We start from the raw sequence: 68,178 nt of genomic DNA on the forward strand, positions 1-68,178 counted from the left end.
TCTGCAGATGCCACCGTGGGCCCCTGGGCGCAGTGGAGAGCCTGAACTGCGCATGGCAGACACTGGGCAGCCCTGGGCACCACAGGGGGGACCAGGAGGACCATGTGCCAGGTGAGCACAGCTGGGGACGACGGCATGGTCCCCACCGCCCAGCTCAGTCCCCTGTCTTGAGGACGGCCATGGTGCCCCCGCCACAGACTCTCGGCTGAAGTCCACGTCGTGGCCCCACTGGAGGGTCTCTGAGGCCGCAGGGTGGGGACGGCCCCACAGCTGCACTCGAGGGTGGGTCCCTGGGGCCTCAGCAGGAGGGTCCCGTCCACCTGGTCTCCTGGAGGTGTTGCCCTGAGGAAGGAGGGACTCGTGGGCCCTGCTGCTCTGCTGCTGGGACCCAGCCGGCAACCTCAGGGGAGTCTGCGTCTTCACCGGGGTGCCCTTCCCACCGCCCATGGGGTGGGGCTGTCTAGACAGCAGGGGCTCCGTGGCCCCGGCTTTTATCCCCAGAGTGCCTGGAGCCCATGGTGAGGCTGCAGACAAAGGCATGTTTGCTGCCTGCCCTGGCTCCGGGCCAGACGCAGGAGCCCAGCCCACCAGGGGTGGGGACAGACACCAGGGAGGGTCCCCAGGCAAGGACCCTGACGAGTGGCCATGGGGCTGAGACCCGCAGGCAGTGAACAGGTGGGAGCTGGGGCTGCCTGGCCCTGGCAGGTCTCGGGCGGGAGCCGGGCCTGGCTGTGGCTGGACACAGGTGGGGCCCAGCCCCGGCCCCCCAGGTGCTGCCAGCCCCCCCCCACTCTGTGGGTATCCAAATCCCCTGCCCCCCCTGCACGGGCCCTGGTCCCTGCTCCTCCCGGACGGCCACCCCGGGCCATCACCAGCACTGTTCCCTCCACGTGTGGTCGGGCCCTGGCTCCCTTCCCCCGCGCCCTCCCGGCTCCGCCTGCGACCCCCTGTCTGCGTTCCTCTCATCCGGTCTCTTCACTTTCTAATTTTACTTTTTGGCCCTGCATCATCATAAGGAGCCCAGCCTGTCTCCCGTGAGCCATGCTCTGGGACCACGGCAGCCGGGTTCCCAAGACCGGTTTCCTCATCTGTAAGCAGGGACCCCGGCAACCAGCCGGGAGACATAAAGGGGTGCTCTCGGCCACCGGGGCCCCCGTCCTGCTGACGCCTTGCCCAGTGGGGGCCTGAGACCCACCCCACGGCCCCGTCACCCACCACCACCTGAGGCTCCTGGTTGCCCACACCCTGCACAACCGCACCTGCCCATTCCCCCGCGGGCAGGGACAGCAGGCACGGGGGGGACCCGGCCACCTCCCGGCCTCCCCTGGCCACGGTGGGAGCCGGGCAGAGCCTCGTGCTGCTGGCCTGGGCACGCCCCCTCACCTGGGCCAGCCCAGCTCCACCTGAGACAACATCCTGGCCTGATAACCCCGCCTGGCGCACCTGCGACACACACCACGCTAATCGGCTTATCTGTGGGCGGCGGCCGCGCCCACCAGGGGCTCATGGGGCAAGATAAGGGATGACAGGTGTGGGGGGCTCGCTCTGCCGTCCCAGCCGGCGCCCACCCCCCTGCACCCCACATCTGCAGGGGTCATCTGGGGGCCACAGCACAGCTGTGGTGTGTCCATTGTGGCTCCCGTAACGTGCCATGGTGTGCCACTGTGCCAGCCGCAGCGCAGCTGTGCCAGGGGCCGGCCTCCCCCCGGCAGCAGCTGGCCCCCACCCTGGGCTCCCGGCCGGGGTCCAGCTCTCTGCCGGGCGGCAGGTCTGAGGCCTGCTCTGCCGGGACCTGCGGTGACTCTGGGCTCCCTGGGGGGGGCAGTGAGAGTGGGGGACAGGTGCAGCATCCCCTTGGCCCCCCCCCAGGCAGCTCCAGGCTGGCGTGGGCGCCGGGCACCTGCAGGGAGGACGGGGGAGAGGAAGGGTGTGGGGCGCAGGGGCACCACTTGGCCCTGCAGGACTGAGGTCCTGGACCCCAGGAGTGCCGGCTGCCAGGGGCAAGGCTGGCCCTGCTGGGGAGCCGGCATCTTACCTCCATCCCTCCACCCCACCCCTGTGGAACTGCCTCACCCACAAGCACAGCTAGCTGGCCTGTGTGGGGAGAGGGGTCCAGCTCGGATGCCCCCCAGGCCACCCCCTGCAGAGCCCTGGGCCCGTCCCTCCCTCAGCTGGGGTCCTGAGAGCCCCACTCACCCCCACCCACAAGCCTCAGGGCAGTCTGACCCTGGGGCCCCAGACCTCAGGTGGCCCCCGTGGCTGGACCGTGGGGTGCATGTGGAGCCACGGAGGGGGTGCACGTGGTGGGGAGGACCGCAGGCCTGGCCCATGCTCTGGAGCCCTCTCCCCGGGGCCTCACCAGGTGCAGGGAGGTCAGAGGGCACACCACACTAGCGGCTTGCTCTGAGCAAGGCGGGAGCAGATTGGGGTCCACAGGTGGGGGCCGGGGATGGGCAGAGGGAGGTGGGCACAGGGAGGCCAGGCCGTCCAGCCTGGAGCCCCGCCTGGGGGTGGCCGAGGAAGCCCCTGCAGGCCTGGACCATGGACCCAGGCGCAGCTCTGGCCCTTGAGCGGCCCTGGGCAGGGCCGGTCCCTGCAGCAGGGGACCCGCCCGTCAGATTCTCTCTCTTGGAGGTGGCGGTGAGCATCCTGGTTCCCAGGCCGACTATTTGCCTTGACGCAGTCAGAGAGCAAACACGCCACGAGGGATGACGCCCAGGGGCTTTGTCCCAGAAGGGGCAGCGGGATGTGACAGGGACCAGGGTGGGCACGGTCCACGCCCGGAGTCCTTCTCTTTGGGGGGCTCGCATCCAGCTGGGAGCCCCCAGCATGCCCGGCTGGTGGGTCCAGTGTGAGACCAGGACGTTCCTCGTGCCGCCCCATGCCTGGGCACCCCAAGTCCTCGGCAGCCTTAAGACGACGACCCCTGGCAGGGGTGAGAGGCCCCTCTGCTCCAGGGGACCAGCTGCGATTCCCGGCAGTGTCTGGCGAGCAGGTGCCCGGGGGAGGGGCTCCCAGGGCAGGAGACCCGGCCTGGCCCCAGGGCGGCGAGCGTCTCCCCAGGAGGAGCACAAATGAGTTTGGGGTTCAGCCGATCGTCCTGGACCCCTGGCTGGCCCCGAGTCCTCACAAGAGAAACGCAGACAAGGAGGGAGGACGTGTGAGGACCAGGGACGCCTGGAGCCACCAGGAGAGGGGACAGGCAGCGGGGGGCCCCCAGACCCTCCAGGGTGGACACTTCAGACTCCTCGAATCCGGACTCTGGCACCTGGCTTTGGTCGCGGTACACGGCCCCAGGAGACTCCCACGGCAGCCACGGACTGGACACGGGGCATGGCATGGGGGTCTCCAGGGCGTCCCCAGAGCTGGGCACTGGGTCCGAGGCTGCTGGTCCTGGTGCCCGGCGGGAGGTGCTGGGGTCCTGCGACCCCACAAAGCGGCTGCACCCGGGCACGGCGAGGCTGGGGGCTGCATGGCGTGCCCAGGGGGTCAGGTCATGCACGAGAGCTCCCGTGGCTCTGGCTAATCCCCCTGCGGTGCAGACAGCCGTCCTGAGGACGTCCCCGCCCCGTGGGCCCCCGTGAGGCCTCAGGTGTGTCTGGTGGGGTCTCACGGACCGTGGCACACATGGCACACTGTGGCACAGGAGTACACGTGGCACACCGGGGCACACCGGGGCGCACTGTGGCACATCATGGCACACCATGGCACAGTGGCACACGTGGCACACATGGCACACCGTGGCACAGTGGCACACGTGGCACACATGGCACACCGTGGCCCCCTGTGAGGCCTCAGGTGTGTCTGTCGGGATCTCATAGACCATGGCACACCAAGGCACACATGGCACACCGTGGCACAGTGGCACACGTGGCACACATGGCACACCGTGGTACACCGTGGTACACTGTGGTACACCGTGGTACACTGTGGTACACCGTGGCCCCCTGTGAGGCCTCAGATGTATCTGGTGGGATCTCACGGACCGTGGCACACTGCGGCACACTGCAGCACATGTGGCACACCATGGCACACATGGCACAGGTGGCATACCGTGGCACACATGGCACAGGTGGCACAGTGGCACACCATGGCACACCGTGGCACACATGGCACAGGGGCATACCATGGCACACGTGGCACAGGGGCATACCATGGCACACATGGCACAGGTGGCACAGTGGCACACCATGGCACACCGTGGCACACATGGCACAGGGGCATACCATGGCACACGTGGCACAGGGGCATACCATGGCACACATGGCACAGGTGGCACAGTGGCACACCATGGCACACCGTGGCACACATGGCACAGGGGCATACCATGGCACACATGGCACAGGTGGCACAGTGGCACACCATGGCACACCGTGGCACACATGGCACAGGGGCATACCATGGCACACATGGCACAGGTGGCACAGTGGCACACCATGGCACACCGTGGCACACGTGGCACAGGGGCATACCATGGCACACATGGCACAGGTGGCACAGTGGCACACCATGGCACACCGTGGCACACATGGCACAGGGGCATACCATGGCACACATGGCACAGGTGGCACAGTGGCACACCATGGCACACCGTGGCACACATGGCACAGGGGCATACCATGGCACACATGGCACAGGTGGCACAGTGGCACACCATGGCACACCGTGGCACACATGGCACAGGGGCATACCATGGCACACGTGGCACAGGGGCATACCATGGCACACATGGCACAGGTGGCACAGTGGCACACCATGGCACACCGTGGCACACATGGCACAGGGGCATACCATGGCACACATGGCACAGGTGGCACAGTGGCACACCATGGCACACCGTGGCACACATGGCACAGGGGCATACCATGGCACACATGGCACAGGTGGCACAGTGGCACACCATGGCACACCGTGGCACACGTGGCACAGGGGCATACCATGGCACACATGGCACAGGTGGCACAGTGGCACACCATGGCACACCGTGGCACACGTGGCACGGGTGGTACCGTGGCACACATGGCACAGGTGGCATACTGTGGCACACATGGCACGGGTGATACCGTGGCACACATGGCATGGGTGGCACCATGGCACACATGGCATGGGTGGCACCGTGGCACACCATAGCACACGTGGCACAGGTGGCACAGTGGCACACTGTGGCACCTGTGGCACACATGGCACACCATGGTACACCGTGGCCCCCTGTGAGGCCTCAGATGTATCTGGTGGGATCTCACGAACCGTGGCACACTGCAGCACATGTGGCACACCGTGGCACACATGGCACAGGTGGCACAGTGGCACACCGTGGCACACCATGGCACACCGTGGCACACATGGCATGGGTGGCACCGTGGCACACCATGGCACACATGGCACAGGTGGCACACCGTGGCACACCGTGGCACACCATGGCACACCGTGGCACACCATGGCACACCGTGGCACACATGGCACACCATGGCACACAGTGACACACCATGGCACACAGTGGCACACCGTGGCACACCATGGCACACCGTGGCACACCATGGCACACAGTGGCACAGTGGCCCTGTGCTTCAAACCAAGAAGCAGCCGCAGCCCAGTGTCCACCCACGGGCCGTGGAGAAGCCGGACGCAGCCCATCTGCGCAGTGGGACGTCACTCGGCCTCCAGCAGCGAGGAGGGACCTCGGGGACTTGTGCTCAGTGGAGGAGCCGGACGCAGAAGGACACAGGCCGGGATTCCACTCGCAGGAGGCCCCAGCGTAGAGGTGGAGCGAGGTCGGCAGTCACCAGGGGCTTGGGAAGGGACAGGGACTTAGTGTGTGACGGGGACAGAGCTTCAGTGTGGGGAGACCAGGACGTTCTGGGGCTGGGCGGGGCTGACGCCACACAGCGCTGCGGATGTGCTCGATGCCGCAAAACCGTGCACTGAAACACGGCTGGGCTGTGGCCGGGCACGTGGCTCGCACCCGTGATCCCAGCACTCGGGAGGCCAGGGTGGGAGGCTCGCTTGAGCCCAGGAGTTGGAGGCTGCAGCGAGCATTGCTGACACCACTGCACTCCAGCCCTGGCGACAGAGTGAGACCCTGTCCTAAAAAAAAAAAAAAAGAACATAGGCTGGGCGCGCTGGCTCACGCCTGTAATCCCAGCACTCTGGGAGGCCGAGGCGGGCGGATTGCTCAAGGTCAGGAGTTCGAAACCAGCCTGAGCAAGAGCGAGACCCCGTCTCTACTATAAATAGAAATTAATTGGCCAACTAATATATATAGAAAAAATGAGCCAGGCATGGTGGCGCATGCTTGTAGTCTCAGCTACTGGGGAGGCTGAGGCAGGAGGATCGCTTGAGCCCAGGAGTTTGAGGTTGCTGTGAGTGAGGCTGATGCCACGACACTCACTCTAGCCTGGGCAACAGAGTGAGACTCTGTCTCAAAACAAAACAAAACAAAACAAAACATTGAAATGGGGAAGCTTCCCCTCCTCTCTCATTCTAAAACACATTTTTATTGCGGCAAAATACGCACGACATAAAATCTGCATCTCAGCTGTCACGTGCGGCTTGGGGTGCCAGTGCCGTCCCCGTCCGTCCCCAGGGCTCCCATGTGTCCAGCACCCACACGAGGCTGGTGCCACTGCAGTGCGGGACACGCCGTCCTCACGGGACGGAAGCCTCTGAGGCCTGGGTGTCACGGGGGTGCCGAGAAGGGACAGCTAGAAGCGCTGTCAGAGCCTCCCGCCCACGCTGCCACAGCAACTGCGGGGTCGGGCCAGGGAGGCTGCCGGACGGACGGGGGAGGAGGACCGGGCAGGGTCTGTGGCCGACACGGAACTCACGGCCCGGCCGCCGTCCACCACGGAAGCACTGGACCTCGTGGCCACCTGAGCTGGAAGACAGGGGCATCCTAGGGGTGGCATCGTCGGCAAGCGTCCCCTGAGCTGCCCGTGCTCCCCGGGACAGTGCTCGCTCAGTGGGATGAGGGCCCGGCCAGCCCGAGGATGCTGCTTCCCTGATGGGCAGTTTGGGGACAGGCCCAGGATGGCCTGGGCTCCGTGTCCCCCCGGGGCCCGTCTAGACCTCGTCTAGCTCAAAACTTGGGCAGCACCGGGCGCGGTGGCTCACACCTGTAATCCTGGCACTCAGGAAGGCCGAGGCGAGAGGATTGCTCAAGGTCAGGAGTTTGAAACCAGCCTGAGCAAGAGCGAGACCCCCGTCTCTACTAAAAAATAGAAAGAGATTAACTGGACGACTAAAACTACATAGCAAAAATTAGCCAGGCATGGTGGTGCATGCCTGTAGTCCCAGCTACTTGGGAGGCTGAGGCAGGAGGATCACTTGAGCTCAAGAGTCGGAGGCTGCTGTGAGCTAGGCTGATGCCAGGGCACTCTAGCCCGGGCAACAGAGCTCACACACACAAAAAAAGACTCAGGTAGCGCCAGGCTCCGGGCAGCCTGGGTCCTGGGCTGCAGCCCAGCCGGGTCTGTGGGCCTGGGAGCCGTGTCCCTCTGCACCGGGGCTGGCAAAGACACCCTTAGTCACAGAAAGGAAAATATCTTCTCCTGTTGCCCCTCCCTGGGAAAACAAGCGCTGATTTATCTGCACGTCTGGCCTGGGACCTGCGCCACGCCGGGCTGGGCTGCCGCAGGGAGCAGGGGGAAGGCTGGCTTAGAGCCAAGGCTCAGTCCCGCCGCCCCCCACCTCTGCACAGGGGGGACCCCGGACTATGCGGCCCTCTACGTCCCCACGTGGGCCTGGGCAGGGCTGCGGCACCCCTAGCTCAGACGTGGGTCTGAGCACCCCAGACCCGAACAGGCCCAGGCCCCAGGACGCTGCACCCTTCTGCCTCTCAGAGCAGGGGGCGGTCAGCGCCCAGCCTGGGGGAAGGTGCCGGAACACGGGGAGGGAGGAGGATGAGAGAGGAGGGTCCCAGGCTCCCCAGCTGCCTGGTGGGGCCACACGGATGCTCCATGTTTGCACTCGGGGCTGGCCCCCCTGCTGTGTTTATCCATGAGATTGACGGGGTTTTAATCAAGCCGTATTGATGACACAGGCCTGCATGGCACCCGGCGTGGGGGTGGGGAGGGGTCCCTCAGGTCACCGTGGCCCGGGACGGGGCGACCACTCCTGACCCTCCTGGATTTGAAATTTTTTTTTTTTTTCTTTTTCTGAGACAGTCTCACTCTGTTGCCCAGGCTAGAGTGAGTGCCGTGGAGTCAGCCTAGCTCACAGCAACCTCAGACTCCTGGGCTCAAGCCATCCTACTGCCTCAGCCTCCCGAGTAGCTGGGACTACAGGCTTGCGCCACCATGCCCGGCTGATTTATTTTGTATATATTTTTAGTTGGCCAATTAATTTCTTTCTATTTTTAGTAGAGTTAGGGTCTCGCTCTTGCTCAGGCTGGTTCCGAACTCCTGACCTTGAGCCATCCGCCCGCTTTGGCCTCCCAGAGTGCTAGGATTACAGGCGTGAGCCACTGCGCCCGGCCAGCACCCCTGGTTTTTTTGTGTGTGTGTGTGTGTTTTGAGACAGAGTCTCACTTTGTTGCCCAGGCTAGAGTGAGTGCCGTGGCGTCAGCCTAGCTCACAGCAACCTCCAACTCCTGGGCTCAAGTGATCCTCCTGACTCAGCCTCCCGAGTAGCTGGGACTACAGGCATGCGCCACCTTGCCCGGCTGATTTTTTTTTTATATATATATGTTTTTAGTTGGTCAATTAATTTCTTTCTATTTTGATGTGGTAGAGATGTGGTCCCACTCAGGCTGGTTTCGAACTCCTGATCTTGAGCAATCCTCCCCCCTCAGCCTCCCAGAGTGCTAGGATCACGGGTGTGAGCCAGCGCCCCTGGTTTTGAAAAGGGCCGGAAGCTCAGGGCAGGGCTTCCTTGAGGGCCCCCCGGACCCCCCACCCAGGACCTCCGGAAGCTCCGTCCACTCAGCCGGGGCCCCTCGTCCCTCCTCTCAGCCTCTGGGAGACCCTTCCGGAAACACAGCCTTCCTCCAGCCCCCAGCCTCCAGCCCCCCGGCTGGGCGGTCTAGGCTGGCCCCAACAGGCTGGGCCTGGGGTCCCCACCTGCTGACCCCTGCTGGCACAACGCACCATGACAGGAGGCGTCCCAAGAAGTGTCCTCGAGGGAAGGGCCCCGGGACACTGCTCCGCCCGCCACCCGCCACCCCAACAATCACCAACAACGCAGACCCTGTTTCCCGGATACTTACCCAGGTGGGGCGGGCCTGGGGTCCAGGAGCACACGGAGCCCCCCAGGAGGCCCAACGGGTCACCCACAGCGGGGTTCTTGGGACTCGGGGGTGCGGTGACAAACCTGGACCCCGCCCTGCCCCTGCCCGTCTGTGGTTGGGAACAGGGACGGGACCGCAGTGGGTGGGGGGGACTCAGACCCGAGGATCAGACACCCGGAGTGGGCCGGGGTGGGCCCTGGGGTCTCACATACTGTGGGGCTCCCCCTGGGGTGGCCTGGCCCCTCCACTGCTTCAGGGAGCCCACGAGTGGCCGCCATGTGGCAGGCCGTGCAGGCTGGCCGGTTGTCACACGCATTTTCTCCCTGTCTCCCTGCCCCCCAGAACCGGGGCGCAGCTGGAGGTCGATGTGTTATCAGGACACTCCAGGGTGGGGGTTCCCCGGGCCTGGCCATGCAGGCAGGTGGCCCTGGCTTTGCCACCCGCCGGGCTGGATAAATAAGGACCTGTGACAGCCAGGAGGTTGGGCCTTTGCCCCCCACGTCCACGCAGCAGGTGGGCGGCTAAGAGAGCCGCAGGGGATAACAGCCCTGTACCCCGAGGCGCATTGCAACGCACCCCAGAAATCAGATCACTCAGGAGGGCCCCCCATGTGGCCAGGGTGGGGGTGCCCGCCTGGGCCGGGGGACCCCACGCTGGGGAGCGTGGCCAAGTCTGTTCCAGGACTAAGCCTCTCAAGAGCCCCACGGCCGGTACCTGGGCCCTGGGGGACAAGCAGCCCCCATACCTGCTGGGCCGCAGCACCCGGGAGTGGGGGCTGCACCCCGTGTCCTGTGGGGGCCTCAGCGGTGCCAGCAGTGGGGAGCCCCTGACATTGCCGGCAGGGCTGGGCATTTGCACAGCCACTTCGGAAACCTTTGGGGCTACAGGACCCAGTGGCTCCGCTCCCTGGTTCTCACGAGGGAAGAGGCTCCGTCCACCAGGCGTGTGGGCATCAGTGGGGCGACTTTACCATGACAGCCGGGAACGGGGTGTCCGTGCCCCTGGGGCCCCCAAACAGCAGAGCGTCCTATCTCCGGGCCTGGAGGCCGGAATCTGGGTTTAGATGCTGCTGGGTGGTTCTTTTTGAAGTTGTAGGGGGCTGGTGGGCATCTCTGGGGGTCCCCAAGCTCTGCTGTCACCTCCACAGGGCGCCTACGCCCCGTGCGTCTGGGTCCAGGCCCCCCTCTCTGCAAGGCCGCCGGTCCTGCCGGGCCAGGGCGCACCCTAGTGCCCGCGTCTGACCCAGAGCTCTGCGAAGACCCCGGGCACCTTCTGGGGTGCTGGGCACTGGGGCTCCACAGGTGAGCTCTGGGGGGGGGCGCGGTCAGTCCTACAACACCGGGAATAATCACGACATTCCTTGGTGTCGGCGCACACGCACAGCAGGGGCAAATCCACAGGCTGCGGTGAGGCTGCCGGGCGAGAAAAGGAGGGAATCTCAGACACTCAAGCGTGGATCTCAGACGAAAGCCAGACACAAAGAGGGTCTGTGGCCACGATCTTCCCCCCTTCGACGTGGACTGGCGGGGGGTGCGGGAGACCCTGAACACAGGCGGGTGCAGGTGCGGGAACCTGAGCACGAGGCAGCCCAGCTGGGGGGCGGGGAGTGAGAGTGGGGGGGCTCGGCACACTGGGGCCAGGACAAGCGGCGGCGGCCTTCACGTCCCAAAAGGAAAGAACTCGGAAGCTGCAATCTTCCGCCCAGCAAACTGCCGCTCACGCTGGAAGACAGCACGCAAAACTCTCGGGGTTTCCAAGGCCTCAGGGGTTTGCCGGCGAAACCGCGTCCGGGGAAGGATGGTCCTGAGCTACCTACGGAAGGCGAGCAAACGCCGACCTGCAAACGGGAGCGCCAGAAACAGAACTCCCACCGGCATCTCCGCAGCAGGAGGGCGGAGGTCGAGGGTCAGCTCGGGCCATGTGGGCGGAGGTCGAGGGTCAGCTCGGGCCATGTGCAAAGGGAAGGGGCGGATCTGGGGCCCTCGGACCCCCTGGGGCTGCTGGTTCCCGAGGGGCGTCCAGCCTCGGGTATGGGGGGGAGAGGATGCAGATCTCCACCCCCACCCGGGCGGCCCTGGACGGGGTGGGCCAGGAGGCGCCATGCACCCCGTGGCTGGCACCTGAACCTGTGACCCTTGACCTCTGGCCTCAGGGGCCTCCAGGGAGGGATGGGGAGCAGGAAGCTGGTCCTCTCCCAGGCCCATTGTGCCCACACCTGGTCCCAGCCTTTGCGGCTCGGCCCGTGTGAGAGCAGGGGGTGGGTGGCCGGCGGCCAGTGCTCCGGCCTTGGTTGCAGGTTCCAGGGACGGGCACTGTGGGCCCCACCTGTCCAGCTGCCCCGCACGGGCACAGCTGGGACACGGCTGGTGCAACCGCGCTGCAGAGACACCCGAGGGCCAGCCGTGCCGTCTGGGTGCTGGGGGTGGGCTCTGCACTCTGTCCACAGGGACCCGCCTCTGCCTCAATGGCACCCTGCCCACTGTTGGCAGCTCCTGGTGGGCCCTGAGCCACAGAGGGGCTCTCTCCTCCCCGAGTGCTCCTGCCGCCCACCCCTCCCCAGAGCTGCAGGTCAGCACCCCTGCCCACCTGCGCCCGCCAGAAGACTGAGGCCCAGGAGCCCGGACTCGGCCTGCAGTGCGGCTACACCCCCTGCCTGGTGCCTCAAGGACCCTCCCCGAGAAGGGGCGGGTTGGGGTCTCTGGGCCAGGGCAAGACCCAGCCCCAGCCCTTCTGGCCTGGTCGGCGGGAGATGGGCCACGCTCCAGGCCACGGAAGTTTACCCAGTGACGGACGGAGGGGACTCTCTGCCTCCCTTCCTGCGGCCAAGCCTTCTCAGAGTTCCCTGATAAGCTGGTACGAGCCCGCCGGGGACCGAAGGAGTACTGAGGTGTGTCCACGGCCACCGAGGGCAGCGGATTGGGGGTGCCCCAGAGTGGGTGGCCAGGGCCTGGTGTGTGGCAGTGCAGTGGGCAGCGTGGTGGGCAGGGTGGTGGGCAGGGTGGTGGCAGGGTGGTGGGCAGGGTGGTGGGCAGGGTGGTGGGCAGGGTGGTGGGCAGGGTGGTGGCAGGGTGGTGGGCAGGGTGGTGGGCAGGGTGGTGGGCAGGGCGGTGGGCAGCGTGGTGGGCAGAGTGGTGGGCAGGGCGGTGGGACAGTGTGGTGGGCAGGGCGGTGGGCAGGGCGGTGGGACAGTGTGGTGGGCAGGGCGGTGGGCAGGGCGGTGGGACAGTGTGGTGGGCAGGGCGGTGGGACAGTGTGGTGGGCAGCGTGGTGGGCAGGGTGGTGGGCAGGGTGATGACAGGGCGGTGGGCAGGGCGGTGGGCAGGGCGGTGGCAGGGTGGTGGGCAGGGTGGTGGGCAGGGTGGTGGGCGGGGCGGTGGCAGGGTGGTGGGCAGGGTGTTGGGCAGGGTGTTGGGCAGGGTGGTGGGCAGGGTGGTGGGCAGGGTGTTGGGCAGGGTGGTGGACAGCGTGGTGGGCAGCGTGGTGGCAGGGCGGTGGGCAGGGCGGTGAGCAGGGCGGTGGGCAGGGCGGTGGGCAGGGCGGTGGGCAGGGTGGTGGCAGGGTGGTGGGCAGGGTGGTGGGCCGCATCATGGGCAGCTGTGCACCCCCGGGGCACTGACCTGTTCCAGCCAGTCCTGCCGTCTGCTAAATGCAGGCGACCCTCAGCCACCCCGAGGCTGTCCCTGGACGGCAGCCCCTGGCTGTCACGGTGTGGAAGGGCTGTTGCTGTCCTGTCACCCGCGGGGCGGCAGGTCTGTCTCGGGACCCCTCGCCAGCTCACCCGGGAGCCCCGTCCTCTCTCGGCTCCTCTGCCCGCCCCGACGGCCACATTGTCGTTAGGTTGGACGGTTTTCTCTCTTCCTACCCTTCCCTCCCTTGGAGCCTTGGCGCAGCCTCCCGAGCCCTGTGTCTGGACGGCAGCGACCTCCACGCCCCCACCCCACGGGAACAGCCCGGGCTGCCAGGGAGCGGCCGTGTGCCGCGGGCTGTCAGCAGACACTCGTTAACATGCTGGGAATATTCCCCTCTAGTCTGCGCTTGCTTTTTTTTTTTTTTTTTTTTTTTTGAGACAGAGTCTCTCTTTGTTGTCCAGGCTAGAGTGAGTGCCGTGGTGTCAGCCTAGCTCACAGCAACCTCAAACTCCTGGGCTCAAGCAGATCCTCCTGCCTCAGCCTCCTGAGTAGCTGGGACTACAGGCATGCGCCACCATGCCCGGCTAATTTTTATATATATATATCAGTTGGCCAATTAATTTCTTTCTATTTATAGTAGAGACGGGGTCTCGCTCTTGCTCAGGCTGGTTTTGAACTCCTGACCTTGAGCAATCCGCCCGCCTTGGCCTCCCAAGAGCTAGGATTACAGGCGTGAGCCACAGCGCCCGGCCTGCGCTTGCTTTTTGTAAAAAAAATCAAGGTGACTGTTTACTTTATCGAGTGTCTCCTGCACACACATCCTACCATTTTTTTTCCTCCCGAAATCTGTCATCGCGGACACCGAGTGTCTCTGCCTCCCCCTTCTGCCCGGCGGCAGCATTGCAGCCCGGGCCCCTGCGGCTGAGCAGAGCCAGGTCCTTAGCGGGGACTCAGGCAGGCGCTGGGCAAGACCCTCGGGCTCACACGTGCCACCATGAAAAATGGTGACGTTGGGGACAACAACTGCTCCCTCGGCCTGGATCCTGGAGCCGGTAGCCGGATGCGGAGACGCATCCAGCAAAACGGGAGACCGAAACGCCTTTGGTGAGCTGCCAAGATTCGGGGCTTCGTTACTGCGGGGAAGCAGAGCCAACCCTGACTGACACAGGACGTTGCTGGAGCTTCCGTCATTCGCCCGTGCTCGGGTTCCCAGGACACAGCCCGTGCGCTGGTGATTAGGGGGCTCCTGGGGTGGCGGAGGAGAGCTGCGTGTTCGAGCACACGTGTGCACGGCCAGCCTGGCACGCTCCAACACCGGCAGACTCCAGGCTGGAGCCCGGGGCCGGGTCTGTAAGTGAGCGACCTTCCCTAACCCCGAACCCCAGAACTAGCCGGACTGACCCCCCCCCCCGTTGCAGGCAGCGTTTGACCTGCACAGGCTGCACCCGGTGGAGGGGCAGAGAGCAGGGACCCCGTGAGGTCCAGAATGGGGCCGTGGGGAGGGCGTGCACGCCTTGCATGTCTCCTCACACTCGGCGAGTGCCTTGGTCATTCCCCACTCCCGGAGGACGGCGGGAGGGCTGCCCCCCGGGACCAGCACCCCGGGGAGGTCTCCTCCCCTCCTGTCGCACCTGGCGAGCCGAGGTGCCCCGGGGTCTCGCCGTGGCCACGTTCCTTGCACGTCCTTTCCCCATGCCGCCCGTGTGCGAGGTCATGCTGGCTCCAGAAATGGGGATGGCTGCGCCCTCCCCCCCGCCCCCCACCCCCCAGTTCCTGCCGTCCGGAGTGGTCTGCACGTCGAGGTACGGCTGAGGCCCTCGGCTGTCGAGGCCCCCGGCTCTTCCATGGCCCTCGCTACCCAGGGCCTGGGGTTGTCGTGGCTGAGTTGGGCCCTAGAAAGGACACGCCCACGTCCTGCTCCCTGGAACCTGCAAATGTGACCCCGTTTGGGAAAAGGGTCTTCCTAGATGTGGCTGTTGGGGACCTCGGCTGAGATCATCCCGGGCTAGCGTCCTTGTAAGAGACACACAGAGGTGAGCCAGGCAAAGGCGGCAGAGGTGGGAGGGGGGTGGCCACAGGCCAAGGAACCCCTGGAGCCACGGCAGCTGCAAGAGGCAGGCAGGGCCCCCCAGGGCCACAAGGAGGCAGCCCTGCCGATGCCGTGGTCTCAGACTTGTGGCCTCCACAGCCTCTCTCGGAGGCCGGGGCTCAGCTCTCCAGACACTGTGGGCACGGACGCACACGCATGCACACACAGGCACGGCACCAACTTATGCGAGTCGGCTCGAGGGTTTGTTTGTTGGTGGCTCCACCCCAGCAGGCCCGGAGGCTCATGGGTACTTGTTGTCACTTTGTCCCCATCTTGCAGTGTGAGGACCCGGGGTGAGGTGCGTTCCACACAGCACGGCACATGCAAACACGTGTGCGTGTGCATGGTCTCACACGTGTGCACCCACGCAGGCCCTACACGTGTGCACGCTCTTCCCAGAGCCACCGGGGCCCCTGGGCGGGATGAGGCCTCACCCACGGTCGGAAGCCCTGGAGACGGCCGGGGGTGGCGGGGCTTCCTGGCCCCCCCCCCCCCCGGGAAGGGAGCTTAAGGGCGTTGCATTTCGTACAGTGTCTGCCAGAGGCAGGCACACCCCGTGGCACGAGCAGTTCCCGAGCCCTGTGTGCAGAGCCCATGGGGGCCCGGGCGGGGGGGGGCCCTCTCTGAGCCTGCCAGACCTCGACCACGCACAGCGGCCAACCCGGACCCCTGTGGCGCCAACACAAACCACACCAGCACAGCTCGTCTGCTGCGTTTATTGCGGGAAGCAAAGGGTTGAGAGAGACTCAGAAATAAATATCCAGAGAAAGAAGCAGGCGCAGGAGTGGGGTTGGACGCTCGGAGCCCCGGCGGGGAAGGGCCCTGCTCACTGCGGTCCCAGACGCCACAGGGAGCGCCGGGCACGGCTGGTTTGCTCGGCCCGCGGCAGCCCGCAGACGGTGTCCTGGCACAGGCAGCTCTCGATGTGGGTGTAGGTGTGCTGCAGCGAGCTGCCGTCGGGGCAGCTCAGGGCCACCTCGCGCTGGCTGGTTTTCTCCTCTTTGCAGCAGGAGCACCTGTGGTCCAGGGACTGGGCCTCCGCAGAGTACCTGGGGGGGGGGAGCCGCGGTGAGGGGCCGCGTCCTGGGGGAGAGGGGGGCAGCACCAGCCCCGCCCCCACCCAGAGCCCGGACTCACATGACGAATGTTCCGCAGGCCCCGGAGCAATCGTTCATGGTGACCAGCTTGGTGCAACCGTTGTGCGAGATCTCCCTGGTGACCAGGACGGTGGAGCAGAAGCGCTGGGTCTCGTTGCGAGGGGTGCCTGGGGGGAGGAGGCGCGGGCTCAGGGGCGGGGCCCGGCGCACCGTGGTGGAGGGTCCACACGGGCTCTGCTCTCGTCCTGGTCTGCCAGCGAGAGTCCTTCCTCCTCCCCAGGCACGGCCAGCCCTCCCCCTCCCCCTCGTTGTCCTCCCCTGGGGGAGCCCAGAAGGGACTCGGGCGTCCTGGGCACCCCGAGTGACGCCCTCGAACCCAGACTAGAGCCAAGGGGAGGCGCAGAGGAGACCGGGGACCCGCCCCACGCCTCCCTCCTGACGCCCACCCCGACCACTGTACTCACAGGTCCGGCAGCATCCGTTGGGCATGAAGGTGATGGAGCCCTGAGAGAGAGAAAGGACAGTGAGCCCGGACCCCCGGCACGGGGCGGGCATCCCTGTGGAAGGGCCCGGGGCAAAGCCTCCTGGGGCAGCTCCAGCCCCACCGCCCAGGACTTTGGAGAGATCCCCCCACACACACTCCCAGCAGAGCACGCAGCGGGCGCCCCAGACAGCCACGCACCGGGACACAGGTGCTGGGGTCGAAGTCGGGGCAGGTGATGTTGGAGACGGAAGAGATGAGCTGGTTGTGGATCTTCACGCAGCTGAAGAAGGTGCAGTTGTTCCGGGGGTCCCTCTGCATGTCCCCGGGCTGCGGGCAGAGGGTCGGTGAGGGGGCAGGCCGGCCCGCCCCGGAGGTGACCAGGGGGACAGACCGCAACACCTGGCAGGTGCAGCTGCTCAGACGGGCCCGGCCTGGGGGCCGCATGACTCCCTGGACCTAACGGGTGTGACCTCACTCCGGAGCAGGGTCTTTGCAGGCATCATTATGTTGGGGGGGGGGGTTCTTACGATAAGACCACCCTGGATCAGGGTGGGCCCCAAATCCTTACGAGGGCCAGAAGAGGAGGGTGAGGTCCCCTGACCAGGAAGGCAGAGACAGGAGTGACGCGGCCACAAGCCAGGGGGGACGCCTGCAGCCCCTAGGAGCTAGGAGAGGCAGGAGGGACCCTCCCTCCCTGGGGAGCCCCCCAGGGAGCGTGGCCCTAAGACACTGGCACTGGCACTCCTGTGCTCCAGGACCGGGAGGGTCCCTTTGTGTTATGTTAAGCCCAGTGGTGGCCGCTGGCCGCCAGGACACCTGCGAGCAGCCGTGCGGGGGCGAGGCCACCCCTTGCGCACCTTCAGGACGACCTGGCCGTGGGGCAGGTCGATGACGCAGCTGGTCTGCTCGCACTTCTTGCAGCACTGCCCAGGGGCCTCCACGAGGTCGAAGCCCTGGGGACAGACAGACACAGGAGGCTGAGCTCCGGGACCCGGTGCCCCCACCCCAGGGACCCTGGGAATGCAGGATCCCCCCCTCCCTACTCCCCAAGTGCGGCAGGTGCCGGGCCGGCATCGAACACAGGAGAGAAAACCTAACAGCAAAGTCCCGTGGAGACGGATGGGGGCCTGGGGGTGCTTTTCTGGGAGGAGGGAAGAGGGTAGACCGAGGCAGCGGGGGAGGGGCGGGGCTGGTGGCCACTCACTGGGCCACAGGTGGTGTTGCAGGGCACGTGGGTGCAGGCGATGACATTGAGGGAGCTGCTGTTGTCCACGGCCTCCGTGCAGACGCAGTTCTGGCACTTGGAGGAGTACACTGGGGAGCCCGGCTGCAGGCAGGTGGAGGGGCAGTGAGGCAGGGCCCCCCGGGGCTAGCCCAGGAGCCCGCCCGGGACCCCCACGCTGCAGCCCTGCCTCTGCACCCCCAGCCGGGCTCACCTGATACTCAGCGTTCTGGTGAACACACACACCCTTGGGCTCTGGGGACGGGGAAAGAGGAGAAAGGCCGTTAAGAGACCATCCGGCTGCGGCCACTTGGCCCGTCCCCGCGGCTCCTGCTGTGTACCCCGTGGCCAGGCCGGGCGGGTGCTCGGAGCCAGGGGCCAGGGTGGGTGGGCCAGCCGGGAGGGAGCGGTTCCCCCCTGCCCTCCCCGCCCTGCTCACCGCAGGAGAACAGGGGGCAGCACCGCCCGGGCACTGTCTTGCTCTTCACTTCGAATCCCAGCGGGCACAAGGGGGGCTTCTCCTGGCACAGGCTGCTGTTGCACTCTGCGGGGCGGCACGCAGCGGTGAGGGGGGCTCCCCGCAGGCACGGCCCCCACTTCCCGTGGGCAGGGCGGGGCTCCTCCGCAGGTCCCTGCCCCGCCCGGGCCAGCCCCCGCACGGGGACGCCAGGCCTGAGCCCAGCAGCCACCTCCAAAGCCAGCTGCTCCCAGCTCCCGGGGAGGGACAGCCCAGCGTGCGGGGACGTGCTCGGTGACAGTGGGGCCTGGGGGTGGCCTTACTGCAGAAGGTGATGTTGCAGCAGGTGTCGGCGGGGTTGACCTCGGTGACCAGGGAGGTGCCGTCCTCCTCGCAGTGGGTGGGGGCCGTCTGGCTGCACTTCCTGGGCTGGCAGCTGATGCCACTCCCGCCCTCCAGGCAGACGCAGTCCTTGCAGTCGAACTCGAAGTGCTCCCCGAACTGCAGGGGTGGGGGGTGAGCTCACCAGCCCGTCCCTCCCCACCTCCGAGCACGCAGGGCAGGGGCCCAACGGGACAGCGCTGCCCATTCACGTCACTCCTGCCACAAAACCAGGACGGGTCCCCGGCGTCTGCCACCAAGGGCCTGCCACGTGGCAGACGCTCCGCTCAGATGCGTTAGATTGGCACAGAACTGCGCTGAGATGCGGAAGACACGTGGCTGTGGCCACACGTGGAAGACTTAGACCGCACTGAGGTGGCCGAGATGTCATCTTAGGTTTGGATGGAGCATCACATGGCCAATGCGGGGTGGGGGTGGGGATGGGGGATGGGACATGGGGTGGGGTGGGGGATGGGGTGGGGTTGGAGAGATGGGGGGTGCTTGGTGGAGAGATGGGGTACGGGCAGTGGAGAGACATGGGTGGGGGATGGAGAGATGGGGGATGGGTGGGTGGAGAGATGGGGGTGGGGGTGGAGAGATGGGGGATGGGTGGGTGGAGAGATGGGGGTGGGGGTGGAGAGATGGGGGATGGGTGGGTGGAGAGATGGGGTGGGAGGGTGGAGAGATGGGGGTGAGGGGTGGAGAGATGGGGGTGAGGGGTGGAGAGATGGGGGTGAGGGGTGGAGAGATGGGGGATGGGAGGGTGGAGAGATGGGGTGAGGGGTGGAGAGATGGGGGTGAGGGGTGGAGAGATGGGGGTGAGGGGTGGAGAGATGGGGTGAGGGGTGGAGAGATGGGGGATGGGAGGGTGGAGAGATGGGGTGAGGGGTGGAGAGATGGGGGTGAGGGGTGGAGAGATGGGGTGAGGGGTGGAGAGATGGGGTGAGGGGTGGAGAGATGGGGTGAGGGGTGGAGAGATGGGGTGAGGGGTGGAGAGATGGGCTGAGGGGTGGAGAGATGGGGTGAGGGGTGGAGAGATGGGGCTGAGGGGTGGAGAGATGGGGGTGAGGGGTGGAGAGATGGGGTGAGGGGTGGAGAGATGGGGTGAGGGGTGGAGAGATGGGGTGAGGGGTGGAGAGATGGGGTGAGGGGTGGAGAGATGGGGTGAGGGGTGGAGAGATGGGGTGAGGGGTGGAGAGATGGGGCTGAGGGGTGGAGAGACAGGGGATGGGGGGGTGACTGTCCCTGCTAACTCAGCCTTTCTGGACTTCAATGACTCCTACTTGATTTTTGAGGCTCCTGGGTTTTCACGGCCATCCTCTCACCCCCTCAAAACCCAGCATTTGTTGGGGACCCCCCAGCACCAAGGCGGAGGACCTACCTCCCTGGGCACGTTGTCAGGCCCCACGCAGCCTAGGGAGAGGGAAGAAGCAAGGCCTGTCAGTGGCGTTCTCACGCGCAGGGCGCTGGGCGCAGCCCCGTGGCCCCAGCCTCTCGGACACCCAGGAGGGGCGCGCGGCGGCAGCGCGAGGGAGCCCCATACCGCAGATCTCCACGCAGACGTCAAAGCCGGGCGCGTAGCTGGTGGTGCCCTGGGGGCAGAAGCAGCCTTCCACCAGGCCGGTGCTGTTCTGCTCCGCGGGGCTGGAGGGCGAGGGGGCGGGGCCGTCAGAGGGTGTGGGCGGGGCTGCGCCGCGGGGCTGGGGCCGGGGAAGGGGGCGGGGCCGTCAGACGGTGTGGGCGGGGCTGCGCCGCGGGGCTGGAGGGCGAGGGGGCGGGGCCGTCAGACGGCGTGGGCGGGGCTGCGCCGCGGGGCTGGGGGGCGAGGGGGCGGGGCCGTCAGAGGGTGTGGGCGGGGCTGCGCCGCGGGGCTGGAGGGCGAGGGGGCGGGGCCGTCAGACGGCGTGGGCGGGGCTGCGCCGCGGGGCTGGGGCCGGGGACGGGGGCGGGGCCGTCAGACGGCGTGGGCGGGGCTGCGCCGCGGGGCTGGAGGGCGAGGGGGCGGGGCCGTCAGACGGCGTGGGCGGGGCTGCGCCGCGGGGCTGGGGCCGGGGAAGGGGGCGGGGCCGTCAGAGGGTGTGGGCGGGGCTGCGCCGCGGGGCTGGGGCCGGGGAAGGGGGCGGGGCCGTCAGACGGTGTGGGCGGGGCTGCGCCGCGGGGCTGGGGCCGGGGAAGGGGGCGGGGCCGTCAGACGGTGTGGGCGGGGCTGCGCCGCGGGGCTGGTGCCGGGGAAGGGGGCGCGCCAGACCCCACACCAGACGCACTGCCACAAGGGCGAGCCCGCGGGCTGGCGGATCCTTCCGCCACATACCTGGACTTGCAGGTGGGCTCCTCCGTGGGACCGCAGGCCCGGTACTCCCTGTGAGACGGGCACGTGACCGCTGCCGGAGAAACGGGGGACCAGGGGGGCCGGTCAGGGGAGGAGCCCTGTACCCCTGAGGGCTGGCGAGGCCCAGCGCCCAGCGGCACCCCCCCACCCCCAGCCCTGGCACAGCCTTCTCAAGCTGAGTGTGGGTGCGGGGTTGGCGGGACCCCTCGCACTCCAGCCCCTGCAGCCCCCCAGCCCCAGCCCTGGTCCCTCACAGCTGTCCCCCGCCCACCTAGCTCCAGGCCAGGCAGGGCGCCCTGCGGGCCCCGGGGGCGGGGCGGGCACTTACGGCAGGCGCCGTGGGTGTGGTTCCGCCAGTCAATACAGGCGCCCTGCTGGGCACACAGGGCCGCGTAGGTCTGCAGACTGGCACACTCCATGCCCGTGTCGGGCACGAAGCAACTGTCGAACAGGCAGGCCTTGTAGTAGTGCTGGGGCGGCACGAGGGCGTGGCAGGGCGCGAACACGCTGTGTGGGGAGCGCAGGTCACGTTTGGGCGCCCGGCGAGCAGCACCACCCCCCCACACACACCATGCTCCCCAGCAAGCCCCCTGCCAGGCCGCCCTCCTGGGCCCGCTTGGCGTCCAGAGGGACAGGCGGCCATGGGGGGAGACCACACTGCACCCGGCTGCGCATCTCAGTGTCATGGTGCCAGCGACCCCCTCACCCCCCCAGCCCTCGCAGGGGCCCCCAGCTGGGCACGATGCCCACACCTCTGGGGACAGGCACTCACTCCCTGTGGCTGCCGGCCTCAGGAGCACCCCCCACCGCCGCCGAGGCCCAAACCTGCCCCCCACACCTCTGAATGCCAGCTCTGTAGGGTCAACTGGTCCACCAGGGGCGGGAGAGGCAGAGGAGGTGGAAAGGGTGGGGGATGGGTCTGCCAGGGCAGCCCCCACTCCGGGCAGCTGGGGAGGGGCCACGTTCGCGTTCGGCTGGGCGGGTCACCTGTCCTTGATGAGCTGGCAGAGTGGAGACTTGGCACAGTGCTCGGGGAGGGCCGGCGGGGTGCCGCCCCCGGGCAGGGTGGTGGCCGGGCGCTTGGTTGTGAAGCTGCCGTGGGGGCAGTGCGGTTTGGAGGGATCGTTCACTATCCACTGATCAGCCGCGATCTCACAGTTGGACACGACCTCCCCGCTGGGCAGGACGCAGTCATCCGCGGTGCTGTTGGTGCAGGTGCCTGCGGCAGGAGAGGGGCCCTGTGGCGCCGGTGTCGAGCCCAAGTCCCCCGCAGACCGGACGAGTCCCTTGGTGACCGGCTGGGCCAGGGTGACCGCGGGCAGGGTCGGGGCCAGGCCTACCCTGCCGGCTCCGCACAGGGGCCAGATGCGGGGGAGCCGGCCACAGCGGCCCAAGCAGGGGCACAGGGGGCACAGCCGGATGATAGGGCCAGGGCAGGGGCCAGGCACTCACCACACTGGCCCTTGGTGTTGTTGCCAAACAGGCGGAATGGCAGCCGGATGGAGAAGGACAGGCCGTTGTAGGAGACCAGGGCGCCCAGCTCGGGGATGTCCACCACGTAGTTGATGCCCGACTCGTACACCTGCAGCCCGTACTTCTTGTAGGGCAGCGCCACCACCTGCCTGTTGACCTGCACCTGCAGCGACACCACAGCTGGTGGCTGCCTGGCTGCTCTCCCGGATGGGGGCGCGCCTGGCGGGCAGGGCCACCACCCGCCTGCTCTCGGGCCCCCACACCCTTTCCTGTCGCCTCTCTGGCTCCCTTTCCACCTGCAGGAGCAGCCCAGGTGGCCCCAGGTGGCCCCAGGTGTCAGCCCCAGGGGGAGGGCACTTCCTGGGCTCCCATGCAGGTGCTGAGCTCCCCTGGCCCCTCGGCCATCAGAGCCAAAGATGCCACACAGGAGGGAGGTCTCGGCTGGGCGTGTGCAGAGGGAGGGAGCCGGGCCTGGCGTGGGGGACAGGTGGGGAGAGGTGGGGGGGGCTGGGAGAGGCCCCGCCCTCTCTCACGGGGACAGCTGGGGTCCCCTGGCCCGGTCCTCTGCCGCTTGGGGACCGCCACATGGCAGAGCCCACGACGGCCACGGCTGTGCCTGGCGTACCTGCACCTCCATGGGCGCCATCCGCAGGGTCTTGATCAGCACCTCCTGGGTCTCGTGCCGCACGATCAGAGTTCGGGGGCAGGAGACCTTGTCGTTGACGTCGCAGTGGTAGTTGTCGATGTAGACCCCGAAGTTGTCCACCGTGGGGGTGACCTCCTCCACCAGCACGTAGGTGCAGTTGCCCTGGTAGCTGTAGTAGAGCCCGTCGAAGGTGACGTAGTGCGGGTCCCCCCAGCCCGTGCAGTAGCCTGTGGAGGGAGGTCCGTGAGCCAGGCGCAGCCCCGGCTCCGGGCGTGCGGCACGCCTGGCGCCCCAGCTAGAGCTGATCCGACTCGGCCCCGGGCTCCCCGAAAGCGGGTTTCCCGTCTGCCCGTGGGGGCCCACTCTGCAGCGAGGGGCTGGAGCTGGAGGCAGGAGTCTCGGGGTTCAAAGCCCACTCTGCCCCCGGGACAGCGGAAGCGTCCTTGTTCCAGGGAGGTGCCCTCACTCCACCAGGCACGTCCTCGGTCCACCTGGCCCACCGTGGGGTCCTCCAATCAGCAAGGAGGTCGGTCTGCACCCGGGGAGCCTGGCCCCCACACCCCCGGGGGGCCTGCCTGCAGCCACGGAACTCACAGTCGCACTCCCAGTGCCAGCAGCAGCCGTCGGGGTCCGGCACAGGCACAGGCTTGAGGCCGTTGGAGCAGGTGGGCATGGGCGGGGGCTCGCACTCCACCTCCACGATCTCCACCGTGTTGTCGTGCTTGCAGATGGCCATCAGGCACTCACACAGCCTCCAGGTCTCGTTCTCCTGCAGGCGGGAGGGCGAGGGGCAGTCAGTGGGGGGCCCCCGCGCCCACACAGGAGGGGTTGGGCTGTGCTCTGGAGCCTGAGGGGCTAAGAGCCCTGCCCGGGAGGCTGGAGGCCAAGGGGGCCTTGTTGCAGCCGGCCACCTCGATAGGCACGGCGGGCACAGTTAGGGGCGGTGGGCTCAGGAGACCCTGCACCTGAGAGGCTGCTAGAAGCCTCAGACCTCGGATGGGGCCTGCACACTCGCTGCCAAGAGGACAAAGCCCCCCGTGGCCTGCTGACCTGTCTGGGAGGATCAAAGTCAGGGCACCCAGGGGGCTTGGTGGTGGCCGGCGTGCTGGGCGTCGGCTTGGAGGGCGTGGCCGTGGGCGTCGGCTTGGAGGGCCTCAGCGTTGGGGACGGCGTGGACGGGCACGACCAGTTGTAGAACTCAAGTTCGCAGCTCAGCGAGCAGTTCACGTAGTAGCACGTGTCTCCGTGGGTGCCGTTGTACACCAGCTCGCCTGCAAGGGGAGGGAGCCCCGGTCCTCACCCCGTCCAGAGGAACACGCTGGCAGGTCCCCACGGACGGGGGTCACAGAGGGAGGCCCCCGTCCACCGGAGACATGCACCCACTGCCAGCATCCGGCTTCCTCGGCCGACCCCTCATGCACCAAGAAGACCCAGGACCAAAACCAGCCTCAGCCGCACAGGCGCTAGGAGTGAACCACAGGGTACCTGGCGCGTAGTAGGTATCGTTGAGGAAGCAGCACTTGACCAGGGTGGAAGCGCTGATCTGGGGTCCGGTGTTCACGCTGATGCTGGGGGTGGCGATCGGCGTCAGTGTGGGGGTGGGCACCCTGGAGGAGGAGGTGCTGGAGGTCGTGGTCGAGGGCAGGGCCGGCCGAGTGGGAGTCACGACAGGGGTGGTCGACACAGAGGGCGGTGTAGGTAGCCCGGTCGTAGTTCTGAGGGTGGTGGTTCCTGGGAGAGTGCAGGTGGGGGTGAGGGCTGGGCGTCCCTGTACATCTTGTGCCGACACAGAGACCCACGGGGGGAGCTGGTGCTCCAGGCGGCACCACGGCTTGCGGCCCAAACGTGCTGCTGTTAAGAGGTGGCTGGACAGGGCTAGGTGCAGGATGCTGGTCCATCTGAGAGGTGCCAGGCTGGCTGGCTGTGAGGGCTTCAGGGAAGGCAGAAGCAGGATGCCCAGGGCCCTCGCTGGCAACCCCTGCCCCACACAGCTCCCATGGGAGAGGCTTTGCCCATGAGGCCACCTCACACAGCAGTGGGCAGAGGGGCCTGGGCAAGGCAGCTGCACCTGGGGAGAGCCTCGAGGTGGGAAGCACAGTAGCCTCGAGCTCTGCTGCCCACGCCACCCACCGCCCAGTGCTCCCCAAACACCCAGCAGTGGTGCTCAGTGGGCAGGGAGGCACACAGAGCTGGCCTCAACCTTCCTGGGGCAGGCTCTTAAGCGCAGAGCAGGCACTGGCACCGGGCAAAGTTCCAGGCAAGAAGAAAGGAATGGCTCCACGTGTCTGTTTACCTGGAGAGGCCGTAGTGCTGCTGGGTGTGGGGACCTTGGTTCCCGGCGATGGGGAAGGGGTGCTGCCTTCTGTCGTTGTAACCGTTGGTGCCGTTGGCGTGGAGGGCACTGGTGTGCTAGAGGTCTCCAGGGAAGGCGAGGAGGTGCTCTGAAGGGTGGTGGACTCCGTGGAGAGGGAAGAGGTGGACGGAGATGTCGTATGGGGCGTGGACTCAGGTTGGGATATGGGGGTGGTTGACTCAGCAGTGGGGACTGTGCCTGGAGGGGTTGGGGTCACTGTCCTTGTGGTGGTGGGAGGTGTGGTAGTGGTTGGGGTCCCTGTGATGGTGGTACCAGGTGTTGTGGATGGTGTCTCTGTGGTGGTGGAACCAGGAGTTGGAGGTGTGGTCCCTGGGGTGGTGGTACCAGGTGTTGTGGATAGAGTCCCTGGGGTGGTAGTACCAGGTGTTGTGGATGGGGTCCCTGGGGGGGTGGTACCAGGTGTTGTGGATGGTGTCCCTGTGGTGGTGGTACCAGGAGTTGGAGGTGTGGTCCCTGTGGTGGTGGTACCAGGTGTTGTGGATGGGGTCCCTGGAGTGGTGGTACCAGGTGTTGTGGATGGGGTCCCTGTGGTGGTGGTACCAGGTGTTGTGGATAGAGTCCCTGGGGTGGTAGTACCAGGTGTTGTGGATGGGGTCCCTGGGGTGGTGGTACCACGTGTTGTGGATGGGGTCCCTGGGGTGGTGGTACCAGGTATTGTGGATGGAGTTCCTGGAGTGGTAGTACCAGGTGTTGGGAGTGTGGTCGCTGTGGTGGTAGTACCAGGAGTTGGAGGTGTGGTCACTGTGGTGGTGGTACCAGGTGTTGTGGATGGAGTCCCTGGGGTGGTAGTACCAGGTGTTGTGGATGGGGTCCCTGTGATGGTGGTACCAGGTGTTGTTGTGGATGGCGTAGCTGTGGTGGTGGTACCAGGTGTTGTGTATGGAGTCCCTGGAGTGGTGGTACCAGGTGTTGTGGATGGGGTAGCTGTGGTCGTGGTACCAGGTGTTGTGGATGGAGTTCCTGGGGTGGTGGTACCAGGTGTTGTGGATGGAGTCCCTGGAGTGGTGGTACCAGGTGTTGGGGTTGGGATCCCTGTGGTGGTGGTACCAGGTGTTGTGGATTGGGTCGCTGTGGTGGTACCAGGTGTTGTTGTGGATGGGGTAGCTGTGGTGGTGGTACCAGGTGTTGTGGATGGGGTCCCTGTGGTGGTGGTACCAGGTGTTGGGGTTGGGATCCCTGTGGTAGTGGTACCAGGTGTTGTGGATGGAGTTCCTGGAGTGGTGGTACCAGGTGTTGTGGATGGGGTCCCTGGGGTGGTGGTACCAGGTGTTGTGGATGGGGTCCCTGGGGTGGTGGTACCAGGTGTTGTGGATGGGGTCCCTGGGGTGGTGGTACCAGGTGTTGTGGATGGGGTCCCTGTGGTGGTGGTACCAGGTGTTGTGGATGGGGTCCCTGGGGTGGTGGTACCAAGTGTTGGGGTTGGGATCCCTGTGGTAGTGGTACCAGGTGTTGTGGATGGAGTTCCTGGGGTGGTGGTACCAGGTGTTGTGGATGGGGTCCCTGGGGTGGTGGTACCAGGTGTTGTGGATGGAGTTCCTGGGGTGGTGGTACCAGGTGTTGTGGATGGAGTTCCTGGAGTGGTGGTACCAGGTGTTGTGGATGGGGTCCCTGTGGTGGTGGTACCAGGTGTTGTGGATGGGGTCCCTGGGGTGGTGGTACCAGGTGTTGTGGATGGGGTCCCTGTGGTGGTGGTACCAGGTGTTGTGGATGGGGTCCCTGGGGTGGTGGTACCAGGTGTTGTGGATGGGATCCCTGTGGTGGTGGTACCAGGTGTTGTGTATGGGGTCCCTGTGGTGGTGGTACCAGGTGTTGTGGATGGGATCCCTGGGGTGGTGGGACCAGGTGTTGGGGTTGGGATCCCTGTGGTAGTGGTACCAGGTGTTGTGGATGGAGTTCCTGGGGTGGTGGTACCAGGTGTTGTGTATGGGGTCCCTGGGGTGGTGGTACCAGGTGTTGTGGATGGGATCCCTGGGGTGGTGGTACCAGGTGTTGTGGATGGAGTTCCTGGGGTGGTGGTACCAGGTGTTGTGGATGGGGTCCCTGTGGTGGTGGTACCAGGTGTTGTGGATGGGATCCCTGTGGTGGTGGTACCAGGTGTTGTGTATGGGGTCCCTGTGGTGGTGGTACCAGGTGTTGTGGATGGGGTCCCTGGGGTGGTGGGACCAGGTGTTGGGGTTGGGATCCCTGTGGTAGTGGTACCAGGTGTTGTGGATGGAGTTCCTGGGGTGGTGGTACCAGGTGTTGTGTATGGGGTCCCTGGGGTGGTGGTACCAGGTGTTGTGGATGGGGTCCCTGGGGTGGTGGTACCAGGTGTTGTGGATGGAGTTCCTGGGGTGGTGGTACCAGGTGTTGTGGATGGGGTCCCTGTGGTGGTGGTACCAGGTGTTGTGGATGGGGTCCCTGGGGTGGTGGTACCAGGTGTTGGGGTTGGGATCCCTGTGGTAGTGGTACCAGGTGTTGTGGATGGAATTCCTGTGGTGGTGGTACCAGGTGTTGTGGATGGAGTTCCTGGGGTGGTGGTACCAGGTGTTGTGGATGGGGTCCCTGGGGTGGTGGTACCAGGTGTTGTGGATGGAGTTCCTGGGGTGGTGGTACCAGGTGTTGTGGATGGAGTCCCTGGAGTGGTGGTACCAGGTGTTGTGGATGGGGTCCCTGTGGTGGTGGTACCAGGTGTTGTGGATGGGGTCCCTGGGGTGGTGGTACCAGGTGTTGTGGATGGGGTCCCTGTGGTGGTGGTACCAGGTGTTGTGGATGGGGTCCCTGTGGTGGTGGTACCAGGTGTTGTGGATGGGATCCCTGTGGTGGTGGTACCAGGTGTTGTGTATGGGGTCCCTGTGGTGGTGGTACCAGGTGTTGTGGATGGGGTCCCTGGGGTGGTGGGACCAGGTGTTGGGGTTGGGATCCCTGTGGTAGTGGTACCAGGTGTTGTGGATGGAGTTCCTGGGGTGGTGGTACCAGGTGTTGTGTATGGGGTCCCTGGGGTGGTGGTACCAGGTGTTGTGGATGGGATCCCTGGGGTGGTGGTACCAGGTGTTGTGGATGGAGTTCCTGGGGTGGTGGTACCAGGTGTTGTGGATGGGGTCCCTGTGGTGGTGGTACCAGGTGTTGTGGATGGGGTCCCTGGGGTGGTGGTACCAGGTGTTGGGGTTGGGATCCCTGTGGTAGTGGTACCAGGTGTTGTGGATGGAGTTCCTGTGGTGGTGGTACCAGGTGTTGTGGATGGGGTCCCTGGGGTGATGGTACCAGGTGTTGTGGATGGAGTTCCTGGGGAGGTGGTACCAGGTGTTGTGTATGGGGTCCCTGTGGTGGTGGTACCAGGTGTTGTGGATGGGGTCCCTGGGGTGGTGGTACCAGGTGTTGGGGTTGGGATCCCTGTGGTGGTGGTACCAGGTGTTGTGGATGGGGTCCCTGGGGTGGTGGGACCAGGTGTTGGGGTTGGGATCCCTGTGGTAGTGGTACCAGGTGTTGTGGATGGAGTCCCTGGGGTGGTGGTACCAGGTGTTGTGTATGGGGTCCCTGGGGTGGTGGTACCAGGTGTTGTGGATGGGATCCCTGGGGTGGTGGTACCAGGTGTTGTGGATGGAGTTCCTGGGGTGGTGGTACCAGGTGTTGTGGATGGGGTCCCTGTGGTGGTGGTACCAGGTGTTGTGGATGGGGTCCCTGGGGTGGTGGTACCAGGTGTTGTGGATGGTGTCCCTGGGGTGGTGGTACCAGGTGTTGTGGATGGGGTCCCTGGGGTGGTGGTACCAGCTGTTGTGGATGGGATCCCTGTGGTGGTGGTACCAGGTGTTGTGGATAGGGTCCCTGTGGTGGTGGTACCAGGTGTTGTGGATGGTGTCCCAGGGGTGGTGGTACCAGGTGTTGTGGATGGAGTTCCTGGGGTGGTGGTACCAGGTGTTGTGGATGGGGTCCCTGTGGTGGTGGTACCAGGTGTTGTGGATGGTGTCCCAGGGGTGGTGGTACCAGGTGTTGTGGATAGAGTCCCTGGGGTGGTGGTACCAGGTGTTGTGGATGGAGTTCCTGGGGTGGTGGTACCAGGTGTTGTGGATGGGGTCCCTGTGGTGGTGGTACCAGGTGTTGTGTATGGGGTCCCTGGGGTGGTGGTACCAGGTGTTGTGGATGGGATCCCTGGGGTGGTGGTACCAGGTGTTGTGGATGGGGTCCCTGGGGTGGTGGTACCAGGTGTTGTGGATGGGGTAGTTGTGGTAGTGGTACCAGGTGGTGTGGATGGTGTCCCTGGGGTGGTGGTACCAGGTGTTGTGGATGGGGTAGCTGTGGTGGTGGTCCCAGGTGTTGGCGGTGTGATTACTGTGGTTGTACCTGGTGTTGTAGATGGGGTAGCTGTGGTGGTGGTCCCAGGTGTTGGCGGTGTGATTACTGTGGTTGTACCTGGTGTTGTAGATGGGGTAGCTGTGGTGGTGGTACCAGGTGTTGGAGGTGTGGTTGCTGCAGTGGTGGTCCCAGGTGTTGTGGATGGTGTCTCTGTGGTGGTGGTAGCAGGTGTCTGGGTGGAGGAGGTAGGGAGGGGGGTGACGGTGGTTGTGGTGTAGGTGGGTGTGCCGCCACACTTACAGCAGTACACGTTCATCTCGTAGTTGATGCAGAAGGGCATGGGAATGGGCCCGCCAGGCTTTTGGTCTTGGTTTTTGCACTGTAGCCCCACGGAGACATTGCACACCACACTCTGTCCAAGCTCTTCGATCGGAGTGTTGGGGTACATGGTAGCTCTGCAGGAGATGTTAGTTGCCCAGCCTTGTCCGCAGACATCTCCAATCAATTCCACATCTCCACCTGATGGTGAAAAGTCAGGTTTCCCTGAATCCAGCCACCCGGTCCATTCGCAGTCAAGCACACATGGAGTGGTTGTTGGCACTGGGATGGATGGAGTGGTGGTCTCAGGAGTAGGTGTAGCTGTGGATATCGTAGTAGTGGTTGTCACTGAGGTAGTCCCTTCTGTGGTAGTGGGGACGGTTGTTGAGGATGGTGACGTGGTGTGGGTGGTGCTTGATGGAGGGAAGGGAGTGGCAGTTGGAGGGATGGGGGTGGTGGTTGGAGGGATGGGGGTGGTCGTGGTTGGAGGGATGGGGGTGCTGGTTGGAGGGATGGGAGTGGTCGTGGTTGGAGGGATGGGGGTGGTGGTTGGAGGGATGGGAGTGGTCGTGGTTGGAGGGATGGGGGTGCTGGTTGGAGGGATGGGGGTGCTGGTTGGAGGGATGGGGGTGGTGGTTGGAGGGATGGGAGTGGTCGTGGTTGGAGGGATGGGGGTGCTGGTTGGAGGGATGGGGGTGGTCGTGGTTGGAGGGATGGGGGTGGTCGTGGTTGGAGGGATGGGGGTGCTGGTTGGAGGGATGGGGGTGGTCGTGGTTGGAGGGATGGGGGTGGTGGTTGGAGGGATGGGAGTGGTCGTGGTTGGAGGGATGGGGGTGCTGGTTGGAGGGATGGGGGTGGTCGTGGTTGGAGGGATGGGGGTGGTCGTGGTTGGAGGGATGGGGGTGCTGGTTGGAGGGATGGGGGTGGTCGTGGTTGGAGGGATGGGGGTGGTGGTTGGAGGGATGGGAGTGGTCGTGGTTGGAGGGATGGGGGTGGTGGTTGGAGGGATGGGGGTGGTCGTGGTTGGAGGGATGGGGGTGGTCGTGGTTGGAGGGATGGGGGTGCTGGTTGGAGGGATGGGGGTGGTCGTGGTTGGAGGGATGGGGGTGGTGGTTGGAGGGATGGGAGTGGTCGTGGTTGGAGGGATGGGGGTGCTGGTTGGAGGGATGGGGGTGGTCGTGGTTGGAGGGATGGGGGTGGTCGTGGTTGGAGGGATGGGGGTGGTCGTGGTTGGAGGGATGGGGGTGGTGGTTGGAGGGATGGGGGTGGTGGTGGTTGGAGGGATGGGGGTGCTGGTTGGAGGGATGGGGGTGGTCGTGGTTGGAGGGATGGGGGTGCTGGTTGGAGGGATGGGGGTGGTCGTGGTTGGAGGGATGGGGGTGGTTGTGGTTGGAGGGATGGGGGTGGTGGTTGGAGGGATGGGGGTGCTGGTTGGAGGGATGGGGGTGGTCGTGGTTGGAGGGATGGGGGTGGTCGTGGTTGGAGGGATGGGGATGGTGGTGGTTGGAGGGATGGGGGTGCTGGTTGGAGGGATGGGGGTGGTCGTGGTTGGAGGGATGGGGGTGGTGGTGGTTGGAGGGATGGGGGTGGTGGTTGGAGGGATGGGGGTGGTCGTGGTTGGAGGGATGGGGGTGCTGGTTGGAGGGATGGGGGTGGTGGTTGGAGGGATGGGGGTGGTCGTGGTTGGAGGGATGGGGGTGGTGGTTGGAGGGATGGGGGTGGTCGTGGTTGGAGGGATGGGGGTGCTGGTTGGAGGGATGGGGGTGGTCGTGGTTGGAGGGGTGGTGGTGGTGGTGGTTGGAGGGGTGGGCGTGGACGTGGTGGTTGGAGGGATGGCTGGGGTGGACGTAGGACAAAAGTCCATCGGCACACAGCAATTGACACGTATCTCGTAGTCATAACAGACTCCAAATGGACCGTTTCCAAACTGGTCTTCATTGTAGCAAACGAGGCCAAGCGAGACGTCGCACTGAACCTTCTGGCCCAGCTCCTCCCAGCTGAGGTGGGGTTCCGTGGCCGACCTGCACTCGATGGCCTCGGGAGCCCCGCAGACACCCTCGAACGTCTCCCGGTCACCGCCGTCACTGCTGCTGTCCGGGTGGTGCTCGTTGATCCAGTCGGACCAGAAGCAGCACAGGTCTGGGGGAGCAGAGCCGGCATTGGTCACCGTGCCTCGAGGGAGGAACCTCCAGGAGGCCGCCGTGACCCAGAGGACTCAGTGGCCTCTGTGGCCGTCCCCCAGCCCCAGCCCCTCCTTTCCCTGTCATTGCTGGGACCAGACTGTAGGGCCAGAGTCCAGGGCTGGACCCCACTGCCAGGCTCATCTTGCAACTGAAAGAAACGAGCAGAGAGGAGGGGCCACGCAAGGCCAGCCCCAGGCGCGTCACTCCGCATCTCCAAGCTCCGGCCCAGCGCCCCTCCCTCAGCTATTCTCAAATATTTGTGTCAAAAACCTAAGGAACAAAAGGGTCACCCGTCCCCCCGAGGAAGCCACCACAGCTGCGCCAGTCCCGCCTCACCAGCGCCTCAGCACACCCTGCACAGCCACGGAATACACCCGCCATTGGTCCCGGGACAGGTGTGCCCTGCCCCTCATGTCCACCTGCTGAGGGGGCCCCCCGGGGACACCTGGGACCCTGCTGCTGAGTGTCAGTGTAAGATGCCGTCCACGTCACTTACTCTGAGTCGTTGGTGACGCTGCAACGAAGAGATGGGGAAAGAGAGGACGTTATTGCCTGTGCCGAGATTTCCGAAAGTCTTTTTTGAATTTTTATTTTATTTATTTATTTGAGACAGTCTCACTTTGTTGCCCAGGCTAGAGCGAGTGCCGTGGCGTCAGCCTAGCTCACAGCAACCTCAGACTCCTGGGCTCAAGCAATCCTACTGTCTCAGCCTCCCGAGTAGCTGGGACCACAGGCATGCGCCACCATGCCCGCCTAATTTTTTCTATATATATTAGTTGGCCAATTAATTTCTTTCTATTTATAGTAGAGACTGGTTTCAGACTCCTGACCTGGAGCAATCCGCCCGCCTCGGCCTCCCAGAGTGCTAGGATTACAGGCGTGAGCCACCTCGCCCTGCCTTGTTTTGAATTTTTAGAAGTGTCTTTTTCCCTGTGGCTGTCACACCCCTGGCAGTGTATGGGATGGCGGGAGCTGCGGTTTCAACCAGAATGGATGCAGAGGCACTTGAGGAAACTTCCCCCGCTTCCCTGACCCCGAGGGATATTTTCCTGCTGGTTGTCGGAAATGTCCCCAAGTCACCTTCCGCCGTGGTCTGGGCTTGGGGATGTGGACGTGATGTGAACGTGATGTGGCCGTCTCAGCTCACGAGGCCAGGGAGTCGGGGCCACGTCCCCCGGCTCAGAGCAATGCCCGGTGGGCCCGCCCCCTAGATGGGCCAGGTGCCCGGCAGGGCCAGGCCCCAGGGTGTCAGGGAGGCGGCAGGGGCTCACCTGTGCTGGGGGTCGGGGTGGCAGGGGTGCTGATGGTCGTGGTGGTGAGGCTTGTGCTGCTCCCGGGGGTGGTCGAGGTGGGGGCCGTGGGGGTGGACGGGCGAGTCGTGGTTGACAAGCAGACGTTGAAGTGCTTGTCCACCGTCCCGTTGGGCCCACAGGTCTCCCAGTAGCAGAAGGCGCCATCCTGGGTCATGTTGAAAATCTTCCCTGGGGTGAGAGGGGGCGAGAGGCGGGCACAGCTGGGCACACCCCAGTTGTATCCAGGGGCTGTCAGACAAACGCCTTAGCCAGGGCCCACCCACCGGAAACGGGGCAGCCCCCCATCAGAGCAGGCGCTGGCCCACAGGGGACCCCCTCCCCACAAGAGGCAAACGTGCCACGTGAGCTCCGAGGGCAGCCCGGTGTCGGGGGGCCCACGGGCACCCGCTGGGAGAAAGGCCAGCCCCGGTCCAAGCCCCGGCTTCCCGGTCAGGGGCTTTACCTTCCTCGGGCTGGCAGACCACGCGAGAAGAGTTGGTGCACACACTGCAAGGCAAAGACCACGGCTGCCGGCGCCTTCCCGCCAGGCCTCCCCTCCCTGCACAGACCCCAGCTTAACCCCCGCCAGTGTGGACCCGGCAGTGCCCCATAAGCCAGCGCCCAAGGAGCCCCAGCCCCAGGTTCCAGCTGTGGGCAGGAAGGGAGCAAGGCCGGGCGGGAAACACCAGCCAGCCAGGACAGGACGAGAGGGGAGGACTCCCACGCCCCTGTGGCGAGGCTCCTGCCTCCGTGCGCGTGAGCACGTGTGCAGCATGTGCTTGTGCGCGTGTGCGGGGGCTGCGTCCACACGTGTGCTGACATGCGCCTGTGGGCACACCTCCCCCGGGCCCCCGCCACGCGGGCTCAGGTACCAAGACTCGCAGATGTCGTCGGTGGGAACGGACTCGCCCGGCAGGTAGCGCGTGTCTTCCACGTAGCAGCCGCACTGGTCCTCGGAGACACACTTCTTCAGGTCCTCGTCAAAGATGGGCCTGTCCTTAGGGCATCGCGGGTAGCAGCCTGTGGGCACAGACACGGGGCTGGGACCCCCACAGAGGACCCCCGTCCTGCAGACCCACCCCTCGCCCCTCCTCCCAGGGTTCTCCAGCCAGGGGTCTCTGGGCCCCACACAGCCCGGCCCAGCCCACCCCACCCCGCCCAGCCCCACTGGCCCCGCCCAGCCCCAGCCACGCCCAGCCCCAGCCACGCCCAGCCCCACTGGCCCCGCCCAGCCCCACTGGCCCCGCCCAGCCCCACTGGCCCCACGCAGCCCACAGCACCCCAACTCCTGACGTCTCAACCTGCTTCCTCCCCGATTCTGTGACAAGGTGAGCCAAGCCACCCCCCAGACCATCGGGGACATCTCTCCGGTGTCCCAGACCACGCCGCCTTCCACCCCACGCGGGCCGGGCCAGCCAGCCGCCTCCCCCTTAGTAGGCCGTGGCCCCCCTGGCCGCTGGCGCCTGCTCACCCTCCAGGTAGGACACGGAGATGTTGGAGTGGATGCCGTTGAGCGTCCGGCAGGTCTCGAAGCTGCGGTTGCCGCACGGCTCGTAGTGCCACTCGCACTCGTGCCGGGGGTTGTAGTAGTCGCAAAACACGGCTGGGGGCCAGACGGGGGCGGGTCAGACTCGGGAGGGCGCAGGTGGGCGCCACGGGGAGAGGAAGGCTGGGTGGGGGGGCTGGGGCGCATCAGGCTCACTCCTGCCAGCCCAGGGCTCTGGGTGGCGCCAAAGGAGGATGCCAGGGGGTGGGGGAGGGGCTGGACGACGGGCAGGACAGGTGCATGCTGTGGGGGCAGGGGTGTCGCCAGCCCGCCGCAGACCAGCCCCCCGCCCCCTGAGCCCAGAGCAGGCGGCACTCACGGCACAGGTCCGGCGTCCTCCAGAACACGCAGGCCTCCTCCTTGGTGCACTCCTGGGCGTAGGAGGCCACGGCAGAGCAGAAGCACTCGCAGTCGCCGCCCGTGTCGCAGGAGCACGAGTCGTGCACGCAGGCCTCGTAGAAGGGCTTGGGGTCCACCTGGGGGGGGAGACGTCAGTGCGCCGCGGCCCCTGCTGCGGCCAGGACGTCAGGACCCGGAGGCTGGCCCTGCTCCTGGGACGGGCGCGTCACGCGGTACGCCCAGCGGAGACGTCTGGACGACCGTGGCGGTACAGACCCGTCACCCCGCGGTCCTCAGCTGTAGGGTGACGATCCCCAAACCCGCCCCTCCCCCACTGCCCTAACGGGTGGTGTGTCCTTCCTCCCTCCCAGGTGAGTCTGTGAGCCCAGGAAGGTAACGGGAGCCTAGAGGTCCCGCCAGGAGTCTCAGAGGAAGGGCTGGTCATATGGTCACCTGTCCACTAGACACAGGACACAGCCAAACCTGGAAGGCGCTTGCAAGGTGCACACAGAGCCCTGGGAGAAGCAGCCCTCCTCCCGCCCGACTCCGCCCGTGGCCACGCCTTCCTCATTAGCATTCCGTGGCCCTACCCACAACTCTGCTCTGATTACAACTGGCCCTGCCCACAGCCCAGCTCTGCCTACAGTCGGCCCCGCCCACCACTCTGCTACAGCCGGTCCCGCCCACGCTCCGCCCACAGCCCGGCTCTGCCTACAGCCGGCCACGCCCCCGCCCCGCCCACAGCCCTGCTCTGCCTACAGTCGGCCCCGCCCACCACTCTACTACCGCCGGTCCCGCCCCCGCCCCGCCCACAGCCCCGCCCACCGCCCACCTTGCTGTGGCAGATGCTGAACACACTGCTCTTGATTATGCTGCACTGCTTCTCGGCCCAGGCGCGGCGGTGCGGGTTCAGGCTGCAGGGCTCGGGGATGGTGCTCACGTCCGGGCAGGTGGAGGCCTCTTTCCAGCTGTTCCCGAAGTCCAGCTCGCTGCTGACCACCATGTGGTCCCGCGTGGTGAAGTCGTTGCTGGAGCGATGGTCGAAGTTCCCGCACAGCCCGCACACGGTGCCCTGCGAGGGACGGGCGGGCTCAGCGCGGAGCAGGGGTGGCGGGACGGGGGCGGGGGCGGGCGGGGGCGGCCCACCTTGTAGGACGGAGCCAGCTTGACAAAGACGGTGGTCTTCTTGTCCCAGATGACGATGACGCCAATGCTGGCCTCGACCACCAGGTACTGGCCCACCTCCCGCGTGGTGTAGGACACGTGGTGGCCCACGTCGCGCTGGATCACCGCGCGGTGCTTGTCTTCCAGCTTCAGCTCTGTCCTCTGCCCAGAGGAGAGGGCCGGTCACCGGCAGGCCCCAGGGTCCCCGAGGGCTCCGGTGTCCCCTGGGGCCTGCAGCACTCACCCCCAAGAAGATTTTGATGGCCTTGGAGCAGGTGACACCCGTGGTGCCACAGGGGACATTCTCGGTGATGATGCTGAAGGAGCCCAGGGTGGAGTTCCGGCCGCAATAGTCCTGGAGGACAGACTGGTGTCAGCCCAGCTGGCCAGGACCCCAGAGCACACAGACCCTGGCCCGCCCGCCCCAGTCTGGGGAGCTGAGCCCTGACTCAGACCCCACCGGCCTCAGCCCCTCCTCTCTTGGCTGGGGACGGTGGCCCTGGGCAAAGGGACTTGGGGTTAGAGCGCCCGTGTGGGCAGCTGCCCGGCCCCAGGCCCTCTTGACCGGTCTTAGCTCCTCCCCACATCCCTTAGTCCCCATGGCTGGTCTGTCAACCCCACCCTCCCCAGGCATCCACGGGAGCATCACAGCCCTGGGGGGTGTCACTGTGCCCCCCCAACCCATTAGGACCACACTCAGGGGCGGACTGGGCAGTGTCCGCAGCCCCACCTGGACAGCCACGTAGGAGCAGTGTCCGTCAAAGTCATAGTGCTTCCCGTCGAAGGTGATGTAGTGGCCACTCCCATAGATGGAGCAGGTGCCGTGGCACACGGACTGGGTGCACACCCAGCGTCCTTTCCGGCAGGTGCTGAGGACAGGAGAGGAGCCTGAAGGGACCTGGGGGCCAGGCCCCACCCCCCACCGTGGCTCCAACAAGGCCTGGGCGAGACCCTGGGCACCCCACGTGACGGCTTCCCAGGCAGCCCACACCCCGGCCCCGTAAGCTGCACCAAATGCACCCACCTTGGGTGCAGACACGGAAGACCACCCAGCCGTCGTGGGCCCCCGCGTGACCCCACAGGACCCAGCAGGCCCCACAGGACAGGCACCTGCTTGGCCGCCGGGCCAGCTTACCAGCTGTTGCAGTCCACCTTGATCTTGTCCCCGGGAGAGTACACGTCTGTGTTGTGGACGCACGGGCAGTCCTCCTCCACCACGCAGCCGCCCCGGCCATCATCCATCAGCCCCTCGGGGCACACGCAGCCGCTGATGCACTCGGTGTGGTACTGAGGACAGCGGGGGCAGGGCTCAGCCGGCAGTGAGGGGTTCCGGTCCCATGCCCGGCAGGCCCACAGGCCTCCTCGTCCCTCCCAGGGACAGGGGGCGTCCACAGGAGTCGGCACCCAGGCACCCAGGTGGGGGACGCAGCATGACAGCCTGCACCCTTCATGACACCCCCAGCCAGCCAGGGACCCCCGCCCAGCAGCCCCGCACACGCACATAGCCGGCAGCCAGCGTCTGGCAGCTGACGGGGCGGGGCTTGGTGACGGCCAGGGCAGTCAGATTGTTGCAGTCGATCTGGATCTTGGGGGCCGCGCAGCCTGCAGGGCGGAGGGGCTGTCTGAGCTCAAGTGGTGGTTGGTGGGGGGCTCAGACAGGCGGTGGGGGGCTCAGGCAGTTGGGGGGCTCAGGCAATTGGTGGGGGCTCAGGCAGACGGTGGGGGCTCAAGCAGGCAGTGGGGGCTCAGCCAGTTGTTGGGGAGCTCAGGCAATTGGTGGGGGGCTCAGGCAATTGGTGGGGGCTCAGGCAGACAGCGGGGGCTCAAGCAGGCAGTGTGGGCTCAGGCAGTTGGTGGGGGGCTCAGGCAGGCAGTGGGGGCTCAAGCAGGCAGTGGGGGCTCAGGCAGTTGGTGGGGGGCTCAGGCAGGCAGTGGGGGCTCAAGCAAGCAGTGGGGGCTCAGGCAATTGGTGTGGGCTCAGGCAGTTGGTGGGGGGCTCAGGCAGGTGGTGGGGGCTCAGGCAGATGGTGTGGGCTCAAGCAGGTAGTGGGGGCTCAGGCAGGCAGTGGGGGGCTAGGCAGGCGGTGTAGGGCTCAGGCAGGTGGTGGTGGGCTCAGGCAGGCAGTGGGGGCTCAAACAGGCAGTGGGGGCTCAGGCAGTTGGTAGGGGGCTCAGGCAATTGGTGGGGGCTCAGGCAGTTGGTGGGGGGCTCAGGCAATTGGTGGGGGCTCAGGCAGTTGGTGGGGGGCTCAGGCAATTGGTGGGGGCTCAAGCAGGCAGTGTGGGCTCAGGCAGTTGGTGGGGGGCTCAGGCAGTTGGTGGGGGCTTAGGCAGGCAGTGGGGGGCTCAGGCAGGCAGTGGGGTCTCAGGCAGTTGGTGGGGGGCTCAGGCCGGTGGCAGGGGGAGCAGGCCTGAGCACACGGCCAAGCAGGGGGTGGCATCCACTCACTCTGCCCAAGTAGCTTGACCTGCGCACAGTGCAGCCTCCCGTTCCGGCAGACGCTGTGGGGGGAGGCAGGTGGTGAGCCGGGCACGGGCTCCGACCCTGTGCAGAGCAGCTGCCACGGGAAGCCCCACTGCCCAGGGCCAGCATGAGCCTGGCCATGCTCAGAACCATCCCCCCCCAACGTCTCTGGCCGGGGAAAGACTCAGAATCTCGTCCCCGGGCCGCGGCACCCACCATCGCTCCTCCTGCCGCACAACCACGTCCCCGGCCTCCAGGTAGAGGCCGCGGTGGTAGCAGGAGCACTTGGCCAGGGACACGCAGCGGCCCTTTTCGTCCAGGAAGGTGTGGTCGGGGCAGCCGCAGCCGTCCACGGGCGCGAAGCCCTGCAGGCAGTGGGCATCGGGCTCGGAGAGCGAGCGGCAGGTCTGCTGGCAGGTGGTCAGGTTGTACAGGAAGAGCTGTGAGCTGGGGCAGGAGCCCACGTCCTTGTCTGCGGGCGGCAAAGACGGGGGCCGGCGTGAGGGGCGGGAGGGGCCTGACCCCGGCTTCTGCCCCCCAGTAGGCTGCCCCAGAGCCCCCACTCTGCCCGGAAGGGCCCAGGGGCCAGGCGAGGAGGTGAGCTGGGACCCCCGGCTCCGATCGGACCCTCCCCGGCACCACCCACGGCCAGGTGGGTCCCCAGCCTGGACGCCCGGCCCCGGTCTCGGCGAGCAGCGGCACTCACTGCAGACGCTGTCCCTCCAGCCCCACAGCGTGACGCCCTTGGCAGCACAGGCGTGTGCGTAGGAGGACAGGGCCGCGCACATGCAGTCCTCATTGTTCTGGCAGTTGCACGTGTCGTATTTGCACCTCTGGGGGCAGAGAAAGCGCAGGCGGTGAAGCGCGGAGGCCGCACTCGGCCCCTGCACCCCCGTGAGCGCAAGGGACGCTCGCGCATGTGCACCTGTGCCGGCACTCACAGACATGTGTGCACACGTGCACACGCACTGACACGCATGCACACACACGCTCAGCTACTGGCAGGCTCAGCCAGGGCTCCAGGGATGCCCTGATGGCTCTGGGGACCCCGCCAGGCCCGGGCAGTTGGGGCCCCACCCACCTTGTAGTACTCGGCGGGGTCCACGGCCGAGTGGCACCTGCCGAAGGGGGTCTCCTTCTTCTTCAGGAGGGAGCACCAGTGCTCGGCGTAGTTGGCTGCGGGTGGGGGCAGAGCCTCAGCCGGGCTGGGTCCCCCAACGTCCCTGGGTCTGGCCTCCCCGCGGCCCAGGCTGGAGCAGACGTCGTCCCCTCGGTCTGGCCCAAGCCCGGGCAAATCTCCCGGCAGCTTCAAGCAAGATGGGCCCCCCACACCCCAGCTTCAGGGCCCCCCGCCTCCCACTCTCGACCCCAAGGGGCCTGGCATCCCGGGGTGATGTGTGCTGGGGCAAGAGGGGGGCACACGGCCGTGGCACCTGGCCACCACCCAGCAATTAATGGCCCTGCTCCTCTGCCAGGTCACCTGGCGGGCTGCCACCATGGGCCACCATAAACCCGCCGCTCGGCGGGAACGGCAGGTGGGCCCCGCGTGGAGGCTGCCCCGGCCCCACCCTGACCCACACCCGCGTCCGCCGGGCAGCCCCAGCCTCACCACTCTCCACGCTGAGGGCGCACGGGTCGTCCAGCGAGTCCTGCTTGTCCTGGCAGCTGGACTGGGCCTTCCAGGAGTTGGCGAAGCCGGCCCCGGTGGCCTCCACCAGCCCGCTGGCCGTCTGGAAGTCGTCACTCTCCAAGCCGTTGAAGTTCCCGCAGAGGCCTGCGGGGAGCAGGACAGGGCTGGGGAGGGGCCGGGCGGGCGGGTGGGGTAGCTCCTGGTGGCAGCAGGTGGGGAGAAGGGGGGCACTCACCCTGCACCTGGCCCTGGGCGGCCTGGTCCAGCGTCACGAAGAGCTGCATGACTGGGGCCAGCTGCACCTGCAGCCGCAGGCCGAAGGCCGTGCTCACCACCAGGTGCTGGGAGGAGGGGCGGAGCACGGAGAAGCTCGCTGCAGGGGGGGCGGGGGGAGCACAGGGAGGGAGGCACTGTGAGCTTCCAAGTCCCTGCGGCAGGAGGGACACCCTCCCACTGTGTCCCCCGCCCCAGCAGAGGCTGGAGGACAGCGGGTCTGCCGGACGCCACAGGGCCCCTCCCCGGCCCACCCACCAGCCTCTCCAGGCGGCCGGGGTCCAGGGGGCGGGCGGGCGGGCGGGACTCACCAGCTACGTGGGGCAGCTGCATCTCCAGCTCGTTGAGCATCACGCTGCCGTCGGACCGGAAGGCCACCACCTGCGGGGACGGTGGGCTGCGTGGGCCTCGGGGGCCGTGGGGGGGTCCCCCCGGGGGGGTGGCGCACTGGGGCCGGGGGTGGGGAGGGACTCACGTTCTTCTTGTTGTCGGCCAGCAGCAGCACCGTCTTCAGGCAGGTCTGTGTGTCCGTGGAGCCGCAGGGCGCCAGTTCGGCCAGGAGGGCGTAGGAGCCGTTGCGGTCGTCCTGCGTGGGGAGGGGGCGGCGTTGCAGGGACCAGGGGGCCGGGTTGGCGGCTCCAGCGGTGGTGGCTCAGAGGGGAGAAGCCACCTCCCAGACTCCAGCCCAAGACAGCACCATCTCCAGGGACAGTCCCCAGCGGACGGACGGCGGCCACGGCCCCACGCCCCGGCCCCCGGCCAGCGCACCTTGGCCAGGACGTAGTAGCAGTCCCCGTGGAAGGTGAACTTCTTCCCGTCGAAGGTGGTGATGTGGGCGCCGCCCTCCAGAGCGCAGGTCCCCGGGCAGGGCAGCTCCTCGCACTCCCAGCGGCCGGCGCTGCAGACACTGGGGGGCGGGGAGGGGTGGGGAGCGCGGGGTCAGCGCTGGGCCACTGCGCCGGCCTGCACGGCCCGCCCTCGCCCTCCCAGCCCCGGGCGCGAGCCTCACCATTGCTCGCAGTCGTTGGCGATCTCCTGGCCGGGCGCGTACTGACGGCCGTGCAGCCGGCAGTGGCACTGGCTGGCGGGGATGCAGCCGCCGCCCGTGATGTCGTCGTACACGGTGCCTGGGGGGGTGGAGGGGCAGGGGTGTGGCGTGAGTCTCACCGGCTGGCCCTCCGCCTGCAGGCACCTCTGACCCTCTGGGTGACCCCTGGGGTGCCCACTGGTCTCAGGTTGGGCGCAGGTGATGACCAGGAAGGCTGCCCCCTTCTCGGCCTTCCCTGAAGCCACCGCTGGGGGAGGGCCTTGGCCTCGTCTGTCCATGGGGACCTGCGCCCGGGGCCGGTGGGGGGCCCGAGAGCGGGAAGGGGGGCTTCCTGTGCTGTCGCTGCCCCACCGCCCGGCAAAGCCGCCCCTCGGTCGGTGCAGGTGAGCCCCTCAGGCCCCTTGCTGCTCGGCCTGTCCACCGCACAGGCCAGGGAGGGCGGCCCCTCCTCCCGCCGGCCCCAGCGCGCACCTTCGGGGCAGAAGCAGCCGTCCATGCGGTGTTCCTCGCACAGGCTGCTGACCTCCAGGTGTGAGCAGCTGTCCATGCAGGGCGAGCCGCTCTCCAGGTAAACCATGTTGCCGGGGCAGCTCTTGGCTGGAAGGGAAACGGCAGCGGGTGAGCCGGGCCCACCCGGGTGCAAGTGTGTGTGTGTGTGGGGGGGGCTCCCCAAGGCCCCCACCCGCGGGGGCCGGCGCTTACGGCACAGCGCGGGGGTCCTCCAGTTCCCGGGCCGGCCGCCGGCGTGGGAGCACTGGCGCGAGAACTCGGCCACGGTGCTGCAGACGCAGCCGTCTCCCGAGGGGCACTGGCAGCGGTCTTGCATGCAGGCGCGCACGTACAGCTCGCGGGGCACCAGGTCCTGGCAGGCCTCGAAGGCCTCGGCGGTCAGCAGCCTCTCGCACTCGGCGCGCTGGGGACAGAGGCCGGTGGGCGGGCTGCTCGCGCCCCTCGCTCCCGCCCCGGGAAGTGGCCGCGGGACTGAGACTCACGTGCTCGGAGCAGGACTCGGACGCCGCCTCCTCCTCCTCCTCGGGGTCCTCGCACTGCTCCTCCGGCTTGTTGACCTTCTGCATGTTCCCGAACTCCAGGGCGCTGAAGAGCACGCCTGCAGGGGAGGGGGGAGGGGCACCGCCTGTCAGCCGGGCCTGGAGCCGCGGCCGCCCCGCCACGCCCAGCCCGGAGCCGGCCAGCCTCACCGTCCGATTGGAACTCCGAGTAGGTCTGCAGGCCGTTGAAGTCCCCGCAGAGGCCGCAGGTGTGGTTCTGGAACTTGCTGTCCAGCTCCAGCTGCGTGCAGGGGGACGGGGGAGAGGGAGGGTGAGCTGGCCTGGTCAGGCCCAGGGTGCAGGGCCACCGCCGGGACGCCCCTCCCGTGCAGAAACTCGCCCCTTGTTTGGGCTGGAGCCGGGTGGGGCCCAGAGACTGGCCTGGCAGGGGTCACGGTGGGGTCCCCACCCAGGACCGAGCAAGCTACTGACCGGCGACCCAGGCTGCTGGGTCTCCGCTCCATCCCCGCCCACCCTGGGGAGACCCCGCCCCATCCCCGCCCACCCGGTGGAGGCCCCGCCCACCCCGGGGAGGCCCCGCCCCACCACGCCCACCCCGGGGAGGCCCCGCCCACCCAGGGAAGCCCCGCCCCAGGGCCCCTTGCTGCCGGCACCCACCATGAGCGAGTCCTCGCGGTCCCACATGAGGGCCAGCCCGGCGCGGGAGTAGACCTTGGTGTAGGCGTCATTCCTCTCGATAAGCAGCCCGGGGCTGTAGTGCGGGGCGCCGACCCTGGGGATACCGGGGTCTCTCAGGGCACCACCAGGGCCCACTCAGCCCGCCCAGCCTGCCCGCCCGCCCTCCCTGAGGTCCCGCTGCCTGGGGGGCTCTGGGGCTGCGTGGGCATCATGTGTGCACCGTGTGTGCCTCACATGTACACCTGTGTGCCTCGTGTGCGGTAGGGGGAGGCCCCAGCTGGGTACACCAGCAGGGCCGGGCCAGCTCCCACCTGGGGCTGCAGACGCGGGGTGGGGGTGGGGCACACGGGCCTGGGCAGGGAGCACCTGTCCCCTCCGTCTCCTACCCTGGGGTGCTGCTGGGTGCTAGGTCTGGGGGAGGAGAGGGCTGGACCCCCCAGCTGCGTCCGGACCCTCTGAGCGAGGGCCCCCCCACGGGTCTCCAACTCTGCCCCATGCCCCCCAGGACCCAGGACCTGTGGTTACCCCCATGGCCACCTGCTTCCCAGGGCTGGAGCCCCCAGGGTGGGAAATAGAACCCCCCTGGGCAGGAAAAGGGCGAGTCCCACAGGTGGGACAGGAATGCGCTTATTGGGCCTCATTGTTCGGAGACAATCGGGGAACAATAGGTCCGCAGGTAACTCTAGCCAGGGGAGTGGTGCCCAGGCGGCCAGGGGCTGCAAAGGACTCCCAGGACCGGTCCAGCCCCCCCCCCTCGCCTCCCCGGTGTTTGTTGAATGAATTAGTGACCTGCACTCAGAGCGCAAGGCTCTCCCCAGCGTGCTGGGCAGAAGGGGGTCTCGAGGGGCCGGGCGGGTCACGCTTGCCCGTGAGAGCTGCCGTGGCGCCAGGCACCGGGATGTGGGAGGGGCCGCACTCACAGGGCGCCGTTGACCACGGCCAGCTGGCGCGTGAGGTAGATGGTGTCGTCCCGGAGGGTCAGCAGCATGGACTGGATCTGCGGGAGGCCCCCCCCCTGGGCCGGGGCCCGCTTGAGGTGCACGGAGAACTCCTTGTAGGAGTCCCGGCAGTCGGAGGCGAAGTTGTAGTCACAGAGGCCCGGGAAGCGGAAGACTGTGCCATCGAAGGTCTTGTAGTGGAAGTCGCCCCAGGTGCTGCAGACGGTGCGGCCGTGGTTCCGGCTCCGGCCCGCTGGTGGGGTAGCGGAGACAGGCTCAGTGTCCCCTGCCCCTGCCGCTGCCCTCGGAGGGGCTGCCACGCTGCACTCGGCCCCCTGTGGCCTCCCCGAGTCCGGCAGGACAGGGCCCGACCCTCGGAGGCTGCCCCCACCCACCATGTCCATCCCCGGGGCCGGGCACCCTGACACCCCGTAACTGGCTTTGCATTCAGACCCTCAACACCTCGTCCCTGGCTTTGCACTCGGACCCCCTGACACCCCGTCCCTGGCTTTGCACTCAGACCCCCCACACACACCCCATCCCTGGCTTTGCACTCAGACCCCCCGACACCCCGTCCCTGGCTTTGCACTCAGACGCCCAAGACACCCCGTCCCTGGCTTTGCACTCGGACCCCCGACACCCCGTCCCTGGCTTTGCACTCAGACCCCCCAAGACTCCGTCCCTGGCTTTGCACTCAGACCCCCCCAACACCCCGTCCCTGGCTTTGCACTCAGACCCCCGACACCCTGTCCCTGGCTTTGCACTCAGACCCCCCCAACACCCCGTCCCTGGCTTTGCACTCAGATCCCCTGACACCCCGTCCCTGGCTTTGCACTGGGCCCTGTGGAATGGGGTCTCTCCCGCCCTGGGGAGTGGGGGTCTCCTGTCCTCTGTCCTCACTCTTTGGTGGCAGTGGTGGCCTCCACCAGGTGGGCTCTCCAGAAGGGGCCGTGTTGGCCTTGGCCATCCAAGGGTCCCTGGGACTGGGGCCTGCAGAGGGTCCTGCCCACCCATGTCCCCCCCATAGCCGAAGAGAGTGACCCAGCTGCTGCTTCCACCTGGCACTGGGCTCCGGACCCCACTCGGCCCCCAGGGGATGGGGAACCAAAGACCCATTCTCGCCCCCTGCACCCGAGTCCCCACGGGTGGGGGCTGCAACACTCTGCCCTCCCCTGCCTGGCCTCTCACCTTTCTGGGGCTCCGAGCCGCCGGCCACAGACAGGGCCAGGCAGACGGCCGCCAGGCGGGCCAGGGGCAGCCCCATGGTGGCTCGCGAGGGCTGTGCGGGTTGCACCCCGGGGCAGGGGTCCAGGCCTTTTATGCCCCAGCGGGAGGGCGGGGAGGGGAAGGGGTGGGTGGGGCGTTGGCCAGATTATCTAGAAAACAGCTGTGGGGAAATATTGACTCAGGTTATCTGAGGTTTATCCCTTTACAGCTCCCCAGGTAAACTCTCGGCAGCCCCCTAACCTAACACACGCCCAACGGGGAGCTCCGGTCTCTCCCAGCTCCTAGCGGGACCAGGCCCTGCAGGGCCAGGAGAGGGGCGTCCAGCCTAAAGCATGTCCTGCCAGGCTCTGTAACGCCCCCCTCATGACCCCCAGACCCCAGCCGGTGTGTGCAGCAGATGAGTTGCTCCTGGGGGGCCCCCACCCGTGTTTGCGGGGCCCCCACCCATGTTTGTGGCCGTCTCCCTTTCCAAGCAATGTGGGCTAAGACAGCCACGGCCCCCCAGGCCTGCTCAGGCTCATGTCAGTCCCGGGGTACCAGCTCCCCACTCCCCCCCGGACCAGGCACCCAGGCCTGGGTTGGGGCCAGGGCAGCCACCTGCACCCCAGCAAGACGCCCCCCGAGGACAGGGAGGCCGTGGGCTCCCGTGGGGTCCGGGAGGCCACGCCGACCCCCGTGGGCGGCTCGTTGAGCTCTGCCAGAGGTCCTGGCCCGTCTAATCCCCTCCCTCCCCGGGCTGAGCCTGTCTCTGGAATTACATGTAATTGGAACTCGGGGAGCCCCCGCCTGGCCGGAGCACGCCCGCCGGAATCTGGGGGAACTGGCTTGCCATGGGGAGTGTCGTCTGCGGCTCTTCCTGGGCCTGCGTGGGCACCCAGGCTGGGGGCCGAGGGAGGGGCGGCTGCCAGCTCTCACTCGGGGGGTCCGGCCAGGATGGCTGTGCCCCCCCCACCGAGCGCAGTCCCCCCCCTCGGTTGTCTGGAGACACCTCGAGGAACCGTGTGGCGTCTGAGCTCGTACCAGCCCCACACGTGCGACCACTGGTGCCCCCCGTCCTTGCGGCCAGCCTGGGGGGCACAGGCGGACCCCACCCACCCACCCCAAAGCTGGTGGTGCAGCAGAGGTCAGGGGATGCCCCCTTCCCACCCTGCATTCCCCAAAACAGGCGGGCTCCTGAGCTTAGTTTCCAGCCTTGGCAAGGCGGGAGCGAGCCCGGAGCACGGGGGACCCCAATTCCGACGCAGCGCCGTGTGCCGGGCTGGGCGGGAAAGACTTCCCCCCTCCACAGGGTGCAGATTCCAGGCCGGGGCGCCAGGCCCCTTCCCCTGACCTCCCTGCTGCTGGGATGGGCTCCTGTACACAGTTGGTGGCACTTGCTTGCACCAGGCCTTCCCTAGCGCTGCTCTGATGCCACCCCCCACTCAGGCGTCTGGGATGTGCCGCCCAGCCACAGCCAAGGGCCGAGGCCCGAAGAGGGTCCCCACCCCCCAAGGACGTCAGGGACCCAGGTGCCCAGGAGCCCCCGTCCCCTCCTGCTGTGCCCGCCCACGGCCAGCCTGGAGTCTGTCTTCCCGCAGGGCCTGGCACCCGGGGGAGGCCCGGTGTGAGGCTGAGCCGGCGGGAACACAGATCGGGGAACCGGACCCAGCAAAGCCAGGACAGGACCACATGCCAGGTCCCTGGGCGGGCTCCACACGCTGGCACCCAGCCCCCGGAACCCAAGGACGAGCCCGGCTCGTGGGCCTTCATCCCGGACCTGCCCCCGAGAGGCCCTGAGGGTGGGGATTTTCCAAGCCAGGCTCCCTCCTGGTGGGATGGGGGTGCCCAATGGGCACAGAAGGCCATCGTGGCCCCTCCTGCCCTGAGGTCTGAGGACATGGGTCCTCCCTGGGTCTGAGAGGTGGTCCTCCCCAAGTCTGAGAGGGTCCTCCCCAAATCTGAGAGGTGGGTCCTCCCTAGTCTGAGAGGGGGGTCCTCCCCAAATCTGAGAAGTGAGTCCTCCCTGGTCTGAGAAGTGGTTCTCCCTGGTTCTGAGGAGGTGGGTCCTCCCCAGGTCTGAGAGGTGGGTCCTCCCCGGGTCTGAGGAGGTGGGTCCTCCCAGGTTTGAGAGGTGGGTCCTCCCTGGGTCGGAGAGATGAGTCCTCCCAGGTCTGAGAGGTGGGTCCTCCCCGGGTCTGAGAGGTGAGTCCTCCCCGGGTCTGAGAGGGGGGTCCTCCCCGGGTCTGAGAGGGGGGTCCTCCCCGGGTCTGAGAGGGGGGTCCTCCCCGGGTCTGAGAGGGAGGTCCTCCCCAGGTCTGAGAAGTCCCCGGGTCTGAGAGGGGTGTCCTCCCCGGGTCTGAGAGGGGGGTCCTCCCCGGGTCTGAGAGGGGTGTCCTCCCCGGGTCTGAGGAGGTGGGTCCTCCCTGGGTCTGAGGAGGTGGGTCCTCCCAGGTTTGAGAGGTGGGTCCTCCCTGGGTCTGAGAGATGAGTCCTCCCAGGTCTGAGAGGTGGGTCCTCCCCGGGTCTGAGAGGTGAGTCCTCCCCGGGTCTGAGAGGTGGGTCTTCCCCGGGTCTGAGAGGGGAGTCCTCCTCGGGTCTGAGAGGTGGGTCCTCCCCGGGTCTGAGAGAGGGGTCCTCCCCGGGTCTGAGAGGTGGGTCCTCCCCGAGTCTGAGAGGTGGGTCCTCCCCGGGTCTGAGAGGGGGGTCCTCCCCAGGTCTGAGAGGGGGGTCCTCCCCAGGTCTGAGAAGTCCCCGGGTCTGAGAGGGGGATCCTCCCCGGGTCTGAGAGGGGGGTCCTCTCCGGGTCTGAGAAGTGGGTCCTCCCCAGGTCTGAGAGGGGGGTCCTCCCCGGGTCTGAGAGGGGGGTCCTCCCCGGGTCTGAGAGGGGGATCCTCCCCGGGTCTGAGAGGGGGATCCTCCCCGGGTCTGAGAGGGGGGGTCCTCCCCTGGTCTGAGAGGGGGGTCCTCCCCGGGTCTGAGAGGGGGTCCTCCCCGGGTCTGAGAGGGGGATCCTCCCCGGGTCTGAGAGGGGGGGTCCTCCCCGGGTCTGAGAGGGGGGGTCCTCCCCTGGTCTGAGAGGGGGGTCCTCCCCGGGTCTGAGAGGGGGATCCTCTCCGGGTCTGAGAAGTGGGTCCTCCCCGGGTCTGAGAGGGGGGTCCTTGCGGATCTCAGGAGACCCCAAGTGTCCTCTGGGTGGTCAGTGGTGAGGCCCAGGCCCAGAGTCTGACCCTAACCCCCCTCCTGGCCCACAGCAGGGTCCCAGGAGGGCCCCATATGAGCCCCGTGGGGCCGGGCGCGGACAGCCCACTGCAATCGCTAATGGTCCAGGGACCTCGCGCTGGGGAAGATGGCGGTGGGGGCCCATCACCCCCGAGTCTCCCCGCTGCCCCAGAGTGAGAGCCCCCGTGACCTGCGCCCGGGCTCAGCCGCCCCGTCCCAGCCTCGCAAGCTGGGAGCTTGTCCGGGCAGAGAAAGCCGAGACCCCTCGATTCCACCAGAGCAGGGCGAGACAGGCGTGCACAGGCAAGGCTGTCCTCTGTGAGGAGGGAGGGCAGCGGCCACCCCCGTCCCGGGGGGACCCCCCACCACCCTGCAGTTTTCCCACAGGGGCCCGAGGTGGAGGGAGAGTGGGGGCTCAGCCACTCTGGGGACCTGCTTGCTGGAGCCGCTCTGTGTGGCCAGGCTGCGGTGGCCGAGGGGGGTGACGGCCCACCAGCCGCAGCCCAGACACCACCGGGCAGGGAGCTGGCTGTCCACCCAGGGCTCAGCCCGAGCATCCCCCAGTTGGGACAGGGTCCCGGCACGCTCGCCCCCGCCCCGGCCCAGCCCCACGCCCGCTGCGTTTGCCCTGACAAGACGCCGTTGCCAAGGGCAACAGGGAATTTACAGCCGGACTGCAGGGAGGAGGCAGGCGTCACAGGGGTGTCTCAAGTGACTGTCCCACCACGGTGTGTCCACAAACCTGACTCATCAGGAAGCCCGGGTGGGGAGGGAGGAGGACAAGGAGGAGGAGGGGAGGAAGGAACGAAGGCTGGTGAGGGAGAGAGGAGGGGCCCACACCTGCCGGGGGCAGCCAGGACGGCAGGTACGTCCCCAGCCCGCCGCTGTGCCCCTCGCATGGCGGCCCATGCGGTCAGCTCGGCTGGGCCGTGGTACCGGGCTGTGGCTAAACCTCGTCTAGATGATGCTGCGAAGGAGGTTTTCAGACGTGGGCAGGTGATGCTTCCTCCTGCAGGTGGGCCTCGCTCGCTCAGTGGAAGGCAGGGGGTGAAGCCCAAGGTTCCCCGGGAAACAGGGCAGCGGCACCCCCCCACGGCCTTCAGACTGCAGCCGCAGCATCAACCTCCCCTGGTGCCACGGAGGGCTCAGACTGGGGCCCCTACGATCATGTGAACCTACGGTGCACACACACACACACACACACACACACACACACACACACACATGCCTGCACATGCACACACGTACATACATGCCTGCTCGTGTGCACACACGTACACATATGCGCATGCATAACACATGCTTGCACACACATGTGCGTGTGTGCACACGTTCGCATACATGTGCGTGCACACGTGTGCACACACATGCGTGCATGCACACATACATGTGCACACACAAACACCCTGTTGGTTGTTTCCCTGCAGAACCCTAACACACTCTGCATGGCCCAAACCCCCGCACAGGTGGGAGATAGTTGTGGGCTCAGCTCTGGGCAGAGCGCCCCACCAGCCCACGCTGCAGCTCTGCAAACCCCGTCCCCACAGCCACTCTGTCCCCCATGCTGGGCTGGCCACGTGGGGACATGGCCCACGTGGCCAGTACTCAAATGGAGGCTTCCAGTGAATGCAGGCTACCACGTCTCAGCCATACGTGTCACCTCAGGCCATTCCCCATGACCCCAGTGGTTGGTCTGATTATCAATCTGTGTCACAGAAGGGGAAACTGAGTCACTGAGCATCTCATGTCTGTCCCTAGGCCAGAGTCTCAGGGAGCAGGAGGGGCAGCACCTGCCCTGCTGACCACGGAGCCCCAGCCAAGCCTCACCAGGGGGAGGCCACACAGCCCCCAGCCAGCTGGACTTAATGGGGTTGGGGGCTGGCTGCCCGACCCCAGCACTACGGCTCGGGCCCACGTCGGTGGGTGGATGGAGGTCGTGCCAAGAGAAGCCACGATTCCCAGCCCCAGCCACCCACGGGGGACAGGGTGGCCAGGGCCCAGACCTATTCCCAGGGGTGAGAATCCGGGGATTCGAGGGAACAAATCTAACACCAGCCGTGCCCACCCTCCCCGGGGACGTCACAAGCATGTCCACTTCCCAGGCTTCAAAGGTTCTGAAAGACGGGGGATGTGGGGTGTGCAGACCCAGGCCACGCATCACCTCCTGTGTCCTGCACCGGTTTACAATGGGATGTGTAAGGGTGAGCAAGTGAGCACGCAGCGCTGTTTGCTCCAGGGTAAGGGGTCAGGAGGGGCCGAGTCAGTAGGCCAGGACCCTCAATCAGACCAGGGTCCTGCTGGGCAGGGACCACCAAGGGCCTCCTGGGGGGAAAGGGCAGCCCCCCACCATCAGGTGGGTCACTGTGCTTCAGGAGGCTGGCCAGCCGCGGACACCTACCCTGCTCCTCTCAAGTCTTGGTCCTGTTGTCACCCTCACCCTGAACAGTGGCCTCGCCATCCTGGCCACACTGTATGACCATTGCTGCCCTTCCTGCTGTGAATAATGCCTCAGGGGCAGCAGCCTGTGTGGACTCCTCCATGGGCCATCCTTGCAGTAGATGCACTCTGAAACTTTGCTTCCAGATGGGTGGGTGGGTGGGTGGACGGATGAGTGGGTGGATGAGTGGATGGATAGATGGATGGGTGGATGGATCGGTAGATGGGTGTGGATGGTTGGATTGATGGATGGGTGGGTGGATGGGTGGATGGATGGGTGGTTGGATGGATGGTTGGATGGATAGATGGGTGGATGGATGGATGGATGGATGGATGGATGGATGGATGGATGGATGGATGGGTTGGGCAGATGGGTGGGTGGATGGATAGATGGGTGGATGGATGGATGGATGGATGGATGGATGGATGGATGGATGGATGGATGGATGGATGGATGGATGGGTGGGTGGATGGATGGATGGATGGATGGGTGGATGGATGGATGGATGGATGGATGGATGGATGGATGGATGGATGGGTTGAGCAGATGGGTGGGTGGATAGATGGGTGGATGGCTGGATTGATGGATGGGTGGATGGATGGATGGATGGATGGATGGATGGATGGATGGATGGGTTGAGCAGATGGGTGGGTGGATGGATAGATGGGTGGATGGCTGGATTGATGGATGGGTGGATGGATGGATGAGTGGATGGATGGATGGATGGGTATATGGGTGGATGGGTGGATTGTTGGATGGATGGATGGATGGATGGATGGATGGGTAGATGGGTTGAGCAGATGGGTGGGTGGATGGATAGATGGGTGGATGGCTGGATTGATGGATGGGTGGATGGATGGATGAGTGGATGGATGGATGGATGGGTATATGGGTGGATGGGTGGATTGATGGATGGATGGATGGATAGATGGATGGGTAGATGGTTGCTCATTGGGATGCTGCATGGATGGATGGATGGATGGTCGTTAGGTTGGTGGGTGAATGAGTGGATGGATGAACAGACAGATGGACAGATATACAGACATGTGGATGAACAAATGGGTAGGTGAATGGTGGGATGGATGGATGAATGGATGGGTGGGTGGATGAGTGGATGGGTGGGTGGATGAGTGGATGGGTAGGTAAATGGAAGGGTGGATGAGTGGATGGGTGGGTGGATGGGTGGGTGGACGGAAGTGTGGATGGGTGGGTGAGTGGGTGGATGGGTCCCCCCATAACCTGGAAGGCAGGACCCACTTTCCTCCTTCCCAGAGACTCAAAGAGGGTGGAAGCCCAGCAGAGAACGGCAGAGCCGTGGTGTGGTCCCAGAGCCCTCCCAGCCCCTAGCCCACACTGCCACCACTTCACAATGACGTGGCCACTTTTGGCAAGGGGGAGACAGTTGCTTTTTGGAGAGAACTGAATCATGAGTAACAGGAAGATTAGAGGTTCCTGGACATCATGGCCCCGGGGGAGGAACCTCTGTGTCCCCATCCTCCCTGCTGAGGTGGCCCAGGTGCAGGACACGTCACCTTCCCCCACGCCCTTCCGCGAGTCTATCTCATGCCTTTGTGATACGGGTGGATTGTTTTCTCACACCCTGCATTTCGTCCTGGGGATCCCCCAACCTCCTAAATATTTTTTGATTTGCATATGAAGTTCTGCATAAAGTTCTCTGGGTTCTGACAAATGCAGAGTGTTGAGTATCTACCCTGCAGCACTGCACAGAACAGCCCCCCTAAAACATGCACCACGCTTCATCTAGTCGACTCGCCCCCCCCCCCACAAATCCCTGGCGAACACTGGTCTTTTTCCACCACCGCTATAGTTTCGGCTCTAATACATTTATTGATTAATTTTAAATCTCTAAGAGCCAAACAACTCTAGAATATCATGCAGCCAGTATACATTATGGTTATGATGTTATTTTTTTTTTTTTTTTTTTTTTGAGACAGAGTCTCACTTTGTTGCCCAGGCTAGAGTGAGTGCCGTGGCGTCAGCCTAGCTCACAGCAACCTCAATCTCCGGGACTCAGCGATCCTACTGCCTCAGCCTCCCGAGTAGCTGGGACTATAGGCATGCTCCACCATGCCCGGCTAATTTTTTTTTTTTTTTGTATATATATTTTTAGTTGGTCAATTAATTTATTTCTATTTTTGGTAGAGACGGGGTCTTGCTCAGGCTGGTTTTGAACTCCTGACCTCGAGCAATCCGCCCGCCTCGGCCTCCCAAAGTGCTGGGATTACAGGCGTGAGCCACTGCGCCCGGCTGGTTATGATGTTATTGCGACAAGGAAATCACTTACGATTTACTAGTCTGTAAAATGCACAGACACAGTGTTGTCGAAAAGCCCAATTCGAAATATTTTGGAACAGCCTTACTGAGGTGCGGCTGATATGCAGTGAACTTCGCGTGTTGCAGTGCATGATCTGGTCCGTGCTGATAAACACACACCCGAGAAACCATCGCCGCCATCCGCCACGGGGTGTAACCCACGCCCGCTGCCCACGGGGGTCCCCGCACGTCCCTTTGGAATCTCAAGAGGTGACCACAGCTCTCTTTTCTGTCACTGTGGCTTCGTTTGCATTTTCTAGGACTTTGTATAACTTGACCCACGCAGTGCGTGCCGTTTGTCTCGGCGTTTGGTTTCTCTCACTCGGCGCAGCGATGTCCAGGTTCACCCGTAAGCGCCTGGAGCCTCGGCGTGGGTGTGTGGTGGGAGCCCATCCCCCGCCCGTGTGCGGACATCCGGGTCGTTTCCAGTGTGAGGCTATTACAGATGAAACTGCTAGGAACACGTGTGTTCGGGTCTTGGCGTGGACATACATTCTCCTTTCTATCAGGGAAATATGTAGAAGTAGAGTGTCTAGATTACGTGGTGGGTGTATGCTCAACTTTTTTTTTTTGAGACAGAGTCTCACTCTGTTGCCCAGGCTAGAGTGAGTGCCGTGGCGTCAGCCTAGCTCACAGCAACCTCAAACTCCTGGGCTCAAGCGATCCTCCTGGCTCAGCCTCCTGAGTAGCTGGGACTACAGGCATGCACCACCACGCCCGGCTAATTTATATAATTTATATATATATATATATATATATATATATATATATATTTTTTTTTTTTTTTAATTTTGAGACAGAATCTCGCTTTGTTGCCCGTGCTAGAGTGAGTGCCGTGGCATCAGCCTAGCTCACAGCGACCTCAATCTCCTGGGCTAAAACGATCCTCCTGCCTCAGCCTCCCGAGTAGCTGGGACTACAGGCATGCACCACCATGCCCAGCTAATTTATATAATTTATATATATATATTTTTTTTTTTTTAATTTTGAGACAGAATCTCGCTTTGTTGCCCGTGCTAGAGTGAGTGCCGTGGCATCAGCCTAGCTCACAGCGACCTCAATCTCCTGGGCTAAAACGATCCTCCTGCCTCAGCCTCCCGAGTAGCTGGGACTACAGGCATGCACCACCATGCCCAGCTAATTTATATAATTTATATATATATATATATATTTTTTTTTTTTTTAATTTTGAGACAGAATCTCGCTTTGTTGCCCGTGCTAGAGTGAGTGCCGTGGCGTCAGCCTAGCTCACAGCGACCTCAATCTCCTGGGCTAAAACGATCCTCCTGCCTCAGCCTCCCGAGTAGCTGGGACTACAGGCATGTGCCACCATGCCCGGCTAATTTTTTCTATATATATTTTTTTAGTTGGTCAATTAATTTCTTTCTATTTTTAGTAGAGACAGGGGTCTTGCTCAAACTGGTTTCAAACTCCTGACCTTGAGCAATCTGCCTGCCTCGGCCTCCCAGAGTGCTAGGATTACAGGCGTGAGCCACCGCGCCCGGCCCAATCCAGATTTTTTAAATGTATTTTTCTTCCTGATCGCAATGGCTATGATTTCCAGCTCAACGCTGATTAGAAGGGGTGAGAGCAGATATCCTGGTCTGGTTCCTGATTTCAGGGGAAATATTCAGCCTTTAGGTATGATGTCACCTGTCGGCTTTTCGTAAATGCCTTTGTCCCGAGGAGGAAATGCTCTTCTATTTTCAGTTTACTGAGAGTTTTTTTTTTTTTAATCAGCAATGGATATTGGATTTTGTCAGTGATTTCTCTGCATTCCTCAAAATGATCACATGGTTCGTGTTCTCTCATCTGTTAAAAACGGCGAGTTACACGTGGATTCGCAATGTTAAGACAGGCCGGGATTCCTGGATAAACCCCATTCGGTCACAATTTTAATAGATTGGTGGATTCAATTGGGCAAAATTTTGTTTAGAATTTTTGCACCCGTGTCCGTGAGGGATGTCGGCCCACAGTTTTCTTTTCTTGTCCGTCTCCTCGGGCATCGAAGGAACACTGGCCTCCGGGAAAGGGCTGAACGTATTCCTTCCTTTTTAATTTTTTGGAAGAGTCTGTGTAGAATTGGCATCATTGCTCCCTTAAGTCTTTGGTAGAATTCCCTAGCGAAGCCACCTAGGCCTGGGGTTTCCTTTGTGGGAAGGTTTGGTTTGGTTTTAACTATAATTCGGTTCCTTTAATATAGGGGGCTGTCCAAGTTTATTTCCTTTTCTTTTTGAGACAGAGTCTCTCTCTGTCACCCTGGCTAGAGTGCCGTGGCGTCAGCCTAGCTCACAGCCACCTCAGACTCCTGGGGGCTCAAGCAATCCTCCTGCCTCAGCCTCCCGAGTAGCTGGGACTACAGGCATGTCCCAACACGCCCAGCTAAATTTTTCCTATATATTTTTAGTTGGCCTATTCATTTCTTTCTATTTTTAGTAGAGACAGGGTCTCGCTCTCGCTCAGGCTGGTTTCGAACTCCTGAGCTCAAACGATCCTCCCGCCTCGGCCTCCCAGAGTGCTGGGGTTATAGGCGTGAGCCACCGCGCCCGGCCTACTTTTTTTGCATTTAATTTGCTATTCTTTTCCTTTCCTAATTTCTGAAGGCTAAGAGAAGATCATTGATTCGAGACTGCCTTTCTAACGTAGGGGTCTAGCGCTGCGGGTTTTCCCTAAATGCTGCGTTAGCTGCACCCCACAGACGGTGAACTGCTCCTCCCGTGATCCGGCCTCCTCTCGGCACTCCTCCCCACCCGGTTCGGCCTCTGCCCCTCGGACTGGACTTTGGAGTCCACCCTGAGGCCACACCGTCCCGTCAAGGATGAGAAACCACACCAGCGTCTCAATAGAAGGGAGTCAATACAGCAACCAGCTTCGGGGGTGCAGGAGGGGGGAAGAGAAAGGCAAGCGTGGGCAGCAGGAAGTGGCTTCTGGCTGTAGGGCCGGGGGGCTGGAAGAGGTTGGGCTACCAGGACCTAGGAGCTGAGAGGATGGAGGGGCTCCTGAGGCGGGTTGGGAGCCAGAAGACGCGGGGCTGGGGTAAGGAAGGAGCTGGCAGAGGAAAGGGAATCTCTTCTCCCCACCTCCCACTGGTGCCTTCCAGGAAGTCTGGAAATATAGTTTGCAAAGTTCCAGCCACATGTATCAGTCAGCAATTGCTGCGTAACAAAGCACCCCGAAATCAAGTGGCTTAAAATAACGAGCATTTACAGCCATTAAAAATGTTTAAAAAAAAAAACGAAAATAACGAGCATTAGATAAAGATGTGTGAGCGTGCCTGTGTGTGTGTGTGCACACGTGTGTGTTTGCGTGTGTTAGTGCATGTACACGTGTTGTCCTCTGAGCGGGCCGACCAGCAGTGTTGCCCCAGCAGTAGTAACCACACCTGATGCCCAGATCTCGGTTTCTAAATACCATTCTCCAACGAAAGGAGCTAGAACTCCTAACAGAAGTAGCTGCGTTTCTGGGAAAGGAAATTACAAGATAAACCTGGAGAATTCCGTGCTGCCATAAAACGGGGAAGTACTCGGAAGGCGCGGAGCCACGTCCAAAGGACACGGGAGCTTCCGATGGCCAAAGCCGGAACAATCTGAGCAACAAAATAAATACAGATAATAATGGATTACAGCCCAAAGAATAAAGCAAACATTTATGAATCCATAGGGATATAAATGATTGCAGCATAAATAAATGCTCCCTTTTATGGAAGAATTCCAACGAAGGCAAGAGCAACGAGGGAAATAGAAAAACCAGCGTATTTGCAGAAGATCAAGGCACGATCCCCCAGGGCACTGATTAGCTGCAAAGTGGCAAATAGTGACTTTGTGTTCGAACCCTGAGCCCGGTGATGGAGGTCGATGTCCCTGGCAACGGGATGCGGGGACATCACACACCCTCCGAGAAGACCCACTAGGAGGGGCGGGGCCTCGGGGCTATTCCTGCCGAAACGCATAACCCCGGTTTCAATCGTAAGAAAACGTGCAACACACAAACGGGGGGACAGTCTACAAAGGCCTGAGCACGTGAAGGACAGGGAAGGGAGGAGCAGCTGTCGCACAGTGATGGGGCTCATGCAGCCCGTGGGGGGGTGGGGTGCAGAGGACCACACTCGTGAAGGGGTCTCAGCTCTCGTGGTCACTTGGTGTCCACGCCAGGCAAAGATCCAGATCGACTACAACGATCTGACCGCCCTGGCCGTCACCAAGCCCTGCCCGTCATGTGCCAGACGCTGGCCCGCCGGCTATGTGCGTGTGCGGGGCTGCATGGGGGCGGGCGGGCGGGGGCCCTTGGCTGGCTGGGGGTGTTGTCAAGGGTGCAGGCTGTCGTGCTGCGCCCTCCGCCCCCGGGGCCTGGGTGCCGACTCCTGTGGACGCAGGCTCTCAAGGATCAGCCACACGACCGTCCCGCTGGCCACCCAGTCCAGCACCCCGTCCCACGGCACAGCCGCTCCCGGGGACAGGCGGCCGTCGGGTCCTCACAGCTGCCGGACACGGGTCTGCTCTGTCCGCCCAGCAGCGCATGCCGGCACTTCCTCTGCGGACTCAACTTATCTCCCGCACTGCCACGCTGTGCGACAGCAACAGCCTCCCGCCAGAGCCGTGCAGGGAGGCTCCAACCCCCGCAGGCAGGGGAGTCCCCGCACCCCTGCAGGGGCAGCAGGTCTGACCTCACAGCCACTGGAAAGCCACGATGCAATGTGCTGCAGGAAACCACCATGAGGGGAAGGGGCTCCATCCCCCAGAAGGGGCTGACGCCTGGGGTCCCTGTCCCCTCCTGCTTCTCAGCCGGAGACTCCCAGGTCAGGGAACCGAGGTCGGAGGCCCAGCGGCGGCGGCGGCAGCTGCTCCCCCGGCTGTGCTCCCTGCCTCCCGCAGCCTCGTCCTGGGTCAGAAGTCCCACCGGGTCACAGTCCTGGGGTGTGGCATCAGCGGGCAGGTGCCCCCAGGGGTCTCTCGTGCCACTGAGTCGGCAGCAAGGAAGGGAAGTCCCTGCACAGCTGGGACGATGGGGATGGTCGCGGGGGGGAGGGGGCAGGCAGGGAGGACGCTGCGTGGGCACAGCAGCGCTGGCCGGGGCCCTGTGGACCCCGAGCAAGAACAAACACTCAGAAACTTACTTCTTCTGGCCAGGCGAGGTGGCTCACGCCTGCGATCCCAGCTCTCTGGGAGGCCGAGGCGGGCGGATCACTCGAGGTCAGGAGTTCAAAACCAGCCTGAGCAAGAACAAGACCCCCGTCTCTACTAAAAAAATAGAAAGGAATTAATTGGCCAACAAAAAATACATAGAAAAAAGTAGCCGGGCATGGTGGCGCATGCCTGTAGTCCCAGCTACTCGGGAGGCTGAGGCAGGAGGATCGCTCAAGCCCAGGAGTTGGAGGTTTCTGTGAGCGAGGCTGATGCCATGGCACTCACTCCAGCCCGGGCAACAGAGTGAGACTCTGTCTCAAAAAAAAAAAGGAAGAACGAAAAGGAACTTGCTTCTTCTCTTGCCGTGTGTGTCTGTGTGTGCAGCGTGGCACACCTGTGCCGTGGCTGGATTGAGCTGCTCACCATGCATACACGTCACTTATTGCCCTTTTTCTGGTGAGAACACTCAAAATCTGCTCTCTCCATATCCAAGGGGACAATCCACTGCTAGTGACCCTCACCACATGGTGACAGCCCGGTCCCCCTGCTCCACGAGCTCAGCTCTCGGGTCACACAGACCTGCGATCGTGCCCGTGGCCCCACTGAACACGAGGTCACCCACGTTGTCACGGATGATAACATTTCCTTCTCTTTTGAGGTTGCCGGAGGCCTGAGCAGCCTCCCGCGCTGAGAGGAAGGGTCCGGGCAGAGGCGCAGGCCGGGGCGGGGCTGGGAGGGCCGTGGGCAAACTGTCTCCCTGTGGCCGCAGGTGGCTCAGAGCGGGACGGAGAGGCTGGGGCTGGCTGTCGGGCCGTGGCCCAGCTCTGCGCTCTTGGGGTGACACTGGGCCAGTCCACCCTGCTTCAAGGTGGTGGCCGCCACAGTCTAACAGTGTGTGCAAAATGGAAGGGCTCCTGGAACGAGCTGAGTTCCCACTGGGAAGGGAGGGAGGGCGAGGGGGAGAGAGTGAGGGAGGGGAAGAGAGTGAGGGAGGGGAAGAGAGAGGAAGGAGGGAGGGAGAGGGAGGAAGAGGGAGGGGAGAGGGGGAGTGACGTGGCCCGATTACAGGATGGGGGAAGACACTGAACATAAAATAACGACACAGACACACATGGACATGACAATGACTTGAGTGACCGATGTACCGGTTGCTTTATTTTTACACCCCCCAGACCCAAGGTTAGTTCCTTGTACGTGACCATCTGAGCATAGCAGCGATATCAGTCAATTCCGGAGTTGTACAAAAGGGAACAATTGCCCATGGTCTCAGACCTCAAAACGGTTACTAAAGTTAAGGTGCCGGACAGAGCTCAAAAGCCAAGGCCGAGGTAGGCAACATAAAACAACGCAGCCATTTGAAGTGCTTCTTGGTCTCAATCCCAGGCGGCGGCTCCTCCCTGGCCCCCCACGGCTGTGCCTGTCTTAGGTCGCCCCCCCACATGGGGAGTCTTACCCGTCATTGACTACCAACCATCCATCGGGGGCCAGTTCTTGGGAGAGTTCTTCTTGTTCTTGTTCTCACGGCCTCCAGACTCCCACCACGGGGGCCTCCGTGTGGGAGACGGGAGCATTTGCTTATGTGCAACAACTCAGGCCTCTTATCAAGTCACGAGGCAGCAACCGTGTCTGAAGAAAACGCTGACTACGGCTGCGTCAGAGAGCACACGGAGATTACAGACTATAATAAATAATTAGTATAAAGCATAACACCAAAATCAGCCCCCAACAGGGGAGGGAGGAAGGGGGAGGGGAGAGAGGAAGGGGGTGGGGAGAGGGGAAGGAGGAGGGGGGAGGGGGAGAGGGGGGGAGGGGAGAGAGGGAGGGGAGGGGGAGAGAGGAAGGGGGAGGGCAGAGGGAAAGGGGAGAGGGGAGAGGGAGAGGGAGGAGGGGAGGGGGGAGGGGGAGAGGAAGGGGGGAGGGGGAGAGAGGGAAGGGGAGGGCAGAGGGAAGAGGGGAGAGGGGAAGAGGAGAGGGGGAGGAGGAGGGGGAGGGGGAGAGGAAGGGGAGGGGGAGAGAGGAAGGGGGAGGGGAGAGATGAAGGGGGGGGCAGAAGGAAAGAGGGGAGAGGAGGGAAGAGGAGAGGGGGAGGGGAGGGGGGAGGGGAGAGGGAGGGGAGGAGAGGGGAGGGGAGGGGAGAGAGAAGGAGGGAGGGGGAGGGGACAACGTATGCCTGCCTTTGTGTGCTGTGGGGGTCGAATGGTGGCCCTTCAAAACCATCCACCTGGAACCTGAGGGCGTCACCCTATTCAGGAAAAGGGTCTTTGCAGATGGCGTTAAGTTAGGGGTCTCCAGATGAGATCCTCTTCGTTCCGCCATGGCCAGCGAGGCTGCTGCCGGCGTCAGCCGTGGCAGACGAGCCCCCCAGGCCAGGACCCCAGCGTCAGCACAGGGCTGGGACCCCCCGCCCCTGACGGGGGGACGGGACAGAGCTCTCAGTTCCTGTGAGCCCCTCGGGCTCAGAGGAGTTAAGTGTTACAGAATCCTTCCCAAGAATGCCCGGGACAATAGAACCGGGAGGGGGATGGAGGGGGTCGAAAGGGAGGGGAGTTTTCCTCCCCACCTTCCAGTCCTTTTTCTCTCTCTTTCTTTCTTTCTTTCTTTCTTTCTTCCTTCCTTCCTCCTTCCTTCCTTCCTTCCTTCCTTCCTTTCCTTTCTTTCTTTCTTCCTTTCTTTCTTTCTCTTCTTTCTTTTCTTCTTTCTTTCTTCTTTCTTTCTTTCTTTTTTCTTTCTTTCCTTCCTTCCTCCTTCCTCTCCTTCCTTCCTTCCTTCCCTTCCTTCCTTCCTTCCTTCCTTCCTTCCTTCCTTTCCTTTCTTTCTTTCTTTCTTCTTTTCTTTCTTTTCTTTCTTTCTTTCTTTCTTTCTTTCTTTCTTCTTCTTTCTCTCTCTCTCTCTTTCCTTCCTTCCTCCCTCCCTCCCTCCTCCCTCCCTCCCTCCTTCCTTCCTTCCTTCCTTCTTTCTTTCTTTCCTCTCTCTCTGTCTCTCTGTCTCTCTCTCTCTCTTTCTTTCTGTCTCTTTGTTTTTTTCCAGACAGATTCTCACTCTGTCGCCGGGCTGGAGTGCAGTGGTGTCGTCACAGCTCACTGCAGCCTCCAACTCCTGGGCTCCAGCCATCCTCCCGCCTCGGCCTCCCGAGTGCTAGGATTACAGGCGTGGCCACCACGGCCGGTCCGTGCTGCCCAGTTCCCGTCACTGGCACCTGCAGCTTTCCATGAAGACAACAGTCCCGGGCACCTCCCAGCTGCCAGCCTGTGAGTCAAAGCCTCCCCACGTCACCGGGTGTCACTCACAGAGCCAAGACAAAGATGGAAAGGCCCGGGCTGCTCCGGGTCACCCTGAGGCCGTAAATTCCTGCTGCCCACACCGGGCACCATTAATGACATCAAACAGCAGGAGGAAGGAAGAGGGCCATAAAGAGGGCAAGTGCCAGCCGCGGGGGGGGGAGTCCCGGGCACCGGCCCACACCCGGTGCCAGCCCCACCAGGGTGGGGTCTTGAGTGCCGGGGTCCTGGGGGCTCAGACTCTGGCAGAGACGGTGGCCGGACAGGAGGGTGGGACGGGGCCACACGCACCCCAGAAGGTCCCCGGGCCACAGTCCCGCCTTGGCTCAGGGACAGGGGACAGACGGGTGTCCTGGGCCCTGGGGGGCTCCGGGCAGGTTCTGGGGGCCCTTCCAGGGACAGACGAGCCTCTCGATGACCCAGGTCCCTAGGCAGCCCCTCAGGGCGGGCAGAGCTCAGACCCCTGCGGCCTCTGACCTGCCAGTAGCTGGGGCTGCGGCTCCCGGAGGAAGATGAGGGTGACGGCCAGGACCAGAGGGTGTCTGAGGGGCCGCAAATGGCGCCCACCTGCAAGCCCAGCTCTGGCCCAGGCTGGGGGGCTCCCACGGAGGGACCCCGACCCAGAAGGCCGGGGCGTCACGGCCACCGGGCCATGCACCTCCAAACACAAAGTGACACGTGGGGGGGGACTCGGGAAAGGGGAGCCCGTGGCCTGCAGGTGGACGGCCCGTGGGGCAGCCCTGGGGACTGGGGGCGCCTCCTCGTAGCCCGACCACAGAGCGGCCGTGTGTCCCCAAAGACTCAGCCGCCGTGACAAGCAGATGACACCCACGACCACGGCAGTGCCACTCCCGGCAGCCAACTGGCGCCGAGGCCCCAGGGTCGCGGACGCACGACGGACACACGAGATGTGGCCCATCCACAGGGCGGAGGTCACTCATCAGCCTTCACAAGGAAAGAGCCTCTGGCGGAGGCTGCCTCGTGGGGGGACCTTGAGGACCCGGGAGGACACGCCGAGATCCCGCTAGCAGGTGGTCACCGGGGCGGGGAGGGGACGGGACTCAGCGTGGGACAGGGACGAGCTTCAGTCTGGAGGCCGAGGACGTCCTGGGGCTGGCGGTGCCGGCGGCTGCTCGCGCCTCACGGATGGGTCGATGCCGCCAAACTCTGGAAAACGGGGGAGAGGGTGCATTTTGTCATGTGTATTTGATCACAATAAAAAATAAAATAAAATTTGCAGAAAAATCATTTTAAATAACAAAATAAACAGGCCAGGGCACCTGACCCAGCTGGGACCGGAGGAGGGGGGGCTCTGGGCAGCCAGCACCCTGCAGGGGGGGACCTCCCTGCACCCCACGTCACCCCACACAGGTGTCGGGGAGCTGGAAGCAGACGTGCCGGGTGGCGGGAGGGGCAGCCCAAGCCCCACCGGCGAGGACGTCGATGGCTCTCGGCTCCACAGAAAACCCAAGAGCTGCAGCTTGTGTGGCATCTGCCCACATTCGCCACACAGGCCCTAAAACAGGTGCGGTGGCTCACGCCTGTAATCCCAGCACACTGGGAGGCTGAGACGGGAGGATTGCTCGAGCTCAGGAGTTCAAAACCAGCCTGAGCAAGAGCGAGACCCCCCCATCTCTACTAAAAGTATAAATAAATTAATCAGCCAAGTAATATATATATAGAAAAACTCAGCCGGGTGTGGTGCATGCCTGCAGTCCCAGCTACTCAGGAGGCTGAGGCAGGAGGATCACTTGAGCCCAGGAGTTTGAGGTTGCTGTGAGCTAGGCTGATGCCACGGCACTCTAGCCCGGGCTAGATGGTGAGATGCTATTCTCAAAAAAAAAAAAAAGAAAAGAAAAAAAAAAGTCGTTTCATTTAAAATAATGATAGTGGACACCTTACATATGACCATAAATTACACTTCTATAAAAAATAACTGTTGGCCAGGTTCTTGGCTCACACCTGTAATCCCAGCACACTGGGAGGCCGAGGCAGGAGGATTGCTAGAGGTCAGGCGTTCTAAACCAGCCTGAGCAAGAGCGAGACCCCGTCTCTACTAAAAGTAGAAAAATAAATTAATCGTCCAAGTAACATATATAGAAAAAATTAGCCGGGCATGGCGGCACATGCCTGTAGTCCCAGCTACTCGGGAGGCTGAGGCAGGAGGATTGCTTGAGCCCAGGGGTTTGAGGTTGCTGTGAGCTAAGCTGACGCCACGGCACTCTAGCCCGGGCAACATGGTGAGACGCTATCTCAAAAATAAAAATTAAAAAAAAAAAATGAATAAATAAAAGAAAATAGCTTAGTGCTCACAGCCTCGCCTGTAAGAGCTTCAGGAACCCCAGGGACCCCCAGCCCACGCCAGAGAGCTGGGACGGTGCACCTGGACTGCCACTCGCAGCCCCAGTGGGCGACTCGCCCAGCTGCAGCCAGGCCCCGGCCCCGTGTGGGCTGCAGTCACCAGAGACGGCCACCCCTGTCCTTCCCAGCCATGCCAGGACTTGGCCGGGCCGTGGAGAGACTTGGTGGGAGACCAGCCACCCAGCACCTGGTCCCAGCCCGGGTCTAGCTGTTGGGCAAGCTGCTTCCCTACACCCTGCCTTTTCCGGGCCTCCGTTTCCCGGCCTGGTCACTGACAGCCCCTCCGGGCTTGCACCACACTGCTGGGTGGGGCTGGTGTGGCGGCAGGGGAGCGGGCGGGCACCCCAGGCCTGCAGAGGGGGGGGGGCGGACGAGCCCTCCAGCTCCTTCAAGGAACAAACAAAAGAGCCAGTTCCCTGGGAAGGGCCGACAGCTGGGGGCCGGGTGGGCGGGTCGGGCCGCGTCCCGCCCGGCTTTATGGCCAGGTCCTGTTGCGGGCCCAGGTCCAGCGCCCGCCACCCTTCCTCCTGCCGGCATCTTCCCGGAACCGGCGAGGCAGCAGGGGCCCTGGGCGCTGGGCGCAGGAGCCCTCGGGGCGTGTCATTGGCTGTCGTTTCACGGGACAAGGACACAGAGTAGCTCAGGACAGCACCACGGAGCGTGGGGGAGCGTGGAGTCCCCCGGCCCGGCGTGGCCGTCCAAGTCCGGGCTGCATGGCAGGGGCTGGGTCCCAGCGCCTGCCTGCGTGTCTGTCCCTCGGGTCCTGGGGGTGCAGCCGCAGCGGGAGCCCCCCTCCCCTGAGCTCCTGGGGCACCCCACCCTCCAGGGCCAGGGGAGGGACAGACAGTTGTAGGGTCAGGATGGGGTGTCTGGGAGAGGTTAGCAGGAAGCCGGGTTCCGGGGCGAGGGCAAGGGTATAGGACTGGGGTCCAGTGGGGTCTCCGGGTGAACTGGGGCAGGGGCAGGCGGGGCGAGGGCAGCGCAGGGTCCGGTCCACGCGAGGGCACCCCGGCAGCCATCACACGGGACAAGACACAGCAGCTGGGAGCCTGCACAGCCTGGCACCTGCACCTGCTCTCCCGTCCACGGGGCCCTGGGCAGCGGGGAGGGCTCTGCCAGTTGCCTCCCACCCCTGAGTGGGCACAGTCCCCGGACCTGCCCCCGGCCAGCCATGACAGTGACCGCTCCCTCCAGGTGGGCCCCGGCTTCCCCAGAGGGCCCAGCTGCCCCCACACATAGCAGCACAGGCCCAGGCAGCCTCCCCTGGGCCTGGCTCTGCCCCAGGTGGGGCCAGGTGCGCAGAGGTGGAGAGGGCCCTGGGCTGCCCCTGCCCCGCCCCCCTCCTCCGCCAGGTAAGGTGTCTTGGGGAGTCACATCCCCCCAGCCAGCTCTCAGTGTGGGAGGGGCGCAGCATCCTCCAAGGAGCTGGGGGTGCTGCACGGAGGAAAGGGGGAAGGGGGAGGAGGCTGGCGGGGTCCCCAGGGCAGGTGGTGCTCCTGGGCATCTGGGCCCACAGGTCCTCCTGGCCCTGCAGAGCCAGCCCAGCATTTGCTCTGCATACAGCTGGCGCTCACGGAAGCTCACCTCTGCTGACGCAGGAGGGGTTTGGCTGCCAGGGAGGAGGGCAGGTCCGGCCACGGTGGCGAGGGGGTCTGCCAGGGAGATGTCAGTTTCCAGGGATGTCACTTGGGCTTGCCTGGTGCAGGGATGGGGGGTGGCAGGGTGGGGGGGACAACACCTGGATGAGGTCAGCTTCAACAGTGCACCTGCCCCCAGGGCGCCGTGGGGGTCTGTGCCCACCTCGCCCCCGGGCTCATGCATTCCGGTCTCCCAGGAGGGGAACAGGGTGTTTGCCCTGAGGGACACTGTGAGGAGGGGACCCTGCATAGGGTCCCAGGAAGCTGTCAGGGAGCCCCACCCACCAGCTCTGGACCTGGGTGTGTGTGGGGTCAGGACCTGCAGACTTGTCACCCGGGGGCCACCCAGGGCTGGGGGTGGGCCGACCTTCAGGAGCCTCACCGCCCCCCGGACACCCCCAGACTCACTCGGGCACTGGATGAACATGTGGAGTCCTAGCCTGGGGCCCTGAACGGGGGAACCTGGGACCCGATTGTCTAGCTGGGACCCCAGCCTCGCTGTGCAGAAATCTAGACGTCTGGGCTGCGGCCGTGCCAGGCCTGGGGGCCCCCAGGGGCAGGCGGCGGCCGCACACGCCCCACTCATGGGGTACAGGGCTGTGGGCAGTGTAGACAGGACTCAAGGCCACAGCCAGGTCTGGTGGTGTGGGGACAAGACCCAGGGAGCCCCTAGGGTACAGCCAGACTCAGGCTGAGATGGTGCTGGGGGCACGTGGTGGGGGTCCCCAGGGGTGAGGGCTCCCAGAGTCCCGGCCAGGCCTGGCGGCCGTGGGGGAGAGGGGGAGCCAGGCACAGCTGCTGCTGGGCGCAGCCTCTTTCTCGAAGCAGTGGGGTGGGGTAGGCAGGGTGGGGTTCCGGCACAGCCACTAGAGCTCGAGGACTCAGGTCGGCCTGCCGAGCGCCCCTCCCTGGCGCCCTTGGACACCCGCCAGCCCAGAGGTCCCGGGGGACCGTCCTCCTGTCCAGCTCCCACCAGGCAGACGGGGGCTCCTCCAGCCAGGACGCCCTGGGGACTGGCCGCCCCTGCCTCCGGCCACACGGAAGCTCTTCGCAGCTTCCCTGCCCGGCCAGGGGCCGGTGTGACCCCATGGAAGGATCCAGAAGGGGTGACACCCGAGATGCCAAGGCCAGCCAGCAGGTGGCACCTGGCACCCACTCTGTCCCAGGGGAGGGCTGGGCGTGTGCGGGCTCTGAGCGTTGGCAGGTGGCGGCTGGGGGAAGCCGGGCCGGTGTGCTCTGGCGCCACCTATGGGATGTTCTGGAACCGGCAGAGCTCGTTTCCCACGGTGGAAACCTGAGCCGTGTTGCGGGCGCCGTGGGCACTGTGCCTGGACTCGCGGAGCTGCACACGTGAGATCCGCAGTGTGCACGCGTGACGCCTCCTCCATAGCGGAGTATGTGCAGCAGGGCACGGGCCACGTGTGAGCCACGTGTGAGCTGGACCGCAGGCCTGTCTGGCAAGAGCGTGGGTGGGCTGTCCATGTGACGCGGCCACTCTGAGCCCCGCGTGGAGACAGGTGCGCCCCCCCCCATGGCCAGGGCCTCCTCTCAGGGCCCCGCCCCACCCCCGTCAGTCCTCGGCACCCCAAACCGCGGCGGCCAGACCACATCCTTGTTACCGACCACACGTGTCTTTCCGCAGCCCGGCCCTCGGTGGGCGCCGTCATGGGCGCTGGGACACCGGGGTCCACGTCTGGGGCCAAGCGCACGGTTCCTCCACTCCCTCCCTGCAGGACCTCGCCAGGTCACTCCCACCCCCGTGCCTCGGTTTCCTGCTCTGCATGGGGACAGCAGCCACAGAGAGACCGCAGGGACTCCAAACGCGGCAGGAAACTCCGGCCACCTCAGGCACACGGGGGCCTCTGGCTCCAAGGACAGCTCTGGGGCATCGCCTGGCCCTGTCACCGCCCAGACCCTCCGGGCCTGGCCCACCTGTGCCCACCAGGCAGCCCAGGGCGCGTCCGGCTGCGGCTCCCGTGCCTCCGGGTGCCTCTCCGCCCGCTGCCCCGGAGCTCTGCCTGCCC

At 64.7% G+C, this 68,178-nt stretch overlaps 1 protein-coding gene across 1 annotated transcript; it reads right to left on the reverse strand.

Moving 5' to 3' along the window:
- Positions 1-15,648: 15,648 nt before the first annotated feature.
- On the reverse strand, positions 15,649-45,823 carry LOC105874091 (mucin-2). The gene is made up of 50 exons (XM_076001594.1): positions 45,748-45,823; positions 44,542-44,812; positions 43,601-43,715; positions 43,133-43,223; positions 42,926-43,041; positions 42,636-42,846; positions 42,405-42,530; positions 41,895-42,012; positions 41,654-41,792; positions 41,361-41,471; positions 41,197-41,266; positions 40,848-40,985; positions 40,595-40,756; positions 40,064-40,158; positions 39,689-39,815; positions 39,199-39,454; positions 38,968-39,020; positions 38,020-38,120; positions 37,654-37,805; positions 37,249-37,387; positions 36,763-36,873; positions 36,501-36,680; positions 36,187-36,426; positions 35,335-35,491; positions 34,941-35,072; positions 34,342-34,489; positions 33,933-33,976; positions 33,449-33,658; positions 31,642-32,133; positions 27,676-30,480; positions 26,308-26,580; positions 26,125-26,256; positions 24,516-24,761; positions 24,081-24,301; positions 23,625-23,799; positions 23,010-23,257; positions 22,364-22,547; positions 21,899-22,130; positions 21,240-21,418; positions 20,894-20,963; positions 20,126-20,226; positions 19,964-19,995; positions 18,525-18,702; positions 18,184-18,288; positions 17,959-17,999; positions 17,727-17,849; positions 17,392-17,475; positions 16,503-16,542; positions 16,079-16,205; positions 15,649-15,990 (listed from the first exon to the last, which is right to left on the reverse strand). Exons 1-50 carry the CDS (start codon positions 45,821-45,823, stop codon positions 15,768-15,770), a joined length of 10,200 nt encoding a protein of 3,399 aa, XP_075857709.1. The 3' UTR covers positions 15,649-15,767.
- Between the last annotated feature and the right edge of the window lie 22,355 nt (positions 45,824-68,178).

This window comes from Microcebus murinus, chromosome 4 (assembly GCF_040939455.1).
Source record: "Microcebus murinus isolate Inina chromosome 4, M.murinus_Inina_mat1.0, whole genome shotgun sequence".
NCBI lineage: Eukaryota > Metazoa > Chordata > Mammalia > Primates > Cheirogaleidae > Microcebus > Microcebus murinus.

What these genes read in the sequence shown, in the direction of transcription:
- LOC105874091 (XM_076001594.1), bottom strand. Translation starts at nt 45,823, where the DNA reads ATGGGGCTGCCCCTGGCCCGCCTGGCGGCCGTCTGCCTGGCCCTGTCT. An exon ending in GGTCAAGCTACTTGGGCAGA is followed by an intron (nt 38,121 to 38,967) that starts GTGAGTGGATGC and finishes TCCGCCCTGCAG; the next exon opens with GCTGCGCGGCCCCCAAGATC. An exon ending in GCCTGCGGAACATTCGTCAT is followed by an intron (nt 15,991 to 16,078) that starts GTGAGTCCGGGC and finishes CCCCCCCCCCAG; the next exon opens with GTACTCTGCGGAGGCCCAGT.